Raw genomic sequence first — 72,089 nt, forward strand, 5'->3', positions numbered from 1 at the left:
TGTTAAAAAAAAAGAAGAAAAGCTAGCCTGCTAATTTGCTTAAAGTGTGAAACCTGTGGAAAAAACCTTACATACTCAGAAAACTGCTGGTGATGACATCATTGCTCGGTGGGATGACATTGACAAATGTACTGCTATTCTGCATTTTTTTTTCATTTTTTTTTTATTCGTTGTTTCTGCTGTGGTTTTTTTATTTTTTCTTATTTTTTTGTGCCTCCAGGCTTGCTCAAGCAGAGCAGAGGCCTGCAGACCACCAGATGGATGGCTGCCAAAAGCCGAGCACCGCTTCATCACCGTCACTGAAGGAGCAACTTGGGTCTCTGAACTGACGTAGTCAACGGGGGAGAGAAATGCAGAGAAGAGAAGAATCACCGATTAGGCCCCCACTGTGCAAGATATGCTCTTTATTGTCCTGAAGGAAATGAGTTTTCACAGTCCCTACAATTTGAACATAAACAAACACAATGTACAGATATAGATACAGACACATAAACACATGAGTTAACATATACACAAATACACATGCAAGCAATGAAAGCAATCCGATCTGATGAGTTGTCCAAAATGAGTGTGAAAAGCACGACTCAATGGGTTTACTTTGCTACAAAAAAGAGGTTATGTTTTTCTCCCCATACAAACCGAAGAACGAGGCCTAGTGTTCCCCTGTGTAATACACTGACAAGTAAAGCATGTAATTGACAAGACTCTTTATAGCTGTAGTCTACTGCAGAAGCTTTATTACATCCCCTTGCACTACAAATGTGATTTTTGAAGAGCAGGTAGGCATTGCTTTAAGCACAAATCTACACCACCTAATCCCCATCTAACCTCTTTTGTTCTTAATATTACCTCTTCTCCCATCAGGAATTGCTATTAGCCACCATCAGGGGTTCTCAGACTGCTAAATCCATCTGCACACACTGTGTGTGTGTGTGTGTGTGTGTGTGTGTGTGTGTGTGTGTGTGTGTGTGTGTGTGTGTGTGTGTGTGTGTGTGTGTGTGTGCAAGTGTGTGTCTACAGCCAGGGGATGACTGCCTGCCTTTGGCTCCATTTCTATCAAGGGCAAATCAGTCCTGTCAAAAGCATCATGCCGGGCTGCCATGGCAACAGCGCTTGCACTCAGAAGGTCATGAATTAGAGTGTGATATCTAGCCCCCCACACCACCACCACCGTCACCACCACCACTTTCTTCAGTGCATTCCCAACCCCCAGCCACTGTAGTCACCCTCCATATTGAGAACAGTGTCACTGCTCAGTCGCTGTTCAGGTGTGTCAGGTTATTTTACCTGGACTTGTGATGTCAAAGACCACAACTAAACGTTGTTCCCCCTCCCCACCACCAAAAACAGTATGACAATTTGCACTTATTCTTGGCAGAACTAGATGAGTTGTCAGAGGCCTGAATTCTGGATCTGGTTAAGGATTTACAGACAAGTCCTGTAGGCATAGTCTCATCAGCGACTGATTTTTGGACACAACCCCGCCTTGGATGGATCTGAAGCCCAACACCCGTCCTTATTGTCTCTCTCTTTATTCTCCTCTTCTCCATTCCCCCTTCCTCTTCCTCTGCATTTCCCCCCGTAAATCCCCTCTCTTTCTCTCTTTTCATTTTTCCTCACTCTGTCTCATTCCCTTCCCTCCCTCCTCGTCTCCCGCCCTCCTTCTATGCATGTGTGAAACGCATCACTTTTCCAGAACGAGATGGCAGCCGGTGGGAAATGGGAGTGTGTAGCCTATCTGGCTGCCGGATGATGAATGCCTTTCCTGGGTGCATTTGCGCTCCTCCGTTAATAGAGTTGCACAATGACGCCGACCTCCCGGTGGTGTAGATTACGACGCGCTCGGAGCGCCACGTCCAGACTGAGGGAGGTGCTCGTAGATGGAACCACTGCGTCCGTGACTAATGTGGTGTTAGCACGGAGGTTCGAGGCCGAATCATGGGCTATCAATTAACCATGGTGTTGTCACGTCACGAAGATAATCCTTAAAAAAAAAAAAACAGTCTCATTGATGGCAAAGCCAGTGGTGTTGTTTCAACTCAAGTGTCACTTATCCAAATCAGTCTCTTATCTCCCACACGCTATGGCTCTTCTGGAACAATGTGAGGTTGCCAGGGCCGGGGCGACAGAGCTGTCATGTCCAGCTATCTCCACAATCACTCCCACGACTACCCCAGCCCACCCTCTCTCTCTCCCTCTCTCTCTCTCTCGCTTCCTCTCTCTTTCTCTCCCCACCCCCCTCTCTCCTTCTCTCACTGAGCAGTTCACATAGCTCGCCGCTAAAGCGAGGTGACACCGGGCAATTGTTTACACTGAGGAGGACAGCTCCTCTTCATCGCAGGCCTTGTAATTTACCAAACAGCTGTGGGCCTGACAGACAGACAGACAGACAGACAGACAGACAGACAGACAGACAGACAGACAGACAGACAGACAGACAGACAGACGGAGACGGCGCTCCATGCCAGATGAGAGAGGCCATTCAGAGAGTCTTTTCTTGATGAGGATTTTATGTGTTTCCAATAATTGCATACAATGCCTCAGTGTTTATCTTCGCTGACTGATGAGAGAAACCGGCTGCATGAGCTGCAGAGGGATGGGATAGGAATGATTCATGAACAAGCTGTTCCTATAATCCATTTTATCTTTGACATGTTAAACGAAGCAATTAATATATAAATTATTAAATAAGATATCTCAATAATCATGCTGATAAACAAAACACGGCAAAACAATGAGGCTAATCCTGATCTAATGAAACTATGAAGAAATACATCTCAGAAATCCTTTTAGTAAGTGAAGCAATCATCCTGTCCAGGTTTGATAAATCTTTTGTGTCTCTAAGACACAGACTGGTGTTTCTTTTGGGTTCATTTGTCCTGACACCAGTCGTGTTGCCAGACCACTGACCAAGTGCACACTCCCCCCCCCCCCCCCCTTCCTCTCCTCTGCCCCAGCATATGCAGCTCTCTCTGGGAGAGCGCAGTAATAAAGGTGCTAATTGGATCAGCTTATTCCTCAACAGTGGCCCTGCAGGCAGCGAGGTGACACAGAGGAAAAGAGAGAGAGAGAGAGAGATAGAGGGAGAACAAGAAAAGGGCTCATCAACTGTTGGCTGGGGGCACTGCAGGGAATCAAACACAGAGAGGCTGATTTAGGCATGAGTTGATATCAGATTGATAACTCGCTGGCATAATTGAATGGGGTGTACCTACTCAGAAGCTCCTCATTGAAGATGAGATTGGTTGCATATTACCAACCCCCACCCCCTCCAAAAGCATAACATGCTCTGTGACCTTTACTGTCGAGGTGACTTTGAACCTCTGGCTACAGTTCAGACGTCATCTCTGTGCACACACATGCGTTCGTGGATTTCTTAAATTAATTGTGTTCTCACATGTAACAGAAAGGCAGTATTTTATGGCTATTTCTGGGGGGGGGGGGGGGCTTGAGTATCACACCTCTCGTCGGCCGCTCTCAGCCAAATAAACTGATGGCATTGATTTCCAACGGACCAATTAACCTCGACACTGAAGATCTCACATGAACCTGAAGGGGATCGTGGAGAACGTTCATTCACTTTGATTCAACATCAATGCCCACCCCAACACACACACACACACACACACACACACACACACACACACACACACACACACACACACACACACACACACACACACACACACACACACACACACACACACACACACACACACACACACACACACACACCACACACACACACACACACACACACAGACCATCAGCAATCTCAACAGTTTATTCTCAGATCCACCGCGAGGCGGGATCGATTAGGATACGCTGGGCTATCAATGACGGTTACTCCTGTCTCTGTGCCTGGGCTGTGGGACAACGCCCTTATAAAAGGAGCATTGATTTTGTGGCAGTCTTATCTTTTCTGTCTCTGAGCTTCTGAAAGCAATGGGGTAGTGAACCTGACCCCACCAATCAACCAGCTAAAAGAGTGTGCCATTATAATTTCTTTATGTCTAGTGGGCAGCAGCATTAGCACTGTGCTAGCATTGCAAGCGACTTGCATAATGTTAGACACTGATTAAATAATGTCTACAATGTTGATGTACAGAAACTGATCTGAAACCCGAGGCAACCACTGCAATACTTGAGCAGAGGGGAAAGTGAGTAATTCTCTCTCTCTCTCTCTCTCTCTCTGTCTGTGTGTGTGTGTGTGTGTGTCTCTCCTAAAGAGGTGTGTCATATTTTCCCAACTCCATTGAACCTCTACCCAGGTGAAAAAGGAAAGCAGTCTTCAGTGGATCAAGTGGCAACATTGTGTGTGCTTGTGTGTTTGAGTGTGTGTGTGTGTGTGTGTGTGTGTGTACGATGGAAAGACACAGACAGAGAGAGATGGAGATCATGCTACATAACTTTGCCCAGGTTTACCCAACAAGAATGCATCTTGTAAAAACACTCTCAAGACTGCCACCCCAAATCCCTCCACTTATACTTTTATCTGATGGCATTTTAATGTGCGTCACTGTAGCCACACACATTAATCTTATTATTTTTCAACCCCCCGCCCCGGCTACCCGGAATGTGTCCTGAGTTTACTTTCTCCCTCCTCCTCTCCATAAATCTATTCAGGAGGATGGACCTGCAATTAATTACCTTATTCTCCGGCAATGCCCTCTGGGTCACTGCATCACACCCCAGGGGACTAATGAACTGCGGCAGTGCCCGCTGGTGGCAACTCTTACCACGGGAGTGTGCCAGCTGATGCATGCCAGCTGACGCATGCCAGTATCACGCCGAGCCTGTGCCAAGCCTGCGCTGGCATTTCTGAAGGTGAGTAGAAGAGGACCCTTCACATCACTTCCTCCCCGAGTCACCCCTGTGTTGTGTTGTTGTTTGTGTGTTTGAGTCACCCCTGTGTTGTGTTGTTGTTTGTGTGTTTGAAGAAGGATGAACTGCACACCCATCTGCTCTGAGGCAGAATGAAGAAGCGTGGGAAAAGAGTGTGGAGAATAGAGGGAGGGGCGTCAGGGCCTCTATATTCAAATACCCATGCAGCACTTGGGAGTGTCTGTCAATGCAAATATGTCTGTGAAGTCATATACTGTACTTGGGACAGTCATAACTTGCTCGGTCATATACTGTCTATACCTCTAATATCAGAGAAATCAAGAGATATGACAAACAAAGCAAGTTATGGCCATTCTATTTACCACATAGGTGTTTAAGAATCCAGACCCATGGTGGTGTTGGCTCATCCTCAGAAATTCCCAGCTTGGTAATGATGGAGGGCAGATAATGACGATAGGCAGCAGTCTCTCACCTATGAGAGTATCGGCTTTCCCGAAGGCGGTGCTGTTTTTCCCCCCCGCAAACCTCCTGCGGCCTCGTCATCATCAGGCTGCTCATGTTGAGGGTGATACCAGCCAACGGTTTTAGCTTGGTGAAGTCATCTTGGCCCGGCAGCTATGTTAACCTCTCACTCTCGCTTCATCTGTTAGCAGTCTGGATTTCAGGTTCTTGTGGACGGAGAGTGTATGCAGAAGCTTGCCCTGGGAATGCTGGGGTGTTTTTTTGAGCGAGGTATAGAGAGGAGAATGTGGAGGAATCTCAGAGGGATGCATGGCCTGGATGTTTCCTGCGGTGGATACTCTCTGTCAGGAGCGGTTGGCGATCCTGTCTGTTTCTAGAGAGGACTAAATACGTCCATATCTGTCTCCACGTCCCCCGAGAGGAACGGAGTGTACCAGCATCTCTGCTTTCTCTCTCCTCTCTCATTCTCTCTCTCTCTCTCACACACACACACACACACTCTCTATCGCTCTTATCTCTCTTCCACACTTATATTCTATCTCTCTCTTTTCCTCTTCCTCTTTATTTCCATTTCTCCATATTTCACTCAGAAGGACAAGCAGAACAGGTCCTCTAGTCCTCTACTGAAGCATAAACCATTATCGAAGAATTTGCTCATGAATAACTTATTGCATATGACCACATAGCCAATCTCTCCCATGTAGCATATGGTGCTATAGAAAACATTGGTAGTTTGACAATTGACAACTAATCATGGTTTCTCCTTCCAAAAAGGAGATACTGTGTGATCTCTTCAAACAGATGGCTCAGTGGGTGCTTCGCCTTGCCAAACCTGCAGGGTATAATGCAGGTAAATAGGGAGCCAGGGTCTGTCCTGGCCATCTCCAGCTAGGCTATGCAAGGGCAACGTTTCCAGGGAACACCGGTACAGCCCTCGGCTTCTGAGCCCCCTCCCCCCCCACCTACTCCCCCGAGTGGCATGAGTCACGCGACGTGCGGACAGTCCTGATTGCACCGATGATGACTCACCACGGACATAACTTATCTTGTGTTAACATCAACATCGCGATGGAGCTCGTTCCAGCCCACTTGATTCATCTCCAGATGGGCAGGCAGGCAGGCAGGCAGGCAGGCAGGCAGGCACAGTCATGCTCACACTCATGCACATTTGGGAATGCGTGATTTATATTTAGAAGTGCATGTTGCTATGGCTGTGTGTGTACTTGACCTCCTATGGTCAGTAGCACATCATGAAACTCTACATAACAACATAACATGGCTCCATAAAATAGTACATAAGATCTGTCGATTTTTTGCCAAGCTTTTAGACCCAGTTCTGATTCTTCTTGCTGGCTTATTGCCCTGTCTTTGTCAGGACATTGCTTGTTTTTTGGGTCTTGATTCAAGCAGCTTGTGGTACCTCCTCCTGTGAAAAAAATGGGAGTAAACAGAGTGCTTTAACGTTTCAGAGTTTCACCAGCAGGAAACAGAAAAGTTGTGTGTGGAAGGAGGAGGAGGTGGGAATGGGGGGGGCATTTAAGCTTCTCAACGTAAAGACACAAGTGGGAAAACACACACAAGGTGCAGGGCCCTTAGTATGCCTGGATCCTTCAAGTTGCCCTGTCCAATGTCCAGCTTGACATGTGAGGTCCCTTTCGCAGATCCTGTGGGATGGAGAATGGAGAATTGCAGGCCTAACTTCCACACATCAGGACATCGGCCATACTGTAGGTAGGTGGGGGGGGGGGGAGAGGCAACACTGAGCAGTCTGACCTGGAAGTAGAGATGTTAGATCGGTCTAGTTCAACGGTGAGAGCAAACCAGCCGTTGGTAAGGAGTAATGAATTAATGGTGTCAATTATGAGTCTTCCAGGAGGAGCGTTACAGCTTCTAAACCTCCTTTCCTCCTGCAGATCCTCACAGATCCTTAGTCCTCCTCATCTCCCTTCATGCCCCTAGCTGTCAGAGCCTGTGGGAGGTGACTGCTCCTTTTTGGGCCCTACAGTAAAGGGAAAGCTTTCACAGGCCTGTGTGAGGCCTGTCTGGCCCTGCCGACCACGTCTCACTCGTGTGTGTCACTGCCTGTCAATCATCAGCATCCATACGAGGCAACACTGAGCAGTCTGACCTGGAAGTAGAGATGTTAGATCGGTCTAGTTCAACGGTGAGAGCAAACCAGCCGTTGGTAAGGAGTAATGAATTAATGGTGTCAATTATGAGTCTTCCAGGAGGAGCGTTACAGCTTCTAAACCTCCTTTCCTCCTGCAGATCCTCACAGATCCTTAGTCCTCCTCATCTCCCTTCATGCCCCTAGCTGTCAGAGCCTGTGGGAGGTGACTGCTCCTTTTTGGGCCCTACAGTAAAGGGAAAGCTTTCACAGGCCTGTGTGAGGCCTGTCTGGCCCTGCCGACCACGTCTCACTCGTGTGTGTCACTGCCTGTCAATCATCAGCATCCATACGCATCCCTGCGGTCGCTGTCATTACTGCATCCAGACAAGCCGCCGGAGCCGCGCTCGCTTTCCATCACAGATGCTGCTGTGCGCTTTCCTGCTTGGAGGAGAGATGCAAGAGGGGTCAGGTCTTCCTGAAGTCCAGAGATCCTGGATATGGGAGAGATCACTGTGGTCTGTAGGAGTGATAACTGACAAGGAGAAGTGTGGGAACATCTTACATCGCAAAAATGATGAGTGAACCACAACTTGTGGAATCGTTGTTGTGATTAGGACGGGAGTCGATTAGCCACTCTCCATAGTGCCTCAAACATGCAGAGACAAACTAATTTGATGAGAAACTTTTGGCAGTAAAATTTGCAATCAAATTTTGCAGTGGAGCACCACTGTGACTGAGAACACACCTTGAGGAGATAGAGAGCTTTCTTGAAGATTTCAACCCGCCACCACCCCTTCCCCCTTCCTCCTCCTCCTTCTCCTCAGTGTTTTAAGTCACATCTGTATTCAAGAGGTGTGTCTAATTTCAGCAGAATATGACAACACAGCCAGAGTTTCTGCCATAAATGAAATTTTACGCTCGTATTGAATTCTCAATTCCAGCTAAACAAACAGAGAATGCCTGATGCACGCCGTAAGACTTCACTCCGAGACACGCCACTGGGGACCAAACAGGATTTTCCACATGGAAACCAAATGAGATTATTTTAGCATCTAAACTATTCAGTGCACTCAAAGAAAAAGTTACTTAACCCTTGCATGGATTTCTAAGATGACTTCTGAGCAACAGAGAGCGGTTGTCTTGATCCTGTTCCTTATCTGTACTACAGGGTATGGAATGGACTGTATGAGAATGTTGTGACTATATGACAGCATGGTATTATTAAAACCCTCATGAAACGAAAGGGGGGTATTCTGGCACATACTTAGTTGTGAAAAATAGTTGTGTATTTTGTTCATCTAAAGTTTTTGTTTAAGGATAAAAAGTCTTACTTCCATAGCTGTTGGAACCTTGTTATTTTTACAGTAAAGGTGTATTTTTCACAGTAGTTGCTGACAGCATCCAGCATCCAACATCCAGCCTCCAGCATCCAGCATCCAGCATCCAACATCCAGCATCCAGCATCCAACATCCAACATCCAGCATCCAGCATCCAACATTCATCATCCATTCATCAGTAGCCCATATTCCTTCTCCCTTCACCAGCATCTTTCAGGGGAAGCCAACCTGGCTCCAAACCTTCCCATTGGCCAGGCCTGGATGCTCCCAAGACCTTTGGATGCAGGTCTGCCTCAGACAAAGCAAAACAGCCCAGCCAGCCAAAGCAGTTCACACTGTTATCAAAACCTCTCTGATGATGTTCAAGAGAACAAAAACCTGTTTTAGTCAGCCTCTTCTAAGGAACTTTGGCCTGTGGCTACTTCCTGAAATAAAATCCTTGTTTTGTTTTTGAAATTCATGATAATAATGCAATTGGCATATGAAATTAGAACGTATGGTTGGCAAAGCATATCAAATGTGCTTCATGATTTTTATTTGTCAAATAACCAAACATTTATATTCAGAGAGAGAGAGAAAGAGAGAAGGGGAGAGTAGGTATTTAAATAGAAATCAATGGAAATCTGTGCAACATTGGATGAATGTATGCCACTTGAACCTGTAACTGTCTGAAAGGCAAATTACGAAGAAGATGAAACTACGATAAAATTATTCATGAGTGAATTTCCCTCATTTCTCCAGTTGACGCCTCACCCTCTAAATACATTTTAAAGATAAGATCTTAATCTTCTCACAGCTGGTTTGTCATATAGGCCTCCAACAACAACACAAAAGAGTGCAGAGCAGTGGTTGGAATTTCACTCACGTCTTTTTAACATTCAAGTTGAGTCCGCCACCTACTGGATGTTTTGGGGAACAGCTGATCAGAGCAGCGTAGGTGACATCTCACAGAGGGACGTTAACTTGGAGCGCGTCTGAGAGGTTTAATTATCCTCAGCTCTCGTCCTGCTTGATTTATCAGCTGCGTTTGATACAGTCAACCACCGCATCCTTCTGTCCATACTGTCAAGTATGGGCATTTCTGGCAAGGCGCACTCCTGGTTTGAATCGTACCTCACTGGGCGCTCGTTCAAGGTGTCATGGCAAGGTCAGCTGTCTGTACCTCACCACCTTACCACAGGGGTGCCCCAAGGCTCGGTGATGGGACCACTTCTCTTTGCCATTTACACCACTTCGCTGGGCCCTATCATCCGCTCGCATGGTTTTTCCTATCATTGCTATGCCGATGATACTCAACTGTTTCTGTCTTTCCCTCCTGAGGACACCACTGTCTCGGCGCAGATCTCGGACTGTCTTGCTGATATATCCACATGGATGAAAAACCACCACCTTCAGCTGAACCTGGCCAAAACGGAACTGATGGTCTTTCCAGCCAAACAGGCCATCCACCACAACATCAGCATCAATATTGACTCCTTGTCTCTTGTTCCATCCAAAACAGCAAGAAACCTCGGGGTCATTATTGATGACCAACTGACTTTCACGGACCACATTGCCTCTGTCTCTAGGTCCTGCCGCTTTGCGCTATTCAACATCCGCAAAATCAGGCCGTACCTAACCCAGTATGCCACCCAGCTGCTGGTGCAAACCTTGGTGAATTCCCGCCTTGATTACTGCAACGCCCTCCTAACGGGCCTGCCGGCTTGCGTGGTGAAACCACTACAAATGATCCAGAATGCGGCGGCGCGTCTGGTGTACAACCAACCGAAGAGGGCACACGTCACCCCGCTTCTTATTGACCTCCACTGGCTGCCTGTAGCTGCTCGCATTAAGTTCAAGTCACTTATGCTTGCCTACAGAGTGCTTGATGGTTCTGCTCCCACCTACCTAAATGCTCTTGTAAGGGCAAATGTTACACCCAGGATGCTGCGCTCTTCTAGTGAGTGTCGTTTGGCACTGCCGTCTGTGCAAGTACGGCAGTCCAGACTATTCTCATTTGTAGTTCCACATTGGTGGAATGAACTACCCAGCACTACCAGAGCAGGGGCGTCCCTCTCTACCTTTAAGAAGCTTTTGAAGACCCAACTCTTCAGAGAGCACTTCCCGTCCTAACTGGCACTTCGACTAGTGCGTAACTTGCAATTACAGCAGTTACATTTCTGCACTTCTTTCTTTCTTTTTTATTTAATTTTGTTATATTTCTTATGTAAAGTAGTATTTATTTATTGTTACACCAGGTTCTATTGCTCTTAGCTTGAATATTCTCTCCCTTGTACGTCGCTTTGGACAAAAGCGTCTGCTAAATGACTAAATGTTAGGGATGCACGATACCACTTTTTTACAAACCGATACGAGTACGAGTATTTTTATTTGTGTACTTGCCGATACCGAGTACCGATACTTCTTAGATTTGGTCTCCATGAAAGTGCAATTAATTTGGAGGCAGATTTTATTTTATCCTCTGCAGATTATGTCAATCCTATAGTACAAAATTAACAGAAGGCTATCCCAAGCCAAAAATAAACAGAGCTTTCTGGTTTTAACACACAAACAGCCTTCAAACAGACAATATCATCACATTAGACAAAATGCAAATATAACCAGATAAAGGCAATTCAATTTGCTGCATAGTTAACAACACAGTCTGCTTAACAAAAAGTGAACAGAACTATTACTGGATTAGCACAAGAGCACATTTCAGTTACAAAAGGTTCAGAAGAATCTCCTGCTCAAGTACACAAACAATCACTTAACCTATGTGGCACAGACAGTCTTTCTCTCTACCTCTCTCTCTCTCTGTGTGTGCGTGCGCGTTTTTTTCTTTTGCAAGACGTCAGTTAAGATTGGTTGCTTCGGTCTTGCACCACTAGCATCAGTGAACTCTGTGTACTTAGCACTATGGTACGTCTTCAGATGTTTAATCAAATTGCTTGTGTTAAACAGAGTACTTTCCTTTCCGCCCCTCGACACCGTAGCAGTGCAGATCTTACACTGTGCCTTACTCCTGTCGTCGTCATTTATCTTAAAATGAGCCCAAATCGCCGTTAAGGCAGCACAACGGAATTGCTAATCACTAACGAGATGCTAGCAGCTAAATTTAGCGAAACCTGTATACTGAAATACTTTGACACTATGACAAACTTTCCTAACACAGTCAAACATCAAGCAAATGCAACACAAGACGGCAAATAAGCTACTTACTAGTCTGGCAGAGAATGGTAGGACAGGTAGGACAATAAATCACATTTTGTGTCAACATAGCCCGGCCAGTTTGATGCAGTGAAATACTGATGAGTGGTATCGGTGCTTGGTATCGGCAATTCAACAACGAGTACGAGTATTTTAACGAAGTATCGGCACCGATACTGGTATCGGTATCGGTGCATCCCTACTAAATGTAAATGTAAATGTATATAGCATTTTATGGTATTTTAAAGGAGGTTGCGGTTCAAATGGAGGAGAATCAATTCTCAATTAAGCACTGGCTCAACTTTAGGAACTGCAGAAATACAAAAGCCTCAGGACATCGACAGCAGAAGATCAATTAAATGAGGAGATGTAAGATTATTCATTCTGGACTGAGGGTAATGATGTGTTTTTGGATCAATTGTAAATACGGAAGACGAGAGACATTCAAGAAGGTCTTTCTAATGGTCTTCTCGGGCAGCGACCCTGACACTGATGTATTAATCACAGTTCACCAATTGCCCACAAGATGGTGAGATTGCCATGCAGAAATCTCTGTGCAGTTTTTTGTAGACTGTAGGTCCATTCTGTCCCCCGACTTTATAGTTTAAATCAATTAAATTCAGACATGGAGTTGACCGAAAATATGCTTGTACTAAAAGTATTTCATAAGTAACAGCATGTACTAACGAAACAAAGTCAACACTGAACTGTCTTCAAGTGTCTTCAAGTGGGTTGTCATGGATTTTTACAATAGTTAGACAGAGATGCTGATCATCAGACATGTGGATGTAGTTGTACCATATCTTAACAGGAGGGGACTTAATCCCAAGATTGAACACATGGCCCTCAGATACATTCTCTGAGAAGTGATTATACAAACAGTTGGCAGAGTTCACAGATTGATATTAGTAAAAAGTAATTCAGTGCAAAAAAGTATTTAACAATGGAATTTTCAGAGGATTGACTGAAATGTATAAGTGACTCCTTTATTGCAAAGTATTAAGTATGTATAAAAAGGACATCTTCTTAAACTTTTTTTTGCTTTGTCACTGCCAGTTGGAAATGTGGATTACTTTAGCTGTTACAACCAATCATGCCCAGCAGATGGCGGTATCTGTGCTTTGCTCTGCTCAAGGCAAATATGTTCAAACTTCAGTTTGCCTCCCTGGAACAGATCTGGCTCAGACCTGCTGAGTCTACCACAGACCAGGACAGGAGTCAACCCAGATGGCTTTGCAATGTCACATTAATGATAGGAACAAACTAACTTTACTTGTCCGCCACGTTTTACCAACAGGGTATGCAAAGTACTTTCCAGAAACCACAAAGTACGACCTCACAGTGTAGTGGTGGAAAAGGTCTTGTATATAAAATATGACGTGGTAATTAAAGGAAGAAGAAAGAAATCAAATCGGTTAACAACAGGAAAGGAAAGGAAATATGATAATGATATAAATGAATATTTACACTGAGAACACTGAGTCTGACTCTGGCCATAACCTCCTCCGCTGTCTCCAAGAATTACGCCATCTCTGTACAGAATAGACGAAACCATCAAGGAGAAATCCTTGAAGCTCATTCTGTGTGTCTCATTTCTATAAGAGCCATTTTGGTTAATGAAGTGAATTAGGATCAAAAGGTAAAGTGGATTAAAGGCAAATACATTCAGACACAGCAGCACTCAAGATAACATCCGGCAAGGTATGATCTTCGAGAGCCTTTGTCCATCCTGCGGTGTTGCCAGTTCAATCACTGGACGAGCAATGACAAGCATTTAGTTAAATTGCTAATGAAAGACATTTCGCTTTGACAAGATTAGGAATTTAAGTCCATGATAAAAGAGGTCATAGGTAGTGTGAAAAGGAATGGCGCTTGCTCTTATGATTCGGAATGAATTTGAAGCATTAGCACAAAGTCTCGAGGCTTTATTTTATCCATGAATTCAGTCTAGAGTATTAACTATTATCACTGTAATATGTAATCACAATGACATAGCTGGGATCGCGGAATTAGATCATGCATCAATTTGTGTCACACTTCTCATCTGTTGGAACTCAGCTTGTGAATGGATCTGTTTATTAAATAGATTCATCATCCTTTTCTCCGTTTCCACTGCTCTGGTTCTTCACTTGAGGATGAAACCGCACACTCACCTGCTCTTTGGGTGCATACGTGAGGTCTGTGAGTATATGATTACATACATGTACATGTGTTTAACTCTCTCTCTCTGTTAATGTACTTCCATCTCTGTTAGAAGTGTGTGTGTGTGTGTGTTTGTTTGTGTGTGTGTGTGTGTGTGTGTTTTCCCACTCTGCTCCTGTAGCCACAGGCAAGCATCAACACATGCAAACATCCTTGAATCTCTAACCCTGAGCCCCCAGCTGAGACACCACTATGAAGAGGCTCACAACAGTACAGCTCATAATCACTCCACTTTTCATCACACCCAGGATGATGGGGTGTGAGTGAAGTGAATGTGTGTGAAATGTCATTGGTGATATGCTTTCTCATCATCAGCCTTTGACAAGGAACAATGTTGGGTCTGATAAATGAATCTACTAATAAGCTCTGCAGAGAAAATGCCAATGAGTAGGTTATGTCAGCCAGCAGGAGGGGCCATTGTCATTGAAGCAAATCAATAAAAGGATTTCATATACTTCTTTTTTCAGCACCTGTGCTCCCTGGGATTTTAACCTATGACCTTGGTTTCAGCATTCCTGCTCTGCTGGTTGATCTGCAGGAAGAACTCAGCTCCAGAGATGCTGCAAGGTCAGTGAAAGGTCTATTGCTCATATTCAGACCATCTCTGCTTTTTCCCGTCATTTCTTCTCTTTCTCAGGAGGAAGTGGAGTGGAATTTCTTTGTAACAGTTGAGTAGAATACTAATCTATAATCAGTCTGCCAAAACCAATCTATAATCAGTCTGCAATCAGTGATTTGACTAAGCTGAGGTGACAGACCAAGGTAGGAGGTTGGTCAAAAAGTAGAAATGATTGTGTTTCTAGGTCTATTTTAAACAGAAAATCTGTATGTTTCCATGATATGGGGCGCCAAGTGTAACAGACCGTATCTCTTTCCTGCACAGAAAACAAAAACGGATGATTCATGTCATGCACTAAATTGACAGTTGCGCTTTTCATTCTGTGGACAAAAGGCTGAATGCACTTCTCTCTTTGTGAAAAAAAATGAACAGATTTTTATAGATAAAAGTGCTCTCCTCAATATTTTGTGGACACAGTACTAACATGTTTTAGTTTTTTTGTGGACAAAAGGCATTATGGTGTTACATGTTTTCATAATATATTAATGCCTATCATAGCACAGAATGTGCTCTGTATATGTAGGCCCCATGTGTATGTATGTATGTATGTATGTTTGTCTGTATGTATGTGTGTATGTATGTGTGTATGTATGTATGTATGTATGTATGTATGTATGTATGTATGTATGTATGTATGTATGTTTGTCTGTATGTGTGTGTGTGTGTGTGTGTGTGTGTGTGTGTGTGTGTGTGTGTGTGTGTGTGTGTGTGTGTGTATGTATGTATATGTCACAGATCGTAACTAGCTCAGTATGTGTCCATATGTCCACATGGACCTGAATGCAGGTAAAAGCTCCTTCATGCGTGTCGTGGGAAGTTAAATGAAAAATGGATGTTCTACGAAAATGCCCAGTTGAAACTGACAAGAATAAACACGGTGCCCTAACAGGACACGTGATATTGTGGGAGCCACACAAGGCCCTGTTGAAATGAGGAGAGGCAGTTTAAATGAGCCATCTTGCCATCAGCACACCTGGAGGTCATCATGCCTCCATCTGCACTTAGTCTAAACAGTCCCCAACACTTTCAAGCCAGTCATATCTAATATTCTCCATTCTTATCTAATATTCCCTCTTTAAATATGTCTATTCATCTCCACTGTCTTTCCATGTCTTGGAGAGTGCTGTTGAAGACTTAAAGCAATATCTATCAGAACTGTGTCCTTCTGTGGTCCTTTCTTTAGTGAGACTTTAGCCTGGAGACATCTAGATAGACAATTATGATTAAGAGTTCCATCTCTCTCTCTCTCTCTCTCTGTAGAGCATGGACCACCAGAATGCCACAGGTTTATAGATCACTAACACGCTCCAAGAGCATTGTTGCCATAGCAGCCATGAGATCATGGTGTATGAGAGAGAAATATGCTATCATACACATGAATGCATAAAAATGATCCACCAATGGTCACGTGAGGAGGACGCACAGTGTCCTAGCACTTCATTACCCACGTTGCCAAGGAACACCACCTTGAAGAGAAACCTGAGGATAAAGCAGAGTGAGGACAGTGCTGTGGATGGACCTTTGGTGGGAAACTGATTGTCATGGTCTTCATGGCCATTTTATATATTTATATCACAATATTTCGATGTGACAACTCAATGAGAGTTTTTGTTACCGCACTTTAAGCACGTTATTACGTCCATAAAAACATGACCCCCTGTGAGTGTTTTTTATGCTTCAGTTCTATTTTTTAACTCATAAGTGAGACGTAATACAAATACACACACACCATCAAAATGTCAGTGTCATGTCTTGCCAAGGGACAACGGATGAAAACTAGCTAACCTAGCTAATTCCGGTGCATTTACATTTTTATGGAAATGTTTATCAATGTACACTGTCCCTTTTTAAATAAACGCATAAATAAATCCCTCACACGCACCAACCACTGCCTGCACAAGAGAGGTTATTGGTAGTGGTGTCACTCGGCTCGGGGCATTTGTGTGTGTTCAGTCAATAAACCTGCGACAGCTGGGGCAATAAGGGTAGGAGAGGATAATGTGTCAGTGGTGAAATCCTATAGATTGTACCATTTTCTCAGAACTATTTGACCAGAGGCAGTAATGAAGGAACACTGTACTAGACGAAGCAGTGGATACTGAAATTTAAACCCTGATATCTCTGATTCAATATATGTATAGGACGTATAGGAACGTATTTATACTGTACATGTTGGTATACGTGTATGCGTGTATCTGTATACACAGCTGTCCCAAAGACTACTCATGACTTGGTATTCTCATCTCATCTGTACGTGAAGAACAGCTTGATTAGCTGGGATTAGCAGAGTCCATTGATTTTTCCCTCATTTCAAGTGCTTCTTAGATTGCTTTGGTTTGAGTATGGCATCTGTTGTGTTGTTATGCTTTTTGTGTGTGTGTGTGTGTGTGTGTGTGTGTGTGTGTGTGTGTGTGTGCGTGTGTGAAAGACACTGAAAGACACAATGGTGGATGAGAAAATAAAAAATGGCCCACTGGCCCTCACAGTGTCAGGGTGAGTGAACTGGATTGATTGGATATGTCTCACCTGCACACATCAACCTGTCATTCAATCATCATTCTCTCTCTCTCTCTCTCTCTCTTTCTCTCTCTCCTTAAACCCCCCCCCGCCCCCCCATCCCCCATCCCCCGTCCCCCGTCCCCCTGCTCTCTTCTCTCCTTCTCTCTCTCCCTCTGAACTGCTCCTCTGAAGAGACCGACCATCATCCTCAGTAATTGCCTTCCAAGGACACTGTGTCTCTCTACTCTCCTCTTCCCCAAGCTGTACTTGTTGAGGCCTCTCCTTGGTGACACACTCAAAAGGATTCCCTAATAGAGAAAAAAATAGCAGTAGGATGTTTTTTAACCCCAAAACAGAATGATAATATGTTGTTATGCATACAAGGAAGGCTGCATAAAAAAACTCAACCCCTACCACCTTGCCCATTATTATGATTATAGAACTTATAGAATCTTAATTATAGAATCTATAAAATAGATTATACCGTGGCACTGATACATCTAAGTCAGTATTTCAGTTAGGCACACAAAACATAAGCATATTGTGCTTTGAACATTAAGTCCGTTTAAATCCTGCTCATACACTCTGTTTTACCTGAATTTCTTTTTCTTTCCCCACTGAGTTTGTGTGTATCCCATCTAGATTCAGCACTAGTGAGGGGTCATCTCTGACACCTGTGACCCCAAAATGTTGTCTCACTTGAATGAAGTCATATGATGTCTGCAGGCTAATTTGGCCATACAGTCTTTCTGTCATTGACTCTCTCAGCTACACTAAATATAATTCAATTCAATTCAAATCAAAAGCAGCATATGTGCCAAACGGAGAGACCAAAAATAATTACACGGACAATCGTCAACTACTGTCTCACCAATGGTTGTATCTACATGGCCTTAAAATGTCTGGCTCTGGTTTACATGTACAGGGGTAGCTTTTAAACACTGACAATCAGCATTGCATGACCAATGAATAAACTAATACAGATTATTTTTTTCCTGAATAAAATGAACAAGTGGCATAATTGGCTCTCAACTGCAATCACTGCTAATGCAGACCCTTGGCCATAATAACTGCATTAACTGCTTGTTGAACTGTTAAAGTGAATAAGCTAAATACACAGAAATGAGGAAATAAGTGGCTGGGTATTGTAATTGCACTTTTAATTACTTCATACCTGGATGAGTAGATGGGTTGGGTTGCAATTAAGAGAAATATTGTGAAGTGTTGCTACCAATATAGACAGAAAAAAACATTTTCAGTCCTGTTTGAAATGGAAGAAAGACACAATCATTAAAATCCTAGTTCCATGTCTGGACAAAACATACCTGGTACATTAAGATGTTATCAGGAGAATCCACCTACATGAAAGGCTGTTTATTTAAGACTTGGGTTTGTTTTCTTATGGCATTGATCTGTATTTGAGAGATCAACTGTGATTTTTGTGTTCTTAACACATGCACAAGTCCTGAATTCATCCCCTTCATTTGGCAGTCAGAAGGTGATATCCGTCCAACTCTGTCCATGTTTTGGTAACTGAATACAGCACATGGCACACTACTGGTAAAAAGGGCAAACTTGGTGAGGGTGGTGGCTTGGACGCAGTGGCGGTGCCAGAATGTTTTTTCTGCAGGTGCTATGGGGGAGCTCGGCATTTTAGCGAGGGTGCTATGAAATGAGGGGGATAGCCTGTGTCACATGGTTCTCTACTACTACAACGACTCCCCACCATATCGTCTATCATCTGTTTACATGTTTGCTCTCTGAAGCGTTATTGGGGTCCATGAAAAGCGCTAAACAAACCGATTTTATTATTATTATCATTATCTAGGCTACTTCCGACGGATGCCCACATCCGCGACGGTCACTGACAAAAGGCATACAGCATGTTATAGAGTCCGCAATCCCAAATACTTAACTTACTTTAAAACACTTGTGGTAGTGAGGGTTAAAGTTGGGCGCCAGGTGACCACTACCATGTCAGACAGAGTGAAATTAATCTTAGGCTAAAGAGTGATTTTTTAAAGCGGCTCCAAAAAAAATCAAAAAAAGAGGAAAAAGGCAAAAAGTTCAAATCTTCGGCAAAAAAGGGCATCTTCGCTGCTAATCAACAGAAACGAGTCTTTAGCGACACAGGGCAATCAAAATATGCAACAAATCAGACAGCTTTCATTAATGTTACACAGCTAACTATACCTTAGTTGCATTGTACTACAACCACGCAAACTGTTCCAACCAGCTTTTACAAAAACTCCTTTGTTGGACTCCAAACATGCAAGGTGGATATTTTGGTCTTCTCATTTACATTTAGTCATTTAGCAGACGCTTTTTATCCAAAGCGACTTACATATGTGCGACTTACAATGTATACACATTTTTACACTGATGGCACACTGCTCATCAGGAGCAATTAGCAGGGATCAGTGTCTTGCTCAAGGACGCAACCTTTTGATTACTAAACGACTTCTTTACCTCCTGTACCACTGTTCTCGGACCATCCTGAGAGTTCATTCTAATGTAACTGATGCTTCTAGCACCATGGTTAGCACCCTCAGTAGTGGTGGAGGGTTGACCTCCTTGACCACAACGTTCCTCTCCTTAAGAATCCACACCAGATACCCCTGGCATTTCTTCTTCTTCTAATAGTCACTCTTGTTTCTTAATCGTTCTTCCAAACGTGGACATTTAGGTAGCAAAAACCTGTGATTATGGCTTTTTGTGTGTGTGTGTGTGTGTGTGTGTGTGTGTGTGTGTGTGTGTGTGTGTGTGTGTGTGTGTATGTGTGTGTGTCTGTCTGTGTCTGTGTGTGTGTGTGTGTGTGTGTGTGTGTGTGTGTGGTCCATTAAACCACCATTACACAATGACAATAAGATGAATACTGTAATCAGTTAACTTTTTCTTGTGAGAGACTACCTTTTGCTAGTATTAATTCCCCATGGTCTCAATCTAATCTATTTTTACTGCTTATTACCATGGCTACCAAGTTACCTTTCTGTGTGCAGCATGCTCAAATAATTACCTGGAATGCTTTTTCATTGATTGACACCAGCTTCTACTTTGTGTGATGCCAGATCTTTGGTCCTTTTGACATTAGAGAGGATATTACTTTCTGTGTGGACCATGATGTCTCAATTCAAAGTCAACAAGGTGGTGAGTTGTGGTTGAGAATTTGTGACGGAGTTTAATAGCAGCCAATTTCAAATGGCTCATGTTGGCACAAAAAAAACATTGATTGCTGGCAACTGTGCTGGCAACAGTACTGAGAGATGACAGAGAAAAAAACTCATCAGAATGACAACAGGCCAAGACTAAAAGAAAAGCCATTGTCATATAAAGTAAATACAGTAGTTATTGATCAATGTGAGCCGTAGAGATGGGCCTGAATCATTTTAATTGGGAAATATTCATTTCAGTCTTTACAAGGACAACAGATGCCAAATATTCAGCTCTGATTGATGACAGTTATTTTAGTCAAATGGCTTGCCTGAACAGGAAAATATGTGGTGCCATTTTTACTAAATTAAATAAAATTTTAGACCCACTAGTTAATTAACTGATAGGCATTTAGATGTTTTGTTAGGTTTAGAGTTATGTTTAATAGTGGATAACCTATGCATGTATGGAGATATTATATGATATTACAACTATCTCTAAGTTCTGTACGTCTCATTAATATTCCAGCTAAACAGACATTCAAGCTATCAATAGCGCCTTTTCAATGTCTCATACATAATTCAATTTCTGCTTCGGTACCGGTGGTGACATTTGCCAAAAGTTTTGTCTAGTGTCTCAGTGCAAACTCAGAAATCCTCTAACCAAATCCAAAAGGTCAAGCCTCATTGATCACCACGGCTGACGATGTCTGCTCCCTCTCCCAAGGCGCAAATCGCTAAGTGTTGCTAAATGTTGGAATCATGCTTAGCATTCCTGTTGCTAAGGTCATAGTAGTCATACCATTCTGTAGCATGGGCCAGTCTTCAATATGTTCAATATGCACTGTCACGGTCACGTTCCTCACACATATTGCCATCAGCTAAAAGAAGGAGAGGATACTCCAAAAGCAGGAAGTTATGGTACATCACATATGCTACCAATTTAACTGTTAACCCATTACGACTGATTGGTTGATTCAAAAAATAAGGATGCATATCCACAGGCAAAAAAAATGGAGAACAGAGTTGGTTAACAGAGAATATCCTGTGAAAGTGAATGCAAAAAGAAGAAAAAGAATGACAAGAAGAAGAAGAATAGGGAGAGAAAGAAGAAGACCATGATGTTGAACACATATATGTGTAGGTCTCATAGATCCTAAGTCCTAAACATCAGTGAGCTAATTACTCAATTATGCATTTAATTCATCCTACCATGTTTCATCTTGACACAGGAAAGAACAACCAACACCAACAGCAACTAGAAGGCTGATCACTGAACTTTCATGTGCCATATCATCTACCATTGCATTGCGCTCTGTGAGCTCCACTTGGGTAGCACTATTTGCAAGTACCCCTTCTACAATGCATTATTCCATTCCTGACCCTATAACCTTATAACAAGAATTATGTCAATAAGGCATCTTCTTTAGCTAAAAATGTTCTCATTGTTAAAAACACTGGCATAGAAAATCAGCCAGTCAGTCTTTGTGCCTTGCATTTTCATGAACAAAAATAGCATTATCTTATTGATTAGTGATAACATTTCCAAAATTTCCAATTTGGGTTGTGGACTGAGGAGGACCAGTCATTATTGACACAGTCATTTGGTCATGACCAACTATAAAGGTACAATTTGAAAAATATTTAACACTTTAAATTGGCGGACTGACAACTAACAGTTGATAATGTTGCGTAATGTGATTTGTTCCACCTGCTTCAACACTACTGTCCAATCTTGCCATGGACTAATTATTTAAATTCATAGTTTAAATATTTTCTTTATATAGCCTCTATATCATCCGCTTACTGTTCCAATGAAATCTTAACGGTTATAGACTGGTAATGTTTTTTTAATTTTTTTATGTGACAGGTTCTTTGAAATAGTAGCGTACCTCTTGTCTCTTTTATGGTGTGTCATAAAAGGGTGTATCTCAAGTCTCTAACCTAGTCTTCATGGCCTGTCCACCTGCACCCTCATACGGGGGGGGGTTAGGTCATGTGTGTTTCTCTGGGGCTTCGAGGCTCGATGGAATATTGATGAGGAATGTGACGCGGGAGGTCGAACACAAAGTAGCCTACAAAACCCCCGAACAGATTTCACGATTTCCAGTACAAAGTGGGTTGCGCATTCAGATGTTTTATACGACTTTTGGTTAATTCTGACATATGTCAGCAGTTTGGAAGTAAGCGTTGAACGCTGGCAGGGAAGAATGTGAAGCGATCGAATTTTTGGTCAACATCTCTCAACTCGCCTGCATTGAACCAGAGAGGATGCGGCGGCGCTTCAGACACACCTGTTCGACAGTCACCACATAATGGCTTGTCGGAGTGGCTGCTGCAGCAGCTTTGGTCCACTGAATGAAGACAATGCAAGGTTTCTTCTGTTGGCACTGTTAATAGTTCTTTATCTTTTGTGTGGCGCCGCTGTCTTTTCAGCGCTGGAGCATCCGAAAGAGAAACTGGCAAAGGAGCGATGGGCGCAACGGTTTGAGCACTTCAGCCAAAAGTACAATCTAAGTAAGAGGGACCTGGACAACTTCCTAAGGAACTATGAGGAGGCAAATATTGCAGGTATCCGGGTGGACCTCACTCGACCACGGTGGGATTTCACCGGTGCATTCTACTTCGTCTGTACAGTGGTGTCAACGATAGGTAGGAATAGGCGTTTTTTCTTCTTTTTGCCATTATACTGTATATGCCAGCCATTATACATGTACTTGGCAATATATTTTTTAACCTTTCCAAATAATTTTATATTTTATACAATATTTCTGAAACGACATGTACTGTTTAACTACTGTGCAATCAGTGTGTTGTGATAATCGTTTGTTGTAATTAGTTTTATTCCCAAGACGTCGTATTTGTGAAGGCATACTACGTGTTTATTTTGCAAATTCAGGGAAAGACATCAAGCCAAATCATTACCTTTACACAGATTTTGAATTAGTGAGTGGAAAATAAGTCTTTAATAAGCTTCTGGCAAATTGTTTTCACACAAGGAGAAAACCAAAGGCTATAACACGACTAGATAACCTGCAGCAAGGCTGATGTAAGATATTTTTTTTCAGTTGCTCTTCAAATAGATCTCATTGAAAACATCCACTGCTTTGCAGTGAACATTGGTGATGATTTCCTTTGATTTGCACTTGAAAAGGGTACTGCACATTGAAATGTGTTATTGAGCTGTTAACTAAATGATATGACTGTACAGCAATGAAACACATCAATGCTGGTGTTGATATTGACAAAATGACAATTTAATACAAATTCTGCATTTTACGGGTTGAAAATGATCCAACACATTATCTACTGTTTAAAATCATCCTGAATCTTGCCAGGCTGATGCTGGCCCAGAGTTGTCTGTTTTGGACTTCTATACGTCAAAGAAAGGGTCGTTCCACTTCCCCCCCTCTCCTGTGAGTGTGAGCCTCATTTTCATTTGCTGATCGAGAGACTCATCGTTCACAGGAGTTTATGCCCCCCTCCTCAGCCCCCTGCCCATTTTTTAAACCATTTTTCCAAATGATGCAGTGGATCTCAAATGATACAGTCATCTCATTCATCTCCACTCCAGCGCTCAGCACACCATTCATATGTATAGTGTGTAAGGTGTGTGGTCAAGAATCCCCTCCTCCCATAGGCTGGTCATATGTGTTCCTTCCCCCTCTTATGTAAAACATGCTTTGAATTGATTACAACATGGGTAACAAACTGGCTGAAATAATTGGAGAATTTCAAACAAGTATCCTGTGTGCCAACAAGTCCGTCTGCTGTTCTGATAAATGTTTATGGTAGTGTGACGCAGGCACCAACAACAGTGATCCTGTATATGCAGACAGATATCAGAACACTGGCCATGCATCAGCAGCACTTAGCATCCATTAGCCCAAATCCTGTCTGAGGCTCAGGATGTGGTAGCATACCCAGGGCCACCTCTCTGTGAAAACATCACAGACAGTAGACACACACACACACACACACACACACACACACACACACACACACACACACACACACACACACACACACACACACACACACACACACACACACACACACACACACACACACCTGTTTAGGTGCTGAGGTGCAGAGCTAAAATAAAATGGCTTGTAATGATGTTTCTACCCAGTAGAGTTGTATTCTGTTTAAATTAAATAATTCGTGACAGAGAGGAGGAACATAATAAGAGGGTATGAAAGAGATAGGGTTTGTGTGTGTGTTGGGGGGGGGAGGGGTTACAGAGCGAGAGAGGTAGAGAGAGAGAGAGAGAGAGAAAGAGAGAAAGAGAGAGAGAAAGTCAAAGATCTGGGTGTCGTCACCAATGGCAACCTGGCTCCCGCGGTGTGTTTGAAGCACGGGAGCTGTCTGAATCAAGAGGGGTGTTTACATGGGGGGGAGTGGTTCACATGTGGCTCATTATAGAGCAATTAAGAATTGGACTCTAATGAGCCCCAGAGCCTTTTTTCCTAGAGTGAAGCACCAAGCCAGAGCAGCTGGAAGGTCTTGCCCAATAAGTTCTGTTGACAGCACAAGGCAGGGTGGTGCGTGGGTGGAAGAGTTCTTAGGGGACCGTGTGTGCTCCTCTGCATGAATCAGTGAGTGGATATCGCTCTTTTGAGGTTTCATGATCTGGCTCATGACATGAATTACAAAGGCATTTTTATACCGTTGCATGCTAATTGAATTTTACACTGTTAATGTTACACTGAATGTAGTCCACTGATGTGATAGAACCATGTTAAGAGTAAAGATAGTCGACTGAAAACGGCACATTTCTGGCCATGAAAGATACATGACATGAAAACATTATAGACTTTTTAACAGACTTTTAAGTTTTAAAAGGCTTTAAAGTTTTTAGAGGTTTAATCTTCCTTTTATCAATAATGCATGGTATCTGCAACAAGTAGCTGACTTTTTAGAATATTTTGAAGGTGTGAATTGCTTTTACAATCATTCTTGCTTTCACTGTCACAGGGTTTGGAATGACAACACCTGCCACCATTGGAGGAAAGGTATTCCTCATCTTTTACGGACTCATAGGTTGTGCAGCCTCCATTTTGTTCTTCAACCTTTTCCTGGAGCGTGTCATCACTGTGATTGCCTTCGTCCTGAAGTTCTGCCACGAGTGCCGCCACCGCCGCAAAGCTGTGCTCCCCCAGAACGAGCGCCCGCCCGATGCCTTCAGCCGCCGTGGCCGCAACCTGGACAGCATGGCTGGATGGAAGCCCTCGGTGTACTGCGTCATGCTCATCCTGGGTGCAGCGGCCATTTTGGTGTCCTGCTGTGCCTCCGCCATGTACTCATCCGTAGAGGGCTGGGGCTACCTGGACGCTGTGTACTTCTGCTTCGTGGCGTTCAGCACCATCGGTTTCGGGGACATGGTGAGCGGCCAGCGGGAGGCCTACGAGGCGCAGGGCGCCTACCGGCTAGGCAACTTCCTCTGCATCCTCACGGGCGTGTGCTGCATCTACTCGCTCTTCAACGTCATCTCCATTGTCATCAAGCAGGTGCTCAACTGGCTAATGCAGAGGCTGGAACTGCTGTGCAGATGCTGCCCGACTGCCAGGGGTGCCCAGAACCCGCGGCGGAATGCAGTGGCACCGGGACGTGGCCCCCACCACGGCCGCCGCAACCCCTCCATCGAGACGGACGCCGTGAACGAGAGCGAGGCAGATGGCCGGCGTATGTCTGGGGAGATGATCTCCATGAGGGACTTCCTGGCCGCCAACAAGGTCAACCTGGCCATCATGCAGAAGCAGCTGTCTGAGATGGCCAACGGGCATCCTAGACAGTCGGGGTCAGGCTCGCGGCACAATGGCTTCTCTGGAGGGGTCGGTGCACTTGGGATCATGAACAACCGCCTTGCAGAAACAAGTGCGGACAGGTAAACAGGAATATATGTGAAAGACAGAATGAGAACAACATGACCTATTTGGGTTGATGCATCGACCCACGAGATAACAAATTCTAACTCTTTCTAAAGATCTTTTTTCACCCACCCCTCACACTGCAGAATGGGAAACTATGCTGTAAAAATCTGTGAATCCCAAAACATTTCCTGCTGCCTCCCTGTGGCTTGCACACAAAGCAGATCTCCTTGTTTCAATGAAGCCTCAAGCGAGAGAAACAAAACACCTCTGAGAAAGAGATAAATCTGCTGCCAGACACGGCTTCTTGTTCATGTGTGAAAATTGCAGCTCCATCACAGAGGTGGCATTTCCATTACACCGTTATTTTCACATCCCGCAAAAAGACTTCCTCTTCAGACAGATTTTTGTACAAGAATCTAAAAGTGTTGCCTTCCACAGACTAGACAGGAGGAACAGCTCTGTAAACACCTGAGGGAAGAAAAATGGGATTTAACAAGTCAGGGGCACTTTGAAGTTGTGCAGCACTAGTGAACCACTTTTGAGGAATATTTTTGAGTCAAGGTTTGGTTTCAGTGTTATGTCAGTCGACACTGCTATCGACACTGCTGTTTGTAATAAAAGCACACAGATGTAGATCTGACGGATTCCTCTACGGCTGCTGACTCCGGCGCCGGACACGGCCTAGATCAGGTCCAACGTCAGCTGCCATCAGGGGCCCTCTCCTCCTCTCACAGGTGTCTCTCTGTCTAGAATCGGGGCAAATGAGCAGCTCCAGCTGAAAGGATGCCAGCAGCTCCCGAGAGCAGCGCTGAAGGACTACTCCTCGGTAATAGGAGCTGCGAGGATTCCTCTTCGAGCCCGTTTGAAAGTGCGTTGAAAAAAGTAGCACAAATTACTGAGCTGTGCCATACGAGTTAAGCGCGTGATGCCTTCCTTTCCCCAAAGCACAAGGTCATAAGAGCTGAGGCTATTATGTCCTCCCTACTCCGTCACCTCCTCCCATTCACACCACTGGTATGATGATTGCACATTGAATGTTGCATATGGAAAGGAACAGAGATTGCTAATATATTTTTGTATGAAATAGTATGCTTTACTGAGGATTTGAAATCACTGTGTATACTGCCATAGACTGAATTTTGTTATGTGATCTGTCCATGAGGTATTGTTTCATCGTTGAGATAAACAAAGTTCATTGTAATAAATTGCTAGTAGTTGACTACCAAGCTCACTGGAAGAATAAATAATTCTAAAATATGGTATGGTTAAACACTTAACATTAAGGTATAATGCTTTACATTTTGTAACGATTCCTTTACTAACATTAAGGACAGGCAGTACTTAACATGTATGAAACAGTATCTACAGTTACTGGTTTATTTATGTTAACTATTCATTGATTTATATTGCTCGGGATCCTTTATTATGTAAAGCATAATGCATGAGTGAACCAGTAGAAGACATCAGGTCTGGCACTTCACTTTACTTATGGTAAAATAATATTGACCTTGATGGTTTGCTGATGTTAGTGAATGCATTAGTGGTGCAGACACCTTCATGTAGAGAAGTAGAATGTCATTTTTACTGTCAAAAGTAAATAAATTGTTTATCAGCCTACAATGCAGTACAAAAGAGTTTCTGCACATGAAATGTGTCTTAATTGTTACTTTCAGTGTTTGTGTATGCATTTGTTAACATTTTAACAACAGCAGAAGAAAACTGCATTACTTTGTAAGCCTAGAAATATTTTTGTTCTGACAGGGAAAAAAACGATGTGTTGCATCTCTACGAGATAGCAGTGCGTGGAACAGGCACATTATGTGCAGATATTTATATCATAATAATTGCTTGATAATAACAGTCTTCAGCCACCACTGATAAAAACAATATATAATCAACCTCATTAGCGCATCGTGTTGCAAAGTTGTCATGGCGACAGTCACACTTTTACAGTAGGCAGGCACGAAACCAGCTAGCACAGAGAAACACTGCATCAGAGTCGCAATAGAGTTGTAGGATGGGTCCAGGGCTCATCTGAACGCGTGGAGTTTGAACTCAAACTGCTCAGTATTCAACAGCTGGGAGGAGTTGTGGAGTGTGAACTCAAACTGTTTAGTATTCAGCAGCAGTGAGGAGTTGTGGAGTTGCAAAGGGTCTTCCAGAGTCACGACTCATTTTATTCCCATCATATTAGCACTGCAGAGTGCACATGTGGAGATCTGCACTCCAGACAGTGTGCATATATCCACATACAATCTGTGCATTCAGTTCATCAGTTCATAACACATCAGCCTTTATGAAAAAATGCAGCACAGTCCTCAGTCCTTACAAAATGATCTAGAGAGTAAATTAGGAAAACTCCCTGACACTTTACCAGGTAGTTCACATTTGAAGCAAGGTGTTTTAGCTTATGTAAGAATTTTAACATTGAATAAGTTGTATAGAAATGTAAATAGCAAAATAGAAAAATGAGCACAAACGGATGAAAACACCCTCTCTCTCTCTCTCTCTCTGTCTTATGATAAATCTATAACACAATCAGACCTACACAAATGACGGCTAAACAAGGCTATATGATTGAAGAAATGTCACAAGATGTTGCTATTTTGTTGCTTTTGTCTGCCACACCATATGTGTATCATCATTGAACAAGCGAAACTACCTTTGAGCGTGTGGTTTGTCTACAACTACTACACGTACATTTTAAGAGATGGCCAGGAATGGTAAGTGAGCAAGAATTTTCTTTGTGAGTGGAATGTATATGTTTTATAAACGAAACACTGTATGATAAATAGTTTGTCGTTATGACATGTTTATGACAAATCCAGGTCAAACAACCCAGTCAAACAAATGGGATGGCTGAGTCATGTTGTATAAATCTGTGGGATCCAATAGCAATAGCATAATAGCAGCTAACATTAATTCACCGAAGAGACCATAACATCAGATTATTTACATTTAGTAGATGCTTTTATCCAAAGGATGTATATACATTTTACATCTACACTACTCTGATTACTAAACGACTTCTCTACCTCCTGTACCACTGTCGCCCCAGCTTATGTGAAACGTTTTTTCTCTTACAACGTTGTTTTGGATAAACCTAATGTTGTAGCATACATTTTTGATATGTTTACAATTAAATTGGTAACAGGCCATGGCTTTTTGCATTTCTTTGCTGGCTTGCAAAGTAGCTAGAAACCTTATGTTAACGTAAGCTTTTCTAGCCTGAGTTGGAGCTGGCTCCATAGTTTGATTGTCTAGAAAGTTGTTCAGTTACTGTTGGTTATTATTTTACTATATGTGTTATTGTATTATAAAATAGGCAAAGTAAGCGGTATTGCCTTATGGCTATTGACGTAATGTGAAAGGATAAGTAAGTAGGTCATCACCTCGATGTTTTTACATTCAGTTTGAATTCAATTCAGGGAGCAAAAAAAGTAGTCGACCCACTGTAATGTTCCAATTAAGAGCTAGCAGCCTGTCTGCACTTGTGCGGCATATGTGAAATGTCAAAAGTAGATGTGTAATGCTAGATTAGGGATAACGCTTGCAGTTTACTAATATAGAGCATTGACAAGTGTGTGTGTGTGTGTGTGTGTGTACTCCATAGCAAGACAGGAGAGCAATACAACTGACATTATACTATACTACCGTTCTTTGGAGTATTTTGTGATTAATTTACACAATCCCTGTCCTATCGTTACAGGGACAAGACCAAAGTGGAGGCCATGGTCCTGGAGGTGGAAAGAAGGACGATAAGGTAATCAGGCCAGTTTGTTAACCCAGTCCATTTCAGTATATTTTTTTCTTAATACAAACAAACAAAAATAAACATCCAGGATAAGAAGAAGAAATATGAGCCTCCCATTCCTACCACAGTAGGGAAGAGGAAGAGGAAGTCGAAGGGGCCTGATGCTGCTAGCAAGCTACCTCTGAGTAAGACATATCCCCTAATAGTATATTTAGCTGTTTATGTTGCACCTGTAAATTACCTCTTGTGTCTGTGGCCTTTTCAGTCACACACCCAATGCAGGCTGAAGCTCCTGAAGCAGGAGCGGATTAAAGTCTACCTGCTGATGGAGGAGGAGTTCATCAGGAATCAGGAGCAAATGAGGCCTCTGGAGGAGAAACAGGAAGTACGTGTTAGCCTATTAGTTATATAGGTAGTCACATGGAGCTTCATATGGCACCATAGCGTAGGAGGCAACCATTGTGGGTATTTGGTTTTAATTGTGGATGGGGGTGATTAGTGGGTTTTGTGTGTTTGAAATATCCAAACCAACAGTCCATCGTTTCAAGAAGATGTAGTTCAAAGTAGAGATACTGATTCAATCTGACACAAAGTAGTTGTTAGTGGGTTTTTGCCTAGCTATATGTTTTAAGCCTGGTGTACACTGTGTGATTTTGGGCTGTCCCAGATGAAAGATGACCACCGTGAAAGAAACAAGGTAATGTCTTTGGTCATGGCTCCAAAACGGTGGTCCTACGTCACACACTGAGGTTTAAAGATGGACATATACTTATAAGATTGGTGAAATCTCACAGTTTGAAGGCGCCTTTAGAGGGAAAGCCATCTTTCTTTGGTGTGAGCCCTCAGTGCAGCATATTATGAAAATCTCAGTGAGTGTTCCCCAGATGTGAACTTCTTCCAGACCCACTCTCAACCCCATCATGTGTCTTTCCCCCTAGGAGGAAAGGTCAAAGGTCGATGACCTGAGGGGAACCCCCATGTCGGTGGGAACTCTGGAGGAGATCATCGACGACAACCACGCCATCGTGTCCACCTCTGTGGGCTCGGAGCACTACGTCAGCATCCTGTCCTTCGTGGATAAGGACCTTCTAGAGCAGGGGTTTTCAACCGGGGGTCCGCGACGGCATTGCAGGGGGCCCGCGACATGAGCCTCTGTTGATCAGTTCACCATTGACTTTTTTTATTTTTATAAATATACCTGGGCAGTAGACATATTTATGTCAATCGAAATAGTCTGAATAGTCGCATTGCCAAAAATACTGATGTAGACCCATATTCAGCGAAGAAATTACACTGACAAGTGCTACAGGCGTAATATGTGTGCGGGGGAGGGGGCGTGGCGGTAAGTGATCTACCCTGATCATTTCACATGTTTAAATGTTATAGGCAGAATATGTGTGCGGGGGGAGGGGCTGTGGCGGCGGCGGTTACAAACATGTAAAATGTTTTGGGAATCACTGGCACATTAGTGGGCCGTGGATTACTTTCTAGTCAGAATGGTGATCCCTGGAACAAAACCAGTTGAAAACCCCTGTTCTAGAGCCAGGGTGCTCTGTCCTTTATAGAAAGTTAAGATGTAATCTGCTATTCTGGTGAAAGGTTGTTGATATTTGAGCTCAACAGCCAATCAAATTACACCCCTCCCCCCTTTGCTCCTGAAACAACGTGTTGATTAGATGGAATTGTTTATGACCCCATTTATCGAGCTAGGACTGTGAACACAGAACCTTTTTTTTATAAGAGCACACAACAAACAGACGGTTAGAGTAGTTATCCTTGGCGTGAGATTTCATCTTCTCTTGGTCAACAGGTCCATGCCGTCATCCGGGTGTTGATGGATGACACCGATCCATTGGTCACCGTGATGAAAGTGGAGAAGGCTCCTCAAGAAACCTATGCTGACATTGGAGGACTGGACAGTCAGATCCAGGAGATTAAGGTGTGTGTGTGTGTGTGTGTGTAACATTGGTGAGTAGGAAAAGTAGTCCAGTCTTTCCCCAACTTTAGGGTTACGGGGTCTTGTTTTTCCCTGCTCAAACGTTTGGGAAACTAATATGTCCAACTGTTCACAGGAATCAGTGGAGCTGCCTCTGACACACCCCGAGTACTATGAGGAGATGGGAATTCTCTACGGGGCACCAGGAACAGGTGGGTTATGCTTAAATCTCTTTCTGTCATGCTTCAAAACACAGATTGAAATCAAAATGAAGATTCTGTACTCCCAATGAGGGTTTTAAACAAGAACAGAATGCGCAAAGCACAAAGTGTGGAAACACAAACACAAAACCACTTGAAACCACAAACAACAACAGACAAAGAGCTGAAGAAAAAAACCTAAGCGTTTAAATGCACAAAAGTTAAGAAAACAAGACACAGGTTAAACCAATGATTTAATAAATAGGAACAAAGAGACCAGGAAGTCAAACAAGGAGCGTGAACTAATGTAGCCTGTGCACCAGGCTAGGACTAGGTCCCTTAGTCTCTCTCTGCCCTGAGCGCTCTCTTCCTAGTGCCAATCACGTCACTAATTGGGGGGTGGAGTGGGCATCTGGTAGGCCATCTAAATGCTTTAGAGGCAGGCGTATATATAGACACCTGGGGGTCCTTACAAGGTATGTTGTCACTCTGCTGCCGGCACCGGTGTGAGGAAGCCATGCTGTGGGTGCGGTCTTGCTGGGAGTAGGTATGTTGACGCGTTTCTTTTATGATGCTGATTTCACTGCGGTTAGCAATCTAAGGAATGTTTGTTTTAATAGCGTGTGTGTGTGGGAGCAGACGCTGACCCAACCGTGTTTTACCAGTGTTTGCGTGACCATTTCCCTATACAAGGTACGATGATGTAACGCCCAATATAACTGTTGTCATACCCTGTTTTTAACTGACGGACGGTAACATGTGTGTTTGTTTTCCACAAGCACCCGTTGGGTATTGTGGCTGCCGTGGGGTACCTGCTACAAACGCAGTGTTCCTCACTTAGTGTGTTTACATGATGGTATAATTCGAATCTTTGCTTAGTCGGACTATGCTTTCTTTCGAGGGTAGGTGCTATTATCCCAATATACATGGCAGTGAATAAATCGAATCATTGGCCGAAAGCATGTCATATCCGATACGATAGGTGGCGCTGTTTTCATTACAACTAGTGGTGATGCAGCCATTTCCGCTTGACCTCTTCACCACTACCAACAACAACAGTTGATTGAGCATGAATCGCGTCTGTTCATCGGTCCAGAAATGCGTGTTGCCTCTTGGGTTGTCCATCGCGTTGTTTGTTTGTTTCTGCTGGGCCAACGTGTTTATAAGTTACATTATTCAAAGGTGAAAGATAAAAGGCGAGAGAAACGCATGCACATTCACACACACACGCGCGCAAATAATGGGTTACAGCCAAAACGCATTGCCCTTCTGCCAGTTGCATCAAATTGTTTTAGTACTTCTTCGCTGTCGATTTCCAAATCTGTGTGAATATTCATGAGAGCAAGTCCAGTCAGTCTTTTGTCAGTCATCGTACTTCGTAAGATATGTCTTAAGTGAGCGGCTAACGTGAGCGGCAGACGTGTTTAACGGCAATGGGAATTGTTAGTTGCTGTTCTCTACACGTATGATTGTGGTGGTGATTATTGCTTAATTAGATTTTGGTTTGTTTTTCCTCTAGCCTGTTGATTGTAACGAGTATTGTAGTGATAGTGCAGTTATTGTACATCACAGGCTAGAGTGGTTTCTTTATTTCTTTGTTTTGTCCCCCCTCCCTCTCGTGTAGCCAGCCTCGGTGGTGGTGGAGCCAGGGTAGCATACAGGGCCCTTTTGAGAAGGCAATCTCCCTAGTTCCCCCTCTTGCACTTAATGGGTAGCTTAGACGTGTGACAGGAAGTTGCTGTGAAGCATGAAGTCTTAAGTCCTTAAATAAAGTTAATCAGAGTGACATTTAGTTGCAGTGTGTCTATAGACAGTGATCACGTGTGATTGGGACCCTAACCCTTCTAGTTGTGGTTCTCATTGTCTTCTCTGGCTCCTGTGCCGTTAGCTTGGCGATTCCCCACTGTATTCCCTTGTTATTTATTTTACTGTGAACCAACCAAACCAACACTTTAATACCATGTATTAATAAAAAAGACTATTTTTATACTTTTCCAAGAACCTGTGTCTGTACGGATTATTGAGACAGAGTTCCCCTTGCTCTGGCCTTAGCACAGACAAATTGAGATCAAGGGGTGGCGTAGTCAGCTGTACACTAGGGGGCGCTACACTAAGATACAGCAAACACCAGAAACACACGGTTGGACAAGTAAACAAAGACCATGATGAAACATCCAAAGACAAGGAACAGAAAGTGAAAAGGTGTGACACTTACCTTACAAAAGTGGTGTTTTTTTTTATATCACTGTTTACATCAAAATGTTTCAATATATGATATTTTAACCAAGGCCTTAAAGTATAGTATTTGTACACTGTTACTGTAAAACTTGCTAAAGAGTGAATCTGCTTCTGCATTTGGCTAATACTCTACAATAGTGCTAAGTAGATTGGAAAAATATTATGTGCTAACTTTGCTCTGTGGGTTAAAGGTCATTTGGCCAGTACTCCCAATCCACAGTACTGCTATATACTTTTTAGTGTGTGTATATGTATATATTTAAATATAGCAACATGTGTTGATTTTCTTCTGTGGGTTAAAGGAAAGACGCTTCTGGCCAAGGCTGTGGCCAACCAGACGTCGGCTACTTTCCTGCGTGTGGTGGGCTCCGAGCTGATCCCGAACTACCTGGCCGACGGACCCAAGCTGGTGCGATAGCTCTTCAGGGTGGCGGAGGAACACGCCCCGTCTATTGTCTCCATCGACGAGGTCGATGCTATTGGCACCAAGAGGTGAATAAACATTTTAAAGGTCCAATATGTCCCGGTCGACATATGTAGACTTCTCTGTTAGGATTTTTCCCCCTGCTAGACTGATTACTTACTGTGGTTTGATCTGTGTGTTATGTTCTTCTGAAGATATGACTTCAACTCTGGAGGTGAGAGAGAGATCCAGAGGACCATGTTGGAGCTTCTCAACCAGCTGGATGGATTTGACTCCAGAGGAGACGTCAAGGTCATCATGGCCACCAACAGGACCGAGACCCTGGACCCTGCCCTCATCAGGCCAGTTGAGCTCCTGCACACAGTACTGCAGCTGCAGCTCAATACTACAGATCAGTGATGGATATCATTAATCTATATCTCAGCACCTTTATCTGTTAAAGATGCTATAAAGTAATGTCAGCAATGCTAACTTCCACAATGTTGTTATTGCACTAGATGAGCCACTGTAGAGAGTGTCCCTCTATTTGAATCCTTTGCTGTTTGTTAAGCAAGTGTTCCACAGAGCTATCACTAGCAGCAACTTTTAGATGAAGAAAAGTTGATGAAGACTTGAGTTGAAGAGAAGATGCTGAAAAAAGCATCAACAGGAAATGAGTGTCCGATAAACAGCAACAGCATCTCTCTCACTAACTCACTCTTCCCCACTGCGTGGCTATTTCCAGGACAGATTGATCGCAAGATCGAGTTCCCCCTGCCCGACGAGAAAACCAAGAGGCGCATCTTCAGTATCCACACCAGCAGGATGACCGTGGCCGACGACGTGACCCTAGACGAGCTCATCTTGGCCAAAGACGACCTCTCCGGGGCTGACATTAAGGTAAGGGGGAAAGAACCATGTTCATGTGTGGCAGCTACAGGTGTGTAAATATATGTCCAAATTGCACATTACGTTTCCAGGCCTGCGAATGGTTTCTCCTGAAGTTAGATGAGAATGTGTCTGCTGCCCTCTTGTGGCAGAGTTGGCACACAAAAACTTGCAAAGCGTAATATCACAGTGTTTTTTTTACAGTGACAGCTGCACGCCCATCTGCTCTGAGGCAGAATGGAGAAGCGTGGGAAAAGAGCGTGGAGAATAGAGGGAGGGGCGTCAGGGCCTCTATATTCAAATACCCATGCAGCACTTGGGAGTGTCTGTCAATGCAAATATGTCTGTGAGGTCATCTACTTTACTTGGGACAGTCAGAACTCTTTCAGTCAGTCATAGGAGATATGTCTGAGAAGTCATATACTGTCATTGGGACAGTCAGAACTTGTTTGGTCAATCACCAGAAATATGTCTGTGAAGTCATATACTGTACTTGGGACAGTCATAACTTGTTTGGTCAGATATAGGAAATATGTCTCTGAGGTCATATGCTGTCTATACCTCTAATATCAGAGAAGTCAAGAGATGTGACAAACAAAGCAAGTTATGGCCATTCTATTTACCACATAGGTGTTTAAGAATCCAGACCCAGCCCTTAGAAATTCCCAGCTTGGTAATGATGGAGGGCAGATAATGACGATAGGCAGCAGTTTCTCACCTATGAGAGTATCGGCTTTCCCGGTGCAGTTTTTTTTTTTCAATTTAAGCTTCTCAACGTTAAGACACAAGTGGGAAAACACACACAAGGTGCATGGCCCTAGGTATTCCTGGATCCTTCAAGTTGCCCTGTCCAATGTCCAGCTTGACATGTGAGGTCCCTTTCGCAGATCCTGTGGGATGGATGGAGGGTGGAGAATGGAGAATGGCAGGCCTAACTTCCAAGCATCAGGACAAGGGCCATACTCTAGGTGGGTGGGGGAAAGGCAACACTGAGCAGTCTGACCTGGAAGTAGAGATGTTAGATCGGTCTAGTTCAGGGGTACTCAATTAGAAACCCAAAAGGTCCACTCGCCAAATTTCCATTCAGGTCAGGGTCCGGAACAGTGACGGTCAAAATCCAAAAACATAACTCCAACAAAAAAGTTCGAACTATGCACAAAAGGTGATGTGGTCTGGCCTTATTTGTGTGTGACAGCTTTTTGTGCGTTAAACTTGGGCATTAAAGGTGTGAGGGCCAGGCGGAGGCACTGATGTAAGTGTTCATTAGTGAGTGTGCTCCTGTATTTGTTTTGCACCATATTCATAGTTGAAAAGGCAGACTCACAACAGTATGTTGAGGTATGCACACTCTTGTTGTGTGGCTGATCTAACTATTACACTGCATGTTGCTTGGTATGATGATTGCAGTTGGTTTATTTTTCTGGCCCTTACCTCAGAGTTTGTAATTTTGTTCGAAGTGTGCATGCTTTGTTTCATAGTGACGTTTCACGTTACCACTTTTGACAAGGGCAACCGTCTCGTTGCAGATTAAACACATCAGTGTTGTGCTCCCCACAGGCAGCACAAATGCATAGGCTACTTGTCAGTCCACTCTCTTAAATTCGCGATTTTTGGAATCAACTTTTCGTTTTTTGTCGGGTTTAGAGCACGCCATGATTTTCGTTTGCTTAGAAACAGATAGGCTACCGTTCACAAATCGATCTGCCCGCGTTGTTGCCATTGACACACACAACCTGCGTGACCCACAGAGCTGAGTTGTCATAGTGATGTTGTTATTACAGCTCCTGATTGGACCTCTGGATTGGACACGGAAGATAGAAACCACATAGAATAGGAAAAAAATATATAGCGCAAAATCACGCAACAATGGATCATGATTAAATTAAAATTTTGATTTTGGCTTCGGTCCACATTTGATTGTGTCTGGGTCCGGATCCGGACCGCGGTCCGCCTATTGAGTACCCCTGGTCTAGTTCAACGGTGAGAGCAAACCAGCCGTTGGTAAGGAGTGATGAATTAATGGTGTCAATTATGAGTCTTCCAGGAGGAGCGTTACAGCTTCTAAACCTCCTTTCCTCCTGCAGATCCTCACAGATCCTTAGTCCTCCTCATCTCCCTTCATGCCCCTAGCTGTCAGAGCCTGTGGGAGGTGACTGCTCCTTTTTGGGCCCTACAGTAAAGGGAAAGCTTTCACAGGCCTGTGTGAGGCCTGTCTGGCCCTGCCGATCACGTCTCACTCGTGTGTGTCACTGCCTGTCAATCATCAGCATCCATACGCATCCCTGCGGTCGCTGTCATTACTGCATCCAGACAAGCCGCCGGAGCCGCGCTCGCTTTCCATCACAGATGCTGCTGTGCGCTTTCCTGCTTGGACGAGAGACGCAAGAGGGGTCAGGTCTTTCTGAAGTACGCCGTAAGACTTCACTCCGAGACACGCCACATGGATTTTCCACATGGAAACCAAATTACATTATTTTAGCATCTTAACTATTCAGTGCACTCACAGAAAAAGTTACTTAACCCTTGCATGGATTTCTAAGATGACTTCTGAGCAACAGAGAGCGGTTGTTTTGATCCTGTTCCTTATCTGTACTACAGGGTATGGAATGGACTGTATGAGAATGTCGTGACTATATGACAGCATGGTATTATTAAAACCCTCATGAAACGAGAAGAGAGATATTCTGGCACTTACTTAGTTGTGAAAATGTATTTTGTTCATCTAAAGTTTTTGTTTAAGGATAAAAAGTCTTACTTCCATAGCTGTTGGAACTTTGTTATTTTTACAGTAAAGATGTATTTTTCACAGTAGTTGCTGTGAGGTGCTGACAGCATCCAGCATCCAACATCCAGTATCCAACATCCAACATCCAGCATCCAACATCCAGCATCCAGCATCCAACATCCAGCATCCAGCATCCAGTAGCCCATATTCCTTCTCCCTTCTCCAGCATCTTTCAGGGGAAGCCAACCTGGCTCCAAACCTTCCCGTTGGCCAGGCCTGGATGCTCCCAAGACCTTTGGATGCAGGTCTGCCTCAGACAAAGCAAAACAGCCCAGCCAGCCAAAGCAGTTCACACTGTTATCAAAACCTCTTTGATGATGTTCAAAAGAACAAAAACCTGCTTTAGTCAGCCTCTTCTAAGGAACTTTGGCCTGTGCCCACTTCCTGAAATAAAATCCTTGTTTTGTTTTTTAAATTCATGAAAATAATGCAATTGGCATATGAAATTAGAAAGTATGGTTGGCAAAGCATATCAAATGTGCTTCATGATTATTTCATGTCAAATAACCAAAAATGTTTATTCAGAGAGAGAGAAAGGGAGAGTAAGTATTTAAATAGAAATCAATGGAAATCTGTGCAACATTGGATGGATGTATGCCACTTGAACCTGTAACGGTCTGAATGGCAAATTACGAAGAAGATGAAACTACGATAACATTATTCATGAGTGAATTTCCCTCATTTCTCCAGTTCCAGTTGGAGAAATCATTTCTCCCTCATTTCTCCAGTCCATTTCTCCAGTCTCCAGTTCTCACCCTCTAAATACATTTTAAAGATAAGATCTTAATCTTCTCACAGCTGGTTTGTCATATAGGCCTCCAACAACAACACAAAAGAGTGCAGAGGAGTGGTTGGAATTTTCACTCACGTCCTTTTAACATTCAAGTTGAGTGCGCCACCTACTGGATGTTTTGGGGAACAGCTGATCAGAGCAGCGTAGGCGACATCTCACAGAGGGATGTTAAATTGGAGCGCTTCTGAGTGGTTTAATTAAATGTATATAGCATTTTATGGTATTTTGACGGAGGTGGTGGCTAAAATGGATGAGACTAAGGGAGTAGCAATTCTCAATAGGCACTGGCTCAACTTTAGGAACTGCAGAAATACAAAAGCCTCAGGACATCGACAGCAGACGATCAATTAAATGAGGAGATGTAAGATTATTCATTCTGGACTGAGGGTAATGATGTGTTTTTGGATCAATTGTAAATACGGAGGACGAGAGACATATAACACCATTCAAGAAGGTCTTTCTAATGGTCTTCTCGGGCAGCGACCCTGACACTGATGTATTAATCACAGTTCACCAATTGCCCGCAAAATAGTGAGATTGCCCTGCAGAAATCTCTGTGCAGTTTTTTTTGAGACTGTAGGTCCATTCTGTGTCCCGACTTCATAGTTAAATCAATTAAATTCAGACATGGAGTTGACCGAAAATATGCCTGTACTAAAAGTATTTCATAAGTAACAGCATGTACTAACGAAACAACAGTCAACACTGAACTGTCTTCAATTGTCACAGTGAGTTGGTGTGGCTGGGTTGTCATAGATTTTTACAATAGTTAGACAGGGAAGCGGATCATCAGACATGTGGATGTAGTTATACCATATCTTAACAGGAGGGGACTTCCCAAGATTGAACACATGGCCCTCAGATACATTCTCTGAGAAGTGATTATACAAACAGTTGGCAGAGTTCACAGATTTATATCAGTGCAAAAAAGTATTTAACAATGGAATTTTCAGAGGATTGACTGAAATGTATAAGTGACTCCTTTATTGCAAATTATTAAGTATGTATCTTTTTAAACTTTTTTTTAAGTTCTCACTGCCAGTTGGAAATTTGGATTACTTTAGCTGTGATAACCAATCGTGACCAGCAGATGGCGGTATCTGTGCCTTGCTCTGCTCAACGCAAATATGTTCAAACTTCAGTTTGCCTCCCTGGAACAGATCTGGCTCAGACCTGCTGAGTCTACCACAGACCAGGACAGGAGTCCTTTCCAAGTGGTGGAAAAGGCCTTGTATATAAAATATGACGTGATATTTAAAGGAAGAAGAAAGAAATAAAATCGGTTAACAACAGGAAAGGAGAGGAAATAGGATAATAATATAAATGAATATAAACACTGAGAACACTGAGTCTGACTCTGGCCATAACCTCCTCCGCTGTCTCCAGGAATTACCGCCATTTCTGTACAGAAAAGACAAAACCATCAAGGATAAATCCTTGAAGCTCATTCTGTATGTCTCATTTCTATAAGAGCCATTTTGGTAAATGAAGTGAATTAAGATCAACAGGTAAAGTGGATTAAAGGTAAATACATTCAGACACAGCAGCACTCAAGATAACACTCGGCAAGGTATGATCTTCGACAGCCTTTGTCCATCCTGCGGTGTTGCGAGTTCAATCACTGGACAAGCAATGACAAGCATTTAGTTAAATTGCTAATGAAAGACATTCCGCTTTGACAAGATTAGGAATTTAAATCCATGATTAAAAAAAAAGGTCATAGGTAGTGTGAAAAGGAATGGTGCTTGCCGAGTCTCAGGATTTGGAATGAATTTGAAGCATGGGCAAAAAGTCCAGAGGCTTTATTTTATCCATGAATTCAGTTTAGAGTATTAACTATTATCCCTGTAATATGTAATCGCAATGACACAACTGGGATCGCAGAATTAGATTATGCATCAATTTGTGTCACACTTCTCATCTGTTGGAACTCAGCTGTGCGAATGGATCTGTATATATTAAATAGATTCATCATTCTTTTCTCCGTTTCCACAGGCTACAATGGCTCGACTGCTCTGGTTCTTCACTTAAGGAAGAAATAGCACACTCACCTGCTCTTTGGGTGCATTTGTGAGGTCTGTGAGTATATGACTACATACATGTACATGTGTTTAACTCTCTCTCTCTCTCTCTCTGTGTTAATGTACTTCCATCTCTGTTAGAAGTGTGTGTGTGTGAGTGTGCATTTGTTTGTGTGTGTACATAGTTTTGTGTGCATCTGCTTGTTTGTTTCTGTGTGTGTGCCACTGTGTCCATGTGTATGTCTGTGTGTGTGTTTGTGAGTGCATATGCATGTGTGTGTGTGTGTGTGTGTGTGTGTGTGTTTTCCCACTCTGCTCCTGTAACCACAGGCAAGCCTCAACACATATTTTTTGTGGTGGTCCTGAGACCCCATGCTTACACACAAATGAGCCTCTGGCATGTTCCTGCTGGCCAGTTCCGGCTGGCCATGTTTAATCTCACACCCTCACAGCTGCGGTACACCCGGCCTTGTATTCAAACTCCAGGAAGGAAAATCAATATGTCAAGGACCCAAGCAAACATCCTTGAATCTCTAACCCTGAGCCCCCAGCTGAGATATCTCTATGAAGAGGCTCACAACAGTACAGCTCATAATGGATGATGGGGTGTGAGTGAAGTGTATGTGTGTGAAATGTAATTGGTGTTATGGTTTCTCATCATCAGCCTTTGCAGGGAACAATGTTCCTGATAAATTAATTTCGGCCTGGACAAGTAAAAGCCCCCCCCCCCCCCCCCCCCCTTCGCCTCCCACGGCGTATATACATTTTATTTTACCAACCATGTGTTGGATTTTACGGGAAAGAAGACAGGTCAAAGTCTAAGCCGTAACATCCACCTTCGGTTAGGTGTGCACTGCCCTGCTATTGTTTCTGACATTACATGTGACAGGGCAACAGCCCTGTGATGCTTTTCCAAATTGAAACTCATTAAGACCTACCTGAGGGGCAGCATGGTGCAGGAGAGGTTGAATGGGATGGCTATCCTGTCCATTGAAAAACCAAATCATGCATCACCACTTACATGTTTGAAAGGCGTCGTTCGGCTTGTGTGTGAAATGTAATTTGGCTGTGCTCAGTCAGCCTGTTGGTCTTGACGTTCAGATTTGGCGCCTAAACTAGCTATATCGTATCGTCTCATCGCATGATCAAATAGAGACTTGACATTGGACAACAAGATACATATTACCCAGCAATCATCATTGCATATCTGTATATGACAAAAATAACAAAGAAAGTAAGAAATTATTCATTTAATTTAATCGTTTTTTTTAATAGTTTCTATAGTTTATGTACGATAAGCATATAATTGTGTTATAAATTGCTACTGACGATTTCCCCCCAAAATGATGAAAACCATGACAGAGACAGGTTTGCCATTTCGAGGGGATATATAGCATAAGGTATCCTTGAGAATCCAAAATAAATGTATTGTTGATCACAGCCGCATTAAACTGGCGACACACTATCAATGTCAGAGAAAAGTAATAAGGCCTGCTTTGCCTACGAATCCTCCGCACTGGCTGCATTGTCTAAAGTTACGCCCCTGGCGCACATGCACATTTTCTAACACAGCGCAGGTACACTCAATTAAAGCCAACAGCAAATTAACAAATTATACCTTTTTTAACAACAAATAAGAGATACATAACAGCGACTTCATGCAGAGGCTCTGTCTTAGGGCCCCCCTGAGCTCATGGGCCCCTGGGCCTAGGCCTCGGTAATCCATCCCTGACTTCATGTACTTGGTAACCAGGGTATACACTTATGTTTCAACACCTGTGCTCCCTGGGATTTTAACCTATGACCTTGGTTTCAGCATTCCTGCTCTGCTGGTTGATCTGCAGGAAGAACTCAGCTCCAGAGATGCTGGAAGGTCAGTGAAAGGTCTATTGCTCATATTCAGACCATCTCTGCTTTTTCCCGTCATTTCTTCTCTTTCTCAGGAGGAAGTGGAGTGGAATTTCTTTGTAACAGTCGAGTAGAATACTAATCTATAATCAGTCAGCAAATATCAATCTATAATCAGTCTGCAATCAGTGATTTGACTGAGCTGAGGTGCCAGACCAAGGTAGGAGGTTGGTCAAAAAGTAGAAATGATTGTGTTTCTAGGTCTATTTTAAACAGAAAATCTGTATGTTTCCATGATCTGGGGCGCCAAGTGTAACAGACCGTATCTCTTTCCTGCACAGAAAACAAAAACGGATGATTCATGTCATGCACTAAATTGACAGTTGCGCTTTTCATTTTGTGGACAAAAGGCTGAATGCACTTCTCTCTTTGTGGAAAAAAAATGAACAGATTTTTATAGATAAAAGTTAAACATTTCTGTGCATGAAAGAATGTGCTCTCCTCAATATTTTGTGGACACAGTACTAACATGTTTTTTTTTTTTTTTTGTGGACAAAAGGCATTATGGTGTTACATGTTTTCATAATATATTAATGCCTATCATAGCACAGAATGTGCTCTGTATATGTAGGCCCTGTGTATGTATGTATGTATGTTTGTCTGTGTGTGTGTGTGTGTGTGTGTGTGTGTGTGCGTGTGTATGTATATGTCACAGATTGTAACTAGCTCAGTATGTGTCCATATGTCCACAGGTAAAAGCTCCTTCATGCGTGTCGTGGAAAGTGTCATGAAAAATGGATGTTCTCCGAAAATGCCCAGTTGAAACTGACAAGAATAGACACGGTGCCCTAACAGGACATGTGATATTGTGGGAGCCACACAAGGCCCTGTTGAAATGAGGAGAGGCCGTTTAAATGAGCCATCTTGCAATCAGCACACCTGGAGGTCATCATGCCTCCATCTGCACTTAGTCTAAACAGTCCCCAACACTTTCAGGCCAGTCATATCTAATATTCTCCATTCTTATCTAATATTCCCTCTTTAAATATGTCTATTCATCTCCACTGTCTTTCCATGTCTTGGAGAGTGCTGTTGAAGACTTAAAGCAATATCTATCAGAACTGTGTCCTTCTGTGGTCCTTTCTTTAGTGAGACTTTAGCCTGGAGACATCTAGATAGACAATTATGATTAAGAGTTCCATCTCTCTCTCTCTCTCTCTCTCTCTCTGTAGAGCATGGACCACCAGAATGCCACAGGTTTATAGATCACTAGCACGCTCCAAGAGCATTGTTGCCATAGCAGCCATGAGATCATGGTGTATGAGGAAAGAAAGATGCTATCATACACATGAATGCATAAAAATTATCCACCAATGGTCACGTGAGGAGGACGCACAGTGTCCTAGCTCTTCATTACCCACGTTGCCAAGGAACACCACCTTGAAGAGAAACCCGAGGATAAAGCAGAGTGAGGACAGTGCTGTGGATGGACCTTTGGTGGGAAACTGATTGTCATGGTCTTCATGGCCATTTTATATATTTAAATTTATATCACAATATTTCGATGTGACAACTCAATGAGAGTTTTTGTTACAGCACTTTAAGCACGTTATTACGTCCATAAAAAACATGACCCCCTGTGAATGTTTTTTATGTTTCAGTTCTATTCGTAAGTGAGACGTAATACAAATACACACACACACACACACTCTAAATTGCTGCATTGATTCCGATGGAATTCTATCTGTAACAAAACATGGATGACTGAAAAACGCTTCACAAACAGAGCCAGGAGTTATGCTCATGTCCAAATACAAACTACACAAGGTTAAGAACCATGTCTCAGGCACCTTGGTCAGCCAGAACCTGTGAGGCACATCAGAACTATTTTCATCCCTCACACGCACCAACCACTGTCTGCTCATGTCTCCAGTGGTTTGTCTCCTTTCCTCCGTGCAGGCTCCAAGCTTACCACTCCATTTTCTGATTGCATAGCAGAAAGACTGAGACAGCGGGTATTCCACTACACTCCTAATGAGCGGAGAGCCAGTGTTGGAACCCAGTGGGACCCCGTCTGATTGGCGAATATCTGTTCCTCGCACCCAATACACGCAGGCCCTATCAAGCAATACCCAGCGTGAGGTTTGTCAGTGTTGCTCAGACCACCTGACAGATTCACAGGCGACACATTTTATTGATAAAGAGATAAGAGAGGTGATTGGTAGTGGCGTCACTCGGCTCGAGGCAATTGTGTGTGTTCAGTCAATAAACATGCGACAGTTGGGGTGATAGGTGAAAATTCACCCTAGTTACCTCAGGACTCCGGAGCTACATATATGTATATTTATTACACAAACAACAAAAATTGCAATCGGGCTCACTCACAGCACAAGGCTGAAAGTGAAGCCATGATAAACACATCGCACAAGGTTTATATAGACAGTATGACACCAATAAATACCATGTCGACCGTAATCCACTCACTTGTGGCACGACTACTCGGCTGCCCCTGTTCAATCATGCACTTCAAATGTAAGCATTTGCTGGGTGCTCATTTCACTGTGGTTGAGAGAGGGGGGGGGGTAGATTTTAAACACTGACAATCAGCATTGCATGACCAATGAATAAACTAATACAGATCATTTTTTTCCTGAAGAAAATGAACAAGCATAATTGGCCCTCAACTGCTAATGCAGACCCTTGGCCATAATAACGGCATTCACTGCATGTTGAACTGTTAAAGTGAATACGCTAAATACACAGAAATGAGGAAATAAGTGGCTGGGTATTGTACTTGCACTTTTAATTACTTTATACCTGGTGAGTAGATGGGTTGGGTTGCAATTGAGAGAAATATTGTGAAGTGTTGCTACCAATATAGACAGAAAAAACATGTCTGGACAAAACATACCTGGTATATTAAGATGTTATCAGGAGAATCCACCTACATGGAAAGTCCCTTTATTTAAGACTTGGGTTTGTTTTCTTATGGCATTGATCTGTATTTGAGAGATCAACTGTGATTTTTGTGTTCTTAACACATGCACAAGTCCTGAATTCATCCCCTTCATTTGGCAGTCAGAAGGTGATATCCGTCCAACTCTGTCCATGTTTTGGTAACTGAATACAGCACATGGCACACTACTGGTAAAAAGGGGCAAACTTGGTGAGGGTGGTGGCTTGGACGGCGTACTGATGCACTCAGCCACTACTACTTCCTACTTCCACTACCTCCTACTTTAGCAACCACTGCAACGAGGTCCAGAGAAGCAAGTGTGCAGTGCCTCATGCAAGTAAAACATAGTGATGATCCTTTCCCATAAAATGAAATCTGAACTGACACATTTGTCATGACATTTTTTTGATAGCCTAAATGCAACATCTACTCTTACCAGTAGCAGTTAATCAAAACCATACAATTTAATGTTTTTTTTATAAAGAGATACAACTTATATTGAGCAGAATTGAGTTCAGCCTATTGGTCCGGCCCTCCACAACAGTCCCACTATCTCATGTGGCCCCTTGGGGAAAATAATTGCCCACCCCTGCTATAATCAGTTAACATTTTCTTGTGAGAGACTACCTTTTGCTAGTATTAATTTCCCATGGTCTCAATCTAATCTATTTGTACTGCTTATTACCATGGCTACCAAGTTACCTTTGTGTGTGCAGCATGCTCAAATAATTGCCTGGAATGCTACCATCATCACCAACAGTGCAATTGTGTTTGACAGTTCAACAACAACATAAGATGTTTGTGTAACAGCCCTTTTAATTATGACTTTTTGATATGGATTGAGATTGATCATAGCTATTATTATATTTTGCATTTATTGACAACAGCTTCTACTTTGTGTGATGCCAGATCTTTGGTCCTTTTGACATTAGAGAGGATATTACTTTTTTTTCTGTGTGGACCATGACATCTCCATTCAAAGTCAACAAGGTGGTGAGTTGTGGTTGAGAATTTGTGACGGAGTTTAATAGCAGCCAATTTCAAATGGCTCATGTTGGCACAAAAAAAACATTGATTGCTGGCAACTGTGCTGGCAACAGTACTGAGAGATGACAGAGAAAAAAACTCATCAGAATGACAAAAGGCCAAGACTGAAAGAACAGCCATTGTCATATAAAGCCACAGTAAATAGTCATTGATCAATGTGAGCCGTAGAGATGGGCCTGAGTCATTTTAATTGGGAAATATTCATTTCAGTCTTTACAAGGACCACAGATGCCAAATATTCAGCTCCGATTGATGACAGTTACTTTAGTCAAATGGCTTGCCTGAACAGGAAAATGTGGTGCCATTTTTACTAAATTAAATTAAATTTTAGACCCACTAGTTAATTAACTGATAGGCATTTAGATGTTGTGTTAGGTTTAGAGTTATGTTTAATAGTGGATAACCTATGCATGTATAGAGATATTACTCTCTAAGTTCTGTACATCTCATTAATATTCCAGCTAAACAGACATTCAAGCTATCAAAAGCGCCTTTTCAATGTCTCATACATAATTCAATTTCTGCTTCGGTACCGGTGGTGATATTTGCCAAAAGTTTTGTCTAGTGTCTCAGTGCAAACTCAGAAATCCTCTAACCAAATCCAAAAGCTCAAGCCTCATTGATCACCACGGCTGACGATGTCTGCTCCCTCTCCCAAGGCGCAAAGCTAAGTGTTGCTAAATGTTGGAATCATGCTTAGCATTCCTGTTGCTAAGGTCATAGTAGTCATACCATTCTGTAGCATGGGCCAGTCTTCAATATGTTCAATATGCATTGTCATGGTCACGTTCCTCACACATATTGCCATCAGCTAAAAGAAGGAGAGGATACTCCAAAAGCAGGAAGTTATGGTACATCACATATGCTACCAATTTAACTGTTAACCCTAGCCTGACGATGTCATACTCATAATTCTAGTCAGAATATGACTCTGATACCGCTCCAATGGGCTGTGATTATGGGGCGTGTTTCAACCGAACCAGGAAAAAAAATGCCTCTTCGCTCAATTGGATATATCTAGAACCAATCAGAGCAACGTAGTATGACCATAACGTAGACCATGGGGCCAGCTGATACATTAAACTTTTACCGGATCCCGTAGGAAGGACGGCAAAAACATCTTTTCGATCGACAAATGCCTTGATCGCGTTTCTCTGTTCCTCTTTCAAAATGAATGTGCTGTCAATGTCTTCTAAAACAGACTCGAATCACCACATTTCAGCTCTCCAACGGCAGCCATGTTTGTTGAAAACGAATTCACCCCAAAAGCTCTTTGGTGACGTGGTTGATTATGTTACGGTTGATCATCTGTCCATCATCGTATAAAGCCTGCCTTGACAATTTGATTGGTACGGCAATGTCTGTCCGCAGATAATTTCTCCTCAATGGAGTAATGCCAGACCGAACTTCCCAACCAAAAAATGTGTGGGCGGGGCTAAGTTCGGTCTGGTATCCAGGCTATGTTAACCCATTACAACTGATTGGTTGATTCGAAATAAGGATGCATATCCACAGGCAAAAAAAATGGAGAACAGAGTTGGTTAACAGAGAATATCCTGTGAAAGTGAATGCAAAAAGAAGAAAAAGAATGAAAATAAGAAGAAGAATAGGGAGAGAAAGAAGAAGACCATGATGTTGAACAAATATATGTGTAGGTCTCATAGATCCTAAGTCCTAAACATCAGTGAGCTAATTACTCAATTATGCATTTAATTCATCCTACCATGTTGCGGCGACAACTGAATGTCGCTGAGAGGCTAAGCCAGGGAGATTCACTTAGGTGACGCGTACCAACAATTCCAATGTCCGCTCGGAGGTTACGATTTCTTCTGTTTATTTATAGGCAGATAAAACATCTTCATTGGACAGGACGGCAGATAGAAAGTGCAAGTGCTTCTGTGCAAAGTGGCGATAATAAATATACATAAAATGCATCCAGTAAGCGTTTAGTTAGTCCATAAAATCCATACCAAAGTTCCAATAGTCAGCCTATTGAGCGATCAACAAAACTGTGCTCTCCCTACTCACCCCCTCGCCATACTACCACAGGTACCCAGGTGCATATATTCATTCATGTATTCCTATGCCAATACCCACGTGACTTGCATACACACCAACCAGATACCAAAATAAAAGCAACAAAGCACAGACTAATTTAACCATGGCATATGGCCGCTATATACCATATTTCATCTTGACACAGGAAAGAACAACACCAACAGCAACTTGAAGGCTGATCAGTGATCACTGAACTTTCCTGTGGTACCTTTGCCATATCATCTACCATTGCATTGTGCTCTGTGAGCTCCACTTGGGTAGCCCTATTTGCAAGTACCCCTTCTACAATGCATTATTCCATTCCTGACCCTATAACCTTATAACAAGAATTGTCAATAAGGCACCTTCTTTGGCTTCAAATGTTCTCATTGTTAAAAACACTGGCATAGAAAATCAGCCAGTCTTTGTGCCTTGCATTTTCATGAACAACAATAGCATTATCTTATTGATTAGTGATACAATTTCCCAAATTTCCAATTTTGGAAATATTCCAAATACCCAGTTTTACCAGATAGGCGTATATGCCTGGGGTGTGGACTGAGGAGGACCAGTCATTATTGACACAGTCATTTGGTCATGACCAACTATAAAGGTACAATTTGAAAATTGTTTAACACTTTAAATTGGCGGACTGACAACTCTTAACAGTTGATAATGTTGCGTAATGTGATTTGTTTCACCTGCTTCAACACTACTGTCCAATCTTGCCATGTACTAATTATTTAAATTCATAGTTTAAATATTTTCTTTATATAGCCTCTATATCATCCTCTTACTGTTCCAATGAAATCTTAACGGTTATAGACTGGTAATGTTTTTTTTATGTGACAGGTTCTTTGAAATAGTAGCGTACCTCTTGTCTCTTTTATGGTGTGTCATAAAAGGGTGTATCTCAAGTCTCTAACCTAGTCTTCATGGCCTGTCCACCTGCACCCTCATACGGGGGGGTTTGGTCAGATGTGTTTCTTAGGGCCTTCGAGGCTCGATGGAATATTGATTCGGAATGTGACGCGTGAGGTCGTCGAACACACAAAACCCCCGAACAGCTTTCGCGATTTCCAGTACAAAGTGCGTCGCACATTCAGATGTTTTATACGACTTTTGGTTAATTCTGACATATTTCAGCAGTTTGGAAGTCAACGACTTGAACGCTGGCAGGGAAGAATGTGAAGCGGTCGAATTTTTGGTCTAGGCTACATCTCTCAACTCGCCTGCATTGAATGTAGCGGCGCTTCATTTACATTTACATTTAGTCATTTAGCAGACGCTTTTGTCCAAAGCGACGTACAAGGGAGAGAACAGTCAAGCTAAGAGCAATACAAAAACCTGGTGTAGCCTAACAATAAATACTACTTTACATAAGAAATAGAAAAACGACCTAGAAAGGAAAAGAAGTGCATGAATGGCACCTTGACTAGTGCTTAACTTGCACTTCAGCAGGTGTGTCTGAAGCATTGAAGACCCAACTCTTCAGAGAGCACTTCCCTTCCTAACTGGCACCTTGACTAGTGCTTAACTTGCACTTCAGCAGTCAAGGTGCCAGTTAGGAAGGGAAGTGCTCTCTGAAGAGTTGGGTCTTCAATGCTTCAGACACACCTGCTCAACAGTCACCACAAAATGGCTTGTCGGAGTGGCTGCTGCAGCTTTGGTCCACTGAATGAAGACAATGCAAGGTTTCTTCTGTTGGCACTGTTAATAGTTCTTTATCTTTTGAGCGGCGCCGCTGTCTTTTTAGCGCTGGAGCATCCGAAAGAGGAACTGGCAAAGGAGCGATGGGCGCAACGGTTTGAGCACTTCAGCCAAAAGTACGATCTAAGTAAGAGGGACCTGGACAACTTTCTAAGGAACTATGAGGAGGCAAAAATTGCAGGTATCCGGGTGGACCTCACTCGACCACGGTGGGATTTCCCCGATGTATTCTACTTCGTCTTTACAGTGGTGTCAACACTAGGTGGGAATAGGCGTTTTTTCTTCTTTTTGCCATTATACTGTATATGCCAGCCATTATACATGTACTTGCCAATATATATTTTAACCTTTCCAAATTATTTTTTTATTTCTGAAACGACATATAGGCTACTTTACAGTTTACATTACAGTTTTTCTCGATACGCTTTGGCACATTTTTCCATTCACTGTTTACTTTTTCAAAACAGCTCACACACAGTACATATAGCTCTTGTTCGGTTTCAGGTTCGGTTTCAAGACGAAATGACCAAAACACTATATGATTGCAGTATGACACCACCTTCTCAAAACTTACCACACACCCATCAAAACCAAACATTTCCATCAAAACCTACAATTTGTGCTCAATTGAAAATGTATGTTCTCATTTATTTAACAATGGATAACAAAATTGAAACTACAGCTATCAATATCAACCTCTGCAAGCATCACTTTAACTTTTGTGCAGCACCCTCACAGTATTGACTGTTTTACCACTGACAACGTACTACAATTTGGGTTTTGTACTGAGCACTCTAACTTAGGGAATATACTGTCAGAAAGTATTTGAAATCTGAAAATGTGTATGCAGTAAAATATTGTAGTTCTGTTTTTGTATTGCTAAATACTGTAAAAGCTATTTCCAAACAAGGACCTGTCAACACCATTGATTTACATTTGTTCTACTGTATACAAAATGGCAAAGATTCTGACACAAAAATATTTATTGCAGTCATTTTTCCACATTAGATGTAGATACTGTAAGAAGTCAAAATTAAGGGATTCAATATACAGGAAAAAGGTCAAATCTGTTCTTCAGTGAACATGTGAACAGTGTGTTGATTCTGTAAAAATAGTGCAATAGGCTGTAAATACTGTAAATATACAGTAATCCGAATTCTGTATATTTTGTAAATTACTTTAGTGAAACTACAGTACTGCATTGTATTGTGGCAACACACTTTACAAAAGTATAGAAATGGTTGTTGCCAAGAGTGCAAATACAGTGAAACACAGTACAGTAATTTGACTGTAAAGGCCAGCAAAGTGTTATTTTCATCACGGAACGTACGCACAATTGATGACACAGTATGAAGGCTCAGGTTTGGCTGAACCCTTTGGCCAGCCTCTCTCATGGAGAGGTCATGATTGACTATGTGATCAATGACTGTTGCCCTAATTTCATTAGAGCATCTTACACGAAAGCCACGTCCCCTGGCAGGTGCCCCTCTATCTCTACCATGGCCTCTTCCTTGTCCTCGTCCTTGCTGAGGTTATTGGTGGCGGCCTCCTTAATCTATGCTTGGTATCAACTTCAATCTATTGACCTCTTTTATAGGTTGAGAACTACTTGATTAGTTGTGCACAGAGAGTTCACACATGGTGCTGAAGATATTTAGAATATAGAGAGCAGTTTCAGTAGGCTGCTAAGTGTTGACATGGTTATTCAATTAGGTTTCGTGTCTTTCTCTGAGAAGTGTGTTAACTATTTTGAAAAGGGTGTGAAAACTCAAAGAAATTTGTGTGAATTGTAGCGCCCCCTAGTACAGCTGACTACGCCACCCCTTGAGCCAACTGATATGATCGTGTCAGAGCAAGGGGAACTCTGCCCCAATAAGTGTAGACACAGGTACGTTTAGAAAAGTACAAAAGTATATTCTTTATTTAATATATTCAAGGAGGTACAGGCTGGTCAATACATTCATACAGGTGGGGATCTTAACTGCCACCAGTTAATCAGTCAAGCCAAAGAGAGAATGGAAGCTAGTGGAAGCTACGGTCTCGATACCACACGTGAATAAAGTGCACACAACCCTTAGTGCAACACTGCAAACTTCAAGTTCTGGTGAAACACTCGGATAATTGCTTAAGGACAGCACAGCACTGCAACCTACAGTGTGTTGGCTTGACCAATACAGGGGCTGACTATGGGGAAAACAATGAACAAAAACAATAGAAAGAAAACCCCTCTAACCTGGGACACACAACACGTTCACTACTAAGACATACAACCAGCCCCCAGTCTAGAGGGAAAATCAAAGCCAAGTCACTCGGAGTAGTAGACTCACACACACCCATACAAACACTAGCACATCGTGAAGCTGCGTCGGTCTAAAAACAAGCAAACAAACACAGTACAATGTTCGCATTCCATAATACACATTTGCACATATCCTGTTATGCTTTAATAAATAAACACGTGATACATTACACATATCCCGTTAGGATGTAAAAAAAATAAACATATGATACATTGCACACATCCCTTTAGTTAAAACATACGGCGCCGCAAGGACACAATATAGTGTTTTAATGTGCAAACAAAACCATCGGCGTGGTTCCACATACCTGTGCAATATTAGTGCAGTCTGACTAGTTCACTGCTGATCAGAACGTCGCTTGGGACCACGAGTCACGGCCACGTCTGCGTTGGCTCCCAAACTTGCAACGAGCCACAGCACCCACAATGCTGCCTCACACAAACACACAGAGTTAACAGCATGGAAGAGCTACGTGGCTAAGGACCCCAGGTATATGCCCGTCTCAATCACTGCCCAGTCCCAGCCCCTAATAATGACGTAACCAAAGCACGAGAGAGTGAAAAAGGGAAGAGAACCTCAAAACAGACAGAGTGCCCTCAAGCAGGGAGTTCCACAGTCTACAAAAGCAATGAGAAATAGTTAACCCATTCTACAGAAAAGACTCTTGCTGTGCAAAGAAGGTGTGAGCATTAGATTAACCCATGATTCGCTAAATGTGTGTTAGCAATCGAGAAAAACTGTAATTGTGCAATCAGTGTGTTGTTGGTGTTTTTACAATCATTTGTTGTATTTAGTTTTATTCCAGAGACGTCGTATTTCTGAAAGCATACTACGTGCTTATTTTGCAAATGTCGGGAAAGACATCAAGCCAAATAATTACCTTTACACAGATTTTGAATTAGTGAGTAGAAAATAAGTCTCTAATTAGCTTCTGGCAAATTGTTTTCCCACAAGGAGAAAACCAAAGGCTATAACACGACTAGATAATCTGTAGCAAGGCTGATGTAAGATATTTTTTTATAGTTGCTCTTCAAATGGATCTAATTGAAAACATCCCCTGAACATTGGCGATGATTTCCTTTGATTTGCACTTGAAAAGTGTACTGCACATTGAAATGTGTTATTGAGCTGTTAACTAAATTATATGACTGTACAGCAATGAAACACATCAATGCTCGTGTTGATATTGACAAAATGACAATTTAATAAAAATTTGGCATTTTACTGGGCGAAAATGGTCCAACACATTATCTACTGTTTAAAATCATCCTGAATCTTGCCAGGCTGATACGTCAAGGAAAGGATCGGCCCCCTCCTGTGAGTGTGAGCATCCTTTTCATTTTCTGATCGAGACTCATCGTTCACAGGAGTTTATGCCCCCCCTCTTCAGCCAGTGATTTAGAAATGGTGATGGTGGTGAATCTTATAGAGCCATGTCCCTCCATCTAGGGATTCTTGTTAGATGGTGGGTCATCTCATTCATCTCCACTCAAGCGCTCAGCACACCATTCATATGTATAGTGTGTAAGGTGTGTGGTCAAGAATCCCCTCCTCCCATAGGCTGGTCATATGTGTTCCTTCCACCTCTTATGTAAAACATGCTTTGAATTGATTACAACATAGATAAACAAACTGGCTGAAAGAATTGGAGAATTTCAAACAAGCATCCTGTGTGCCAACAAGGGAGAGAGAGAGAGAGAGAGAGAAAGAGAGAAAGAGAGAGAGAAAGTCAAAGATCTGGGTGTCGTCACCAATGGCAACCTGGCTCCCGCGGTGTGTTTGAAGCACGGGAGCTGTCTGAATCAAGAGGGGTGTTTACATGGGGGGGAGTGGTTCACATGTGGCTCATTATAGAGCAATTAAGAATTGGACTCTAATGAGCCCCAGAGCATTTTTTCTGAGAGTGAAGCACCAAGCCAGAGCAGCTGGAAGGTCTTGCCCAATAAGTTCTGTTGACAGCACAAGGCAGGGTGGTGCGTGTGTTGAAGTTCTTAGGGGACCGTGTGTGCTCCACTGCATGAATCAGTGAGTGGATATCGCTCTTTTGAGGTGTCATGATCTGGCTTATGACATGAATTACAAAGGCATTTTCATACCGTTGCATGCTAATTGAATTTTACAATGTTAATGTTACACTGAATGTAGTCCACTGATAAAGATAGACTGAAAATGGCACATTTCTGGTCATGAAAGATACATTAGGAGCTTGGGAGAAGACATGAATACATTATAGACTTTTGAACAGACTTTTAAGTTTTAAAAAAGGCTTTAAAGTTTTAGAGGTTTAATCTTCCTTTTATCAATAATGCATGGTATCTGCAAGAAGTAGCTGACTTTTTAGAATATTTTGAAGGTGGTAATTGCTTTTACAATCATTCTTGCTTTCACTGTCACAGGGTTTGGAATGACAACACCTGCCACCATTGGAGGAAAGGTATTCCTCATCTTATACGAACTCATAGGTTGTGCAGCCTCCATTTTGTTCTTCAACCTTTTCCTGGAGCGTGTCATCACTATGATCACCTTCGTCCTGAAGTTCTGCCACGAGCGCCGCCACCGCCACAAAGCTGTGCTCCCCCAGAACGAGCGCCCGCCCGATGCCTTCAGCCGCCGTGGCCGCAACCTGGACAGCATGGCTGGATGGAAGCCCTCGGTGTACTGCGTCATGCCCATCCTGGGTGCAGTGGCCATTTTGGTGTCCTGCTGTGCCACCGCCATGTACTCATCCGTAGAGGGCTGGGGCTACCTGGACGCCGTGTCCTTATACTTTAATGTCCTCTCCATTGTCCTCAAGCAGGTGCTTTACTGCCTTATGCATGGGCTGGAATTGCTGCGCAGGCGCTGCCCGACTGCCAGGGGTGCCCAGAACCCGCGGCGGAACGCAGTTTACCACGGCAGCCGCGACCCATCCATCGAGATAGACGTCGTGAACGAGAGCGAGGCAGATGGCCGGCGTATGTCTGGGGAGATGATCTCCATGAGGGACTTCCTGGCCGCCAACAAGGTCAACCTGGCCATCATGCAGAAGCAGCTGTCTGAGATGGCTAACAGGCATCCTAGACAGTCGGGGTCAGGCTCGCGGCACAATGGCTTCTCTGGAGGGGTCGGCGCACTTGGGATCATGAACAACCGCCTGGCAGAAACAAGTGCGGAAACAGGAACATAACATAATAATAAGCCAGAACAGAATCAGATTACATTTTGGGTTGATGCATCGACCCACAAGAGAACAAATTCTAACTCTTTCTAAAGATCTTTTTTCACCCACCCCTCACACTACAGCAGTCGTTCTCAAACCTTTTCTGTCATTCCCCACTTTGAACAAGCCCCACCTGTCCCTCATCGCTCCAATAAAATGGTAGGCCAAGCTTAAAATTGTCAAATTTATTGAAATAACGATAAGTTCTAAATCTTAATCAATAGTATAGAATAGTCAGTTCAAAAATAGAGAAAATCAATAACAAATAACATCAGTTCAGAAATGGAGAAAATAAAAGTGCAATGGTGTCAATCCTTCCCTCAAAGCTGAGTTCCAAAAATAAAGAAAAAGGGTATTTATTGCGAAGTAGGTTTACACCTACCTGGAATTTGCTCTGGTGTATAGGTGCATACAGTGAACATAAAACATACAAACACAATAAGTACTACACATAACATAAAAACATAAATACACACTAAGTACTACACATAAGAGAAGTACTACACATAAACATAATATATACTGTAGGATACAAATATATAAAACATTTATATAAAAAAGTGAAGTAGAAAGTAAAATGCAAAATGCAGGACAGGAGTGCAAAAGTGAATGTGCAATGTGCAGTGTGTATTAATGTAACACAGACCTCAAGTCTCATGTGAGGTGTGGGGGCAGGATAAGAGTCCAAGTCAGGTGGGGGTCCCGGGCCTTGTTAATAAGGCCAACTGCAGCCGGGAAGAAGGTGATTTTGTGGCCTGAGGTTTTGGTCCTGAAGGACCACAGCCTCCTGCCGGAGGGAAGTACCTCAAAGAGTTTGTGACCCGGGTGGGAGGGATCGGCCACAATCTTACCTGCCCGCCTCAGGGTCCTAGAGGCGAACAGGTCCTGTAGAGATGGCAGATTGCAGCCAATCACCTTCTCAGCAGAACGGATGATACGCTGCAGTCTGCCTTTGTCATTGGCAGTAGCAGCAGCGTACCAAATGGTGATGGAGGAGGTGAGGATGGACTCGATGATGCAAGTGTAGAAGTGCACCATCATTGTCTTTGGCAGGTTGAACTTCTTCAGCTGCCGCATTGCTAGTAGTTGCTACCAAGCTCACTGGAACAATAAATAATTCTAAAATATGGTATGGTTTAACACTTTAATTTTAACATTAATTAATATATAATGCTTTACATTTTGTAACGATTCCTTTACTAACATTAAGGACAGGCAGTAATTTACATGTATGAAACAGTATCTACAGTTACTGGTTTATTTATGTTAACTATTCATTGATTTATGTTACTCAGGATCCTTTATTATGTAAAGCATAATGCATGAGTGAACCAGTAGAAGACATCAGGTCTGGCACTTGATGCTTTGCTGATGTTAGTGAATGCATTAGTGATGCAGACACCTTCATGTAGAGGAGCAGAATGTCATTTTTACTGTCAAAAAACAGCCTACAATGCAGTACACTGTAAGAAATGTCCGTAGAATTAACACTGAAATGCCGTAAAATCATTACATAAAAAAACTGTAAATAGAAATACAATAGAGTATTGCTTATTTCACAACATTTTTTGGTCAAATACTAAACGAAATATAACTGTTTTTCAAAGTAAGATTATGCATATTTCTTTGTAGACATGACATATGACATGCAATTTACACGAAGAAAAACTGTAATACAAGAAGCAATAAATGACAACATGGTGGTGTTAAAATAACATTTTCTGTAAGGTCCATTTTTTTCTATAAATACACAAAGACACTGAAAGGTGTAGAAGTAATATCGCTCACCATATTTATATTAAACCTAATAGGTATTTTTCAACTTCTATTGAGTTGGCGAATCCCCAACGTTATGGGCTTGGTCTGTGTACTAACAGCTGATGCTGTCAGGTCTGTGCTCTGTCTGTCCTGTGCTTTTACTTTGTTACTTCCCGTCTGCCATTGTTTACTTGCTGTGTCTAGCATATACATATATGTCTATGGTGTCTAGTCCTTTGTGCTTCCTTGTTCCTGCCATGTGCTCCAGTGTTTACCCTTGCCTTGTGCTCCTGTTCTGTGTACCTGTGTCTCCGCCCCTCACCTGTTCCCAATTATTAGTATGTTTGTTGTTCGGTGTTCTATTCCTTCCTCCTTTTGGTGTTTGGTGTTCGGTGTTCTATTCCTTCCTCCTTTTGGTGTTCGGTGTTCTATTCCTTCCTCCTTTTGGTGTTTGGTGTTCGGTGTTCCTTCCTCCTTTTGGTGTTTGGTGTTTGGTGTTCTATTCCTTCCTCCTTTTGGTGTTCGGTGTTTGGTGTTCTATTCCTTCCTCCTTTTGGTGTTTGGTGTTTGGTGTTCTATTCCTTCCTCCTTTTGGTGTTTGGTGTTTGGTGTTTGGTGTTCTATTCCTTCCTCCTTTTGGTGTTTGGTGTTTGGTGTTTGGTGTTCTATTCCTTCCTCCTTTTGGTGTTTGGTGTTTGGTGTTTGGTGTTCTATTCCTTCCTCCTTTTTTGGTGTTTGGTGTTCTATTCCTTCCTCCTTTTGGTGTTTGGTGTTTGGTGTTCCTTCCTCCTTTTGGTGTTTGGTGTTCTATTCCTTCCTCCTTTTGGTGTTTGGTAAATAAATCCCGAGTTTTGGTCTGCAATTGTTTCCTTTCCTGTGAACCCTGACAGATGCTAAATTATTCTTCAGTTGAGCAAATATTTGTGATTTATATCAGTCATAGAAGATTTTAGGCCTACATATAATTGCAGTATTTAGATGTTGCTTTCACTGTCCAAACCATTATTAATACATTAAAAGACATTATAGTATGAAGAACTTTTAAGAGGAATCTACATGAAAAATCAGTTGAATAACAGTGTTATAATGAGACTTTAGAAGTTAAATAATGTTGATTGCTTGGTATTTCTTGGATTTGATGTACAATCGACACCAACTGGATGTACATTTTACTGAAATAATTGGTTTAATAGCATACTGGTCATGCAAAATCAGCAAACATCCAATGTTAAATGTACTGGTTTACAATGTAATTTTATACATTATAAACTGTTAAAGGTACATATTGTTCTGTGAAGATGGTTACGGTTTGGCTGTATTTTATGTTGAATATACAGGTTTAAAATGTTAAATGTACTGAACAAACAAACCAGTATAACATAACAGTGATGTAAATATAGCTCAAATCCAATGTTGAATATACAGGTTTAAAATGTTAAATTTACATGCTGCTCTGTGAAGAGGTTTACAGATTGATGTATTTTTTACAGTATTGTTTTGGCAACCACAGCTGCCAGTTTTTTTCCGTAAAAACAACGGGATTTTTTTTACAGTGTACAGAAGAGTTTCTGCACATTAAATGTATCTTGATTCTTTCTTTCAGTGTTTGTTTATGCATTTGTTAATATTTTAACCCTCCTATTATGTTTGGGGTCAATTTGACCCCATTCAATGTTTAATGTCTCTAAATAAATGATTGACATAATTTGTTTTGCTTCATATTTAATGACTTTTCCTAGTTCAACTGGGTAAACACAAAATTAACATGATATGTTTTCAATGTCCTGTACACATGCTGTACGCATAGATGTTGTTTGGGGTAAATTTCAACTTTTTTCATCACATTGTTACTATTCCTGATAACAGAAATTGTTTTTTTTTATTCCAAATGTTTTAGATAACAACAATATGTACTTAGAAATAATATGAAGCCATAAAACACCAGAAGTATATCTCTTTCTAATTTTAGGTCAATCAGTGAGATTTTATGGTGATCTGCATATTTCTCCATAGTCGCGTAACATGTATTCTGGATGTATTTGGGGGTATTGTTTTTATTTAAAGGGCTATTTAGGTAGTCAACAAACAAACCTAAAGTACCTGACACATAAACTTGGGTAAAAAAATTGAATTATAATAGTATTTTGGAGGTTTAAATTGCTGGGGTCAAATTGACCCCAAGGATAAAAGATGTTAGTAAATTTGAAGGTAATAGGAGGGTTAACTAGCCTGATGTTGTCATACTCATAATTCTAGTCAGAATATGAGTCTGATACTGCTCCATTAGGCTGTGATTATGGGGCGTGTTTCAACCGAACCAGGAAAAAAATGCCTCTTCGCTCAATTGGATATACATACAACCAATCAGAGCAACGTAGTATGACCATAACGTAGACCATCAGTGCCAGCTGATAAATTAAACTTTTACCGAATCCCGTAGGAATGACGGCAAAAACATCTTTTCGGTCGACAAATGCCTTGATCGCGTTTCTCTGTTCCTCTTTCAAAATGAATGCGCTGTCGATGCCTTCTAAAACAGACTCCAATCTAAACATCTCAGCTCTCCAGCGGCAGCCATGTTTTTTGAAAACGAATTCAACCCAAGCTCTTTGGTGACGTGGTTGATTACGTTACTGTTGATCATCTGTCCATCATCGTATAAAGCCCGCCCTGACAATTTGATTGGTCTGTACAGCTTCTGGTCGGGCATAATTCCTCCTCAACGGAGCAATGCCAGACCGAACTTCCCGACCTCAAATATTGTGGGCGGGGCTAAATTCGTCTGGTACCCAGGCTAAGGGTTAACAACAGCAGAAGAAAAAATACATTACTTTGTAAGTCTAGAAATATTTTTGTTCTGACAGGGAAAAGAACTATGTGTTGCATCTTTACGAGATAGCAGTGCGCTGAACAGGCACATTATGTGCAGATATTTATATCATAATAATTGCCTGACAATAACAGTCTTCAGCCACCACTGACAAAAACAATATATAATCAATCTCATTAGCGCATCGTGTTGCAAAGTTGTCATGGCGACAGTCACACTTTTACAGTAGGCAGACACGAAACCAGCTGGCACAGAGAAACACTGCATCAGAGTCGCAATAGAGTTGTAGGATGGGGCCATGGCTCATCTGAACGCATGGAGTTTGAGCTTTGAGCAAACCAAACCAACAGCTGGGAGGAGTTGTGGAGTGTGAACTCAAACTGTTCAGGGACCAGCAGCTGTGAGGAGTTGTGGAGTTTGAACTCAAACTGTTCAGTATTCAGCAGCTGTGAGGTGTTTGTGGAGCTGGCGAAGGGTCACGACTCCTTTTATTCCCATCATATTAGTGCAGCTGTGCATGCAGTTCATCAGTTCATAACACATCAGCCTTTATGAAAAAATGCAGCACAGTCCTCAGTCCTTACAAAGTGATAGAGAGAGTAAATTAGGAAACCTCCCTGACACTCGTTCATCTAAAAAAAAAAATCACCAGGTAGTTCACATTTGAAGGAAGGTGTTTTAGCTTATGTAAGAATTTTAACATTGAATAAGAGGAGGGATAATTAATGATACTTTTGTATAGACTGTTGTATATAAATGTAAATAGCAGAATAGAAAATGAGCCCAAATCACAAATGGATGAAAACACCCTCTCTCTCTCTCTCTCTCTCTCTCTCTCTCTCTCTCTGTCTTATGGTAAATCTATAACACAATCAGACCTACAAAAATGACGGCTAAACAAGGCTATATAATTGAAGAAATGTCACAAGATGTTGCTATTTTGTTGTTTTTGTTAGCCACACCATATAAGCGTATCATCATTGAACAAGCGAAACTACCTTTGAGCGCTTGGTTTGTCTACAACTACTACCCGTACTTTGACGTAAATTTTAAGAGACGGGACGCAATGGTAAGTGAGCAAGCATTTTCTTTGTGAGTGGAATGTATATGTTTTATAACGAAACACTGTATGATAAAAAGTTTGTCGTTATGACACGTTTATGACAAATCCAGGTCAAAACAACCCAGTCAAACAAATGGGATGGCTGAGTCATGTTGTATAAATCTGTGGGATCCAATAGCAATAGCATAATAGCAGCTAACATTAATTCACCGAAGAGACCATAACGTCAGCTTATGTGAAACAGTTTTTCTCTTACAACGTTGTTTTGGATAAACCTAATGTTGTAGCATATATTTTTGATACGTTTACAATTAAATTGGTAACAGGCCATGGCTTTTTGCATTTGTTTGCTGGCAAAGTAGCTAAAAACGTTATGTTAACGTTATCTAGCTTTTCTAGCCTGAGTTGAAGCTGGCTCCATAGTTTGATTGTCTAGAAAGTTGTTCGGTTACTGTTGGTTATTATTGTACTATAAAATAAGCAAAGTAAGTGGTATTGCATTATGAGATGGCTATTGACGTAATGTGAAAGGATAAGTAAGTAGGTCATCACCTCGATGTTTTTACATTCAGTTTGAATTCAATTCAGGGAGCAAAAAAGTAGTCGACCCACTGCAATTTTCCAATTAAGAGCTAGCAGCCTGTCTGCACTTGTGCGGCATATGTGAAATGTCAAAAGTAGATGTGTAATGTTAGATTAGGAATAACGCTTGCAGATTACTAATCTAGAGCATTGACAAGTGTGTGTGTGTGTGTGTGTATAAGTACTTCATGGCAAGACAGGAGAGAAATACAACTGACGTTATACTATACTACTATACTACCGTATAGTATACCGAGTATTTTGTGATTAATTTACACAATCCCTCTCCTATCGTTACAGGGACAAAACCAAAGTGGAGGCCATGGTCCTGGAGGTGGAAAAAAGGACGATAAGGTAATCAGGCCAGTTTGTTATTCCAACCCAGTCCATTTCAGTATTTATTTTTCTTAATACAAACAAACAAAAATAAACATCCAGGATGTATGTTGTATTGTCTTTCCGTGACAGGATAAGAAGAAGAAATATGAGCCTCCCATTCCTACCAGAGTAGGGAAGAGGAAGAGGAAGTCGAAGGGGCCTGATGCTGCTAGCAAGCTACCTCTGAGTAAGACATGGCCCCTAATAGTATATTCAGCTGTTTATGTTGCCCCTGTAAATGACCTCTTGTGTCTGTGGCCTTTTCAGTCACGCCACACACCCAATGCAGGCTGAAGCTCCTGAAGCAGGAGCGGATTAAAGACTATCTGCTGATGGAGGAGGAGTTCATCAGGAATCAGGAGCAGATGAGGCCTCTGGAGGAGAAACAAGAAGTACGTGTTAGCCTATTAGTTAAATAGGTAGTCACATGGAGCTTCATATGGCACCATATGGTAGGAGGCAACCATTGTGGGTATTTGGTTTTAATCTGGGATGGGGGTGATTAGTGGGTTTTGTGTGTTTGAAATATCCAAACCAACAGTCCATCGTTTCAAGAAGATGTAGTTCAAAGTAGAGGTACTGATTCAATCTGACACAAAGTAGTTGTTAGTGGGTTTTTGCCTAGCTATATGTTTTAAGCCTGGTGTACACTGTGTGATTTTCGGCTGTCCTAGACGAAAGATGACCACCGTGAAAGAAACGTGGTAATGTCTTTGGTCATGGCTCCAAAACGGTGGTCCTACGTCACACATTGAGGTTTAAAGATGGCCATATACTTATAAGATTGGTGAAATCTCACAGTCTGAAGGCACCTTTAGAGGGAAAGCCATCTTTCTTTGGTGTTAGCCCTCAGTGCAGTATATTATGAAAATCTCAGTGAATGTTCCCCAGATGTGAACTTCTTCCAGACCCACTCCCAACCCCATCATGTGTCTTTCCCCCTAGGAGGAAAGGTCAAAGGTCGATGACCTGAGGGGAACCCCCATGTCGGTGGGAACTCTGGAGGAGATTATCGACGACAACCACGCCATCGTGTCCACCTCTGTGGGCTCGGAGCACTACGTCAGCATCCTGTCCTTCGTGGATAAGGACCTTCTAGAGCCAGGGTGCTCCGTCCTCCTCAATCACAAGGTGCAAACTTTATCACAAGTAAAGATGTAATCTGCTATTCTGGTGAAAGGTTGTTGATATTTGAGCTCAACAGCCAATCAAATTACACCCCTCCCCCCTTTGCTCCTGAAACAATGTGTTGATTAGATGGAATTGTTTATAACCCCATTTATCGAGCTAGGCCTGTGAACACAGAACTTTTTTTTTATAAGAGCACACAACAAACAGACGGTTAGAGTAGTTATCCTTGGCGTGAGATTTCATCTTCTCTTGGTCAACAGGTTCATGCCGTCATCGGGGTGTTGATGGATGACACCGATCCATTGGTCACCGTGATGAAAGTGGAGAAGGCTCCTCAAGAAACCTATGCTGACATTGGAGGACTGGACAGTCAGATCCAGGAGATTAAGGTGTGTGTGTGTGTGTGTGTGTGTGTGTGTGTGTGTGTGTGTGTGTGTGTGTGTGTGTGTGTGTGTGTGTGTGTGTGTGTGTAACATTGGTAAATAGGAAAAGTAATCCAGTCTTTCCCCAACTTTAGGGTTATGGGGTCTTGTTTTTTCCCACTCAAACGTTTGGGAAACTAATATGTCCAACTGTTCACAGGAATCAGTGGAGCTGCCTCTGACACACCCGGAGTACTATGAGGAGATGGGAATTAAACCTCCCAAAGGTGTCATTCTCTACGGGGCACCAGGAACAGGTGGGTTATGCTTAAATCTCTTTCTGTCGTGCTTCGAATGAATGCACATCAAAACACAGATTGAAATCAAAATGAGGATTCTGTACTCCCAACGAGGGTTTTAAACAAGAACAGAATGCGCAAAGCACAAAGGGCCTCATTTACTAACAGGATTGCGCCCATTTCAGGCGTAAAATAGCGGGTAAAGACATAAAACCCTATTTCCAAAGGAGGCGCATCTGAGTAAAAGCGCAGATTACCGCTGCTAGGAAGTGGGTGTGGGAAAGTGGGTGTTCGTCTCAAAGAGATGGGAGGAGATGCGTAAAGTGCGCCTAATTATGTATTAGTAACGAAACAAGAGGTGTTTTAGCATGACATATCAGCTGCTAAATTAAAACTATGTGCCTGCGAGAAATTTGAAAAATGTTTATATTTGATATATCATTTAATATAGGCATACAAACAAATAGAATTACAAACTGTCCCACCAGCTAGCTGTTCGGGAAAAGTTCGGCCACGTCTTACCCAGAATCGCCGTTCATTGTATGGTTTAAACGGTATTGCATAGTTCAAGCACACCGAGTGCACACCTTCTGCGTAGGAGTGACGCGTATCTATTCAGGAAAAGTACTTGTACTCGAAGTACACTAACTAAACTACCGGTAAGTAAATTGTAGAGACAGAGCAGCATATTCATTTCACCTTCCATGTTTATTTTGATGTTATAGCCTCTCAAGCGCAAGCTACCCCCAGTGCCATGGCAACCTACAACTACAGTTTTCAAATGTATCTGCCTAGGGCAGCGTTTTTGAAAAGCATGGTTTTCAGTGTTGGAATACGCCGTTTTAAAGTAAGGGGTGTCGTGTATTCCTACCAGACTATTTAACGGGATGCTATGGAGCAGTTAACCTGGATATTAACTATCCTAGCTATCTCTAGCTTAGAGACCCATCTTAACAGTTTGCAGTTGCCTGTGTGTGATTAACTCATGTTAATATGTGTGAATATGAACTTTCTTGTGAACATAAACTCGTTAATATGAAGCTGCACAGGCACCCTGAGGGGTAACCATAGCAACCCAGACACTCAATGTTCGCTGAAAAGTTTAATTTCCCCAAATCAGCTCACCAATAAAAGACAGTCTTGAATTCAAAGTGATCACAACATTTAATGTGGACGGAAGGGCTAAACGGAGAAATATTTATGAGTTTCTATATTTACCTGGGTTAGTTTGCTGTAACCTCGTGAACCAAAAGCTCTAATTCTAATTTTAGCTCATCATCCACGGTGGAACACAGGCTCTTTCTTCCCTATTTTCGCGGAGCGCTAAATAACACTAATGGGCGGTGTTAGGCGCAGATGACGCGACGAGGGTTCTTGTTTGATAAATAGGATGCAAAATACCATTCGTTATTTGCGGTTTGGCAAAGGCGCAGATTAAGCTGCGGTCGCAATGTTAGTAAATGAGGCCCAAAGTGTGAAAACACAAAACCACTTGAAACCACGAACAATGACAGACCAAGATCGGAAGAAAATCTCACAAAAGTTAAGAAAACAAGACACAGGTTAAACCAATGATTCAATAAATAGGAACAAAGAAACCAGGAAATAAAACAAGGAGCGTGAACTGAGATACAACGAACACCAGAAACACACAGTTAAACAAGTAAACACAAGAAACACACGGTTAGACAAGTAAACAAAGATCATGATGAAACATCCAAAGACAAGGAACAGAAATTGAAAAGGTGTAACACGTGATACTTACCTTACAAAAGTGGTGTTTTTTTTTTATATCATTGTTCACATCAAAATGTTTCAATATATGATATTTTAACCAAGGCTTTAAAGAATAGTATTTGTACACTGTTACTGTAAAACTTGCTGAAGAGTGAATGATCTGCATCTGCATTTGGCTTATACTCTACAATAGTGCTAAGTAGATTGGAAAAATATTATGTGCTAACTTTGCTCTGTGGGTTAAAGGTAATTTGGCCAGTACTCCCAATCCACAGCACTGCTATATACTTTGTAGTGTGTGTGTGTGTGTGTGTGTGTGTGTGTGTGTGTATGTATATATATATATATAGCAACATGTGTTGACTTTCTTCTGTGGGTTAAAGGAAAGACGCTTCTGGCCAAGGCTGTGGCCAACCAGACGTCGGCTACGTTCCTGCGTGTGGTGGGCTCCGAGCTGATCCAGAAGTACCTGGGTGACGGACCCAAGCTGGTGCGAGAGCTCTTCAGGGTGGCGGAGGAACACGCCCCGTCTATTGTCTTCATCGACGAGATCGATGCTATTGGCACCAAGAGGTGATTAAACATTTTAAAGGTCCAATATGTCCCGGTCGACATATGTAGACTTCTCTGTTAGGATATTTCACCCACCATCCATACATTTTTCCCTTTTAATTAATTAATCACTAATAAAGCTATGTCCCGTCTTTAGCTAGATCATTGTTCTGAACATTTATATAGTATTCACTGGGCATGAGTACATTATTTAATATAATAAAGTTTTCTTTGTTTTTGGTACGTTTTTTTTCCCTGCTAGACTGATTACTTACTGTGGTTTGATCTGTGTGTTATGTTCTTCTGAAGATATGACTCCAACTCTGGAGGTGAGAGAGAGATCCAGAGGACCATGTTGGAGCTTCTCAACCAGCTGGACGGATTTGACTCCAGAGGAGACGTCAAGGTCATCATGGCCACCAACAGGATCGAGACCCTGGACCCTGCCCTCATCAGGCCAGGTGAGCTCCTGCACACAGTACTGCAGCTGCAGCTCAATACTACAGATCAGTGATGGATGTCATTAATCTATATCTCAGCAGCAGCAGCATCTCTCTCACTGACTCACTCTTCCCCACTGCATGGCTATTTCCAGGACGGATTGATCGCAAGATCGAGTTCCCCCTGCCCGACGAGAAAACCAAGAGGCGCATCTTCAGTATTCACACCAGCAGGATGACCGTGGCCGACGACGTGACCCTAGACGAGCTCATCTTGGCCAAAGACGACCTCTCCGGGGCTGACATTAAGGTAAAGGGGAAAGAACCATGTTCATGTGTGGCAGCTACAGGTGTGTATATATATGTCCAAATTGCACATTACGTTTCCAGGCCTGCGAATGGTTTCTCCTGAAGTTAGATGAGAATGTGTCTGCAGCCCTCTTGTGGCAGAGTTGGCACGCAAAAGCTTGCAAAGTGTAATATCACAGTGTTTTTTTTACAGTGACAGCTAGGACATATGCGATATATTATACCTCACCAATCTGTAATACAAAATCTCTGATATGTTATATGTTATTTTCAGCAGTATCTTCATCTCAAATTGTGGCTCTATATGTAAACTTATCTTTTCTTTCCTCCTTCCCCCACCCCGAAACACACATTCTCTTTCTCTCTCCCTCTCTCTCTCTCTCCTCTCTTGTCTCTTCTTCCTTTCTCTCCTTTTCTCTCACTCTTCTTTGTTTTTCTCTCTCCCTCTTTCTATCTCTCTCTCTCTTCTCTCCCCTCTCCAGGCCATCTGTACTGAGGCTGGGCTCATGGCTCTTCGGGAGCGCAGGATGAAGGTCACCAACGAGGACTTCAAGAAGTCCAAAGAGAACGTCCTGTACAAGAAGCAAGAGGGCACACCAGAGGGGCTTTACCTCTAACCACACAGTTGTGTTCCAGCCCCCAGCACCCTCTCCCCTGTTGCAGTGTGAGCGAGAGGGGGGAAATGCATTGTTTCCACTGAATGGACCGGTTTTGTTATTTTGTATACACATAGTTTTTGGCTTCCTGTTTTTATCTCCCATTGTTATATATAATGAAATAAATGCCTGAATAAACAGCGAGAGTTGTTGGCTGTATTATTACTATTATGCTTTTGTGGAAATCATTTTTACACTTTATAAACGCACACAAATGTCTACACTGAATTATTGCCAGCTTCCCCAAATGATTTTGAGGTGACAAGGAAAGTGTGTTTAATTAACTCTGTATCGTTCCATACCTCCACTCTATAATGACCTGTGCATTATTAAACACCACATTCAGCCCTGTAACCACAGCTAATCACTGCCTAACTAATTTTTCCCTTCTAAAGTTGGCCTGGTCTTTTCCCTCTGTCTGAAGCTCTCAAAGTTGAATGTGAGGAGGTGGCTAATGCCACAGAGACATGGGAGAATTTCCACAGACAACAGACATCTAAACTTGTCTTACAACTGCATGTATCCGTGGAGAAAATGTTGCATCGGCATTCGCCCACCATATTGCTGCACGATAGTTATCCACAGCCACACGACTTCCACTGTAAAATGTAACCTTTAAAGACAAATGTATTTTTTTTCATCCTCAGCAAACAGTGAATTAAAAGTCCTAGTAACAGGAATTGCCTGCAGGGGCAAGCTGGTCCCAGTCTTGGAGATTTATTTTGTTTCTTGCTCTCATTAGAGTGCTACTTGCCTGCACTACTGAGCACTATCAAATCATTTTAACTTCAATACTCACAATCTACACAGCACTATTTTGATCATAATAGCACAACACATACAGGACTCACAATCTACACAGCACTATTGTGATCATACTAGCACAACACATACACATTCAGTACTCACAATCTACACAGCACTATTGTGATCATACTAGCTGTCTGGCAGCGTGTTGTTTGAGACTTAGTACAGATTTCATAGTTGGTCCCAAAAATATGTACCTCTCACCAAATAGTAATTCTAGCATTCTCCAGAGTTTGGCAGTTCTGAACAGGTCAACCTCTGTCCTTATTTAGCGGTACAGGCCCTGAGCTCTTAGTCTAAAGCATAAATGCACTAGGTGAAAAAGCAACATTGATTTAATTCCTCCTGATGGATGCTAGGTAAGTCTCCACTCAGCAGAAAGCACTGACTCTTTGCTCTGCTTTGGTCCGCAGTGAAAAATGCTGCGGCCCTGCCCATTTGGCATCAAAATTAAATCACAAATCAGTCACGGCATCTAGCCGCGTCAAGTAAGCACTCCAGTGGAGGAAGGGCAGAAAAGGTAGTACACCAGCAGCACTGCATTGGCACCCTGTGTGTGTATTTGTGTGTGTGTGTGTGTGTGTGTTTGTATTTGTGTGTATGTATGTGGGTGTGTTTGTGAGTGTGTGTGAGAAAGAGAGAGGTAATGAAACATTACTGTATGTGGTGTTCATTTGCATAAGTCAGCAGGCCCAGAATAAAGTAATCAAATCCTTTACATTGTGCTTGATGCACTTGTATTATTACAAAGATATCTCAGTCTAGTCCTTTTTTTCAAAGATGAGACACTAATCAATGGTTTTCATCAAATAAAGTCAGTTGGCAGTGGGGGGGGGGGGGGGGGGGGGGGGGGGGGGGGGGGGGGGGGGTAACTGCCGCAGTGAGAGGGGGCCATTGTTGGGCCAAAGTGCAGATAAGTAGGATAGGTTTGGACCGAGAACAACCTTTGTAAGGGCTGAGAATACAACACCTCACATAGTCTCATCTATTGAGCAAGAAATTAGCTCCTTGACTGGAAAAAATAAACAAGTGACTGTGCAGACAAATCAGTTTTTTCAAACCTTTGTCTTATAGGGAACTGAGTGGAACATTCATTACTTTGTGAAAACGGCATGAATTATTTAATCTTAATTAATGCTCTGTCGTGGAATGACTTGGGAAAATTAACGTTAACTGAAATCACTGTCAGTTGAGATCTGGGGTGACTTGGTGTTGACCATTACACCACAGTGTTATCCGTCGGGGAGTTGGTTCGAGTTTACAACACACCACATCACTGACAGAAACATGCAATCAACTTAGAAACGTGGCATATATGTTTGATTGGGGCTGAGGAGAGTAAAAAATTATAACTTGACTGAATGCAAGCGCTTCTAGACTTTCACCTCTTTCTTGTGATCGATAAAGGCCATCAAAAGAGCATTGATCCCCCTAGACACAGTCTCCAGAATGTTTAATCAGGTGAGGCCTGCATACCAACAGGCATTTCTGCCCTAAAGTGATTTGAACAGGCATTCTTTCTAACCTAAGGCATTCATAAGAAGGTCCAAAGAGCCAGGTGTCCATGTTTGAGTCACCTTATGCCAGCCATCTATTTGCCTTTTATTTCAATCATGTAATGTGATTTGATGTGGCTTGATGTTTTCAAACGGTTACAAAATAGAAACGTCTTGTTTAATGTATCTTTTGCATTAATGAATATTTAGCAGTAAAACCTTGGGAAGGCTCACCAAGAGAATATTTTAACATTATGATTATTGTTCATTGAATGCATGTCATGTTTATTATTTGACAGTGTACTGTAGATGGACCACTGAATGGTTAAAAGCATGGTGTACTACACAAAGAGTTTAACAATATTAGTAGATGTAGTTTCATTGTTGTTGTTACTAAAATGTGTAGACATGGCACTGGTTATTCAAAGCATGAACAGCACTTACGCCTAAATCTCAGGGCATCTCAGAATACAAGTTTAATCAGACGAGTCTTTGCATGCTAGTAAAACTTTTCGTTAGAATATATATTATTTCATTAGCAATAACAACCAAAAGCCGGGAGAGCTGCACTCTACTTCACTGTAGGTCTCACTGTGCACTGTACACCAGATCCCTTTCTTTCATATCACACGTGTTCCTTTCAGAATTCCCAATATAATAACTAATAGAATCATTCATCACCACGACAACCACGCTCTGTTGTCAATCTTGGGTGGTGCTGGTGAGGAAGAACACTCAGCCCCAAGTTCTATTAGAGGATCTGTTCCTTTTATTTTAGTGCTTAATGACTCAGTAAGTCCCTCGGTTATGTGGAATAGGATGTCAATATAAGTCTTCTGAGTTCACAAATTCCCTGTCTGGCATAACATAGTCTTATTCAAAGGTGTTGCGAGACACCAGCAGAATGATAGCCTTGCCCTTCTATAAAACGAAACAGAGATTATAAGGTTATACAGGCTGAAGCCAAATACAAACAATCTGATTTAAAAGACAATGAAATTTAAGGGGCGTGTTCACTTATGTTCATACTACCGGTAGTGAAGACAAGTTCAGTCCATGATTCTGGTGAAAGGTGATATTTGAGGTCAACAGCCAATCAAATTACAACCTTCCCTTCCATCCTGAAGGAATGTATTGAGTGGCTGTAATTGTGTATGGCTTGGTTCAAGACACTTTGTTTGTTTCCCATTTGTAGATGCAGGACTTTTGTTGAGTGCACACACAGAACTGATAGCTGTGAGGAGCAGTTTGCTGAATTTGACAAAAAGTGTATTGGATTCGAATCACG

The 72,089-nt window shown here is 42.4% G+C and overlaps 4 protein-coding genes and 1 pseudogene across 4 annotated transcripts; all 5 read left to right on the forward strand.

Moving 5' to 3' along the window:
* The first annotated feature begins 22,120 nt into the window (after window positions 1–22,120).
* On the forward strand, window positions 22,121–26,372 carry LOC105889657 (potassium channel subfamily K member 13-like). The gene is made up of 2 exons (XM_012815557.3): window positions 22,121–23,065; window positions 25,391–26,372. Exons 1-2 carry the CDS (start codon window positions 22,729–22,731, stop codon window positions 26,302–26,304), a joined length of 1,251 nt encoding a protein of 416 aa, XP_012671011.2. The 5' UTR covers window positions 22,121–22,728; the 3' UTR covers window positions 26,305–26,372.
* A 396-nt stretch (window positions 26,373–26,768) lies between these two features.
* LOC105889650 lies at window positions 26,769–35,343 on the forward strand (annotated as a pseudogene).
* A 121-nt stretch (window positions 35,344–35,464) lies between these two features.
* LOC116217911 (26S proteasome regulatory subunit 4-like) lies at window positions 35,465–38,137 on the forward strand. Its single transcript, XM_031582156.2, has 2 exons — window positions 35,465–35,717; window positions 37,790–38,137. Exons 1-2 carry the CDS (start codon window positions 35,466–35,468, stop codon window positions 37,805–37,807), a joined length of 270 nt encoding a protein of 89 aa, XP_031438016.1. The 5' UTR covers window position 35,465; the 3' UTR covers window positions 37,808–38,137.
* A 12,693-nt stretch (window positions 38,138–50,830) lies between these two features.
* Window positions 50,831–56,529, forward strand: LOC105892941 (potassium channel subfamily K member 13-like). The gene is made up of 2 exons (XM_012819269.2): window positions 50,831–51,164; window positions 55,599–56,529. The coding sequence occupies exons 1-2, from the start codon at window positions 50,831–50,833 to the stop codon at window positions 56,366–56,368; spliced, it is 1,104 nt and encodes a 367-aa protein (XP_012674723.2). The 3' UTR covers window positions 56,369–56,529.
* Window positions 56,530–61,860: 5,331 nt separating this feature from the next.
* Window positions 61,861–68,639, forward strand: LOC105892942 (26S proteasome regulatory subunit 4-like). Its single transcript, XM_031581784.2, has 11 exons — window positions 61,861–62,058; window positions 62,935–62,988; window positions 63,103–63,199; window positions 63,280–63,404; window positions 63,958–64,143; window positions 64,404–64,532; window positions 64,726–64,822; window positions 66,925–67,114; window positions 67,403–67,554; window positions 67,689–67,843; window positions 68,325–68,639. The coding sequence occupies exons 1-11, from the start codon at window positions 61,876–61,878 to the stop codon at window positions 68,457–68,459; spliced, it is 1,503 nt and encodes a 500-aa protein (XP_031437644.1). The 5' UTR covers window positions 61,861–61,875; the 3' UTR covers window positions 68,460–68,639.
* The last annotated feature ends 3,450 nt before the right edge of the window (window positions 68,640–72,089 follow it).

Source organism: Clupea harengus, chromosome 15 (assembly GCF_900700415.2).
Source record: "Clupea harengus chromosome 15, Ch_v2.0.2, whole genome shotgun sequence".
NCBI lineage: Eukaryota > Metazoa > Chordata > Actinopteri > Clupeiformes > Clupeidae > Clupea > Clupea harengus.

Excerpts from the sequence above, each read along its gene's own strand:
- LOC105892941 (XM_012819269.2), top strand. The coding sequence starts at position 50,831 with ATGGCTTGTCGGAGTGGCTGCTGCAGCTTTGGTCCACTGAATGAAGAC. Across the intron at positions 51,165-55,598 it reads TACAGTGGTGTCAACACTAG|GGTTTGGAATGACAACACCT; the intron begins GTGGGAATAGGC and ends TCACTGTCACAG.
- LOC116217911 (XM_031582156.2), top strand. The coding sequence starts at position 35,466 with ATGCTGAAAAAAGCATCAACAGGAAATGAGTGTCCGATAAACAGCAAC.
- LOC105892942 (XM_031581784.2), top strand. The coding sequence starts at position 61,876 with ATGACGGCTAAACAAGGCTATATAATTGAAGAAATGTCACAAGATGTT. Across the intron at positions 62,989-63,102 it reads GTGGAAAAAAGGACGATAAG|GATAAGAAGAAGAAATATGA; the intron begins GTAATCAGGCCA and ends TTTCCGTGACAG. Across the intron at positions 67,115-67,402 it reads GATGCTATTGGCACCAAGAG|ATATGACTCCAACTCTGGAG; the intron begins GTGATTAAACAT and ends GTTCTTCTGAAG.
- LOC105889657 (XM_012815557.3), top strand. The coding sequence starts at position 22,729 with ATGGCTTGTCGGAGTGGCTGCTGCAGCAGCTTTGGTCCACTGAATGAA. Across the intron at positions 23,066-25,390 it reads TACAGTGGTGTCAACGATAG|GGTTTGGAATGACAACACCT; the intron begins GTAGGAATAGGC and ends TCACTGTCACAG.